The sequence below is a fragment of the Cucumis melo genome, chromosome 12 (assembly GCF_025177605.1).
Source record: "Cucumis melo cultivar AY chromosome 12, USDA_Cmelo_AY_1.0, whole genome shotgun sequence".
Classification (NCBI taxonomy): Eukaryota; Viridiplantae; Streptophyta; class Magnoliopsida; order Cucurbitales; family Cucurbitaceae; genus Cucumis; species Cucumis melo.
This window is the reverse complement of record NC_066868.1, coordinates 15,693,059-15,765,147: the sequence shown is the minus strand read 5'-3', so window position 1 is coordinate 15,765,147 and position 72,089 is coordinate 15,693,059. Positions and strand designations below refer to the sequence as shown.

General features: G+C 33.1%; 3 protein-coding genes across 6 annotated transcripts; all 3 read left to right on the top strand.

Annotated features, from left to right (window-relative positions):
- The first annotated feature begins 23,045 nt into the window (after positions 1-23,045).
- Positions 23,046-30,290, top strand: LOC103502202 (tRNA (guanine(9)-N1)-methyltransferase). 2 transcript variants are annotated; one of them, XM_008466053.3, is made up of 3 exons: positions 23,046-23,649; positions 27,968-28,327; positions 29,898-30,290. In XM_008466053.3, the coding sequence occupies exons 1-3, from the start codon at positions 23,230-23,232 to the stop codon at positions 30,108-30,110; spliced, it is 993 nt and encodes a 330-aa protein (XP_008464275.2). In that variant the 5' UTR covers positions 23,046-23,229; the 3' UTR covers positions 30,111-30,290. The 2 variants fall into 2 exon arrangements, with proteins under 2 accessions (XP_008464275.2, XP_008464276.2); XM_008466054.3 differs by having other exon boundaries at positions 29,888-30,290.
- Positions 30,291-33,391: 3,101 nt separating this feature from the next.
- On the top strand, positions 33,392-37,307 carry LOC127144157 (uncharacterized). Its single transcript, XM_051079725.1, has 6 exons — positions 33,392-33,443; positions 34,845-35,561; positions 35,646-35,648; positions 35,994-36,231; positions 36,592-36,775; positions 36,888-37,307. Exons 1-6 carry the CDS (start codon positions 33,392-33,394, stop codon positions 37,305-37,307), a joined length of 1,614 nt encoding a protein of 537 aa, XP_050935682.1.
- A 19,504-nt stretch (positions 37,308-56,811) lies between these two features.
- On the top strand, positions 56,812-63,844 carry LOC103502203 (transcriptional adapter ADA2b). Of its 3 annotated transcripts, none has more exons than XM_051080648.1 (13): positions 56,812-57,272; positions 58,048-58,103; positions 58,352-58,530; positions 58,848-58,913; positions 59,021-59,146; positions 59,226-59,301; positions 59,693-59,756; positions 59,835-59,893; positions 59,999-60,085; positions 60,790-61,012; positions 61,341-61,551; positions 61,950-62,216; positions 63,442-63,844. In XM_051080648.1, exons 1-13 carry the CDS (start codon positions 57,223-57,225, stop codon positions 63,631-63,633), a joined length of 1,656 nt encoding a protein of 551 aa, XP_050936605.1. In that variant the 5' UTR covers positions 56,812-57,222; the 3' UTR covers positions 63,634-63,844. The 3 variants fall into 3 exon arrangements, with proteins under 3 accessions (XP_050936605.1, XP_050936606.1, XP_008464277.2); XM_008466055.3 differs by having other exon boundaries at positions 56,822-57,272; positions 59,996-60,085; XM_051080649.1 differs by lacking the exon at positions 59,999-60,085 and having other exon boundaries at positions 56,821-57,272.
- The last annotated feature ends 8,245 nt before the right edge of the window (positions 63,845-72,089 follow it).

Sequence of the window (72,089 nt, the reverse complement as noted above, 5' to 3'; positions counted from 1 at the left end):
TTCTTGAGAACCCTATGTATAAATTGCTTTCTTGATTCAATGTTTAGTTCAATTTTCATTATTGTTTTCTAAATTAATTATTGCCTGTTTGAATTAGCTACTCATGATTGCATGAATTATCTTTAATTTCTAGTGGCATTAGTCATATTCTTTGAAGTATGAATGTTTGAAACTTATTGATTTGATCATTAGCATGTCATTTTCTATTGATCTTTCTTTGACTTTCAAGTAGAAATTTAACTAATGAACCATTCTTGAGATAAATGTACTCCTTGCACTTGAATGCATGTCACAACATGGAAGCCTAGAATCTCAATACAAATTCTAAAGATTTCATGAAAACCGCTAAGATGAAAATGATTTCTTTGAATTTAGTGTGAACTTTTCATTCTCATTGGATAATTAGTTTCTTTGACTAATGTTGTTGGTCGATTTAAATTACAGTGCACCATTTTGTTCTATGATAGAAAAATTGCTAAAATGATCTATTCCCACTTTTAATATTGTTCGAGAGAATTCATATTTTTTTCTTGTGCTAGAATCGTCTAAACAAAAATAGAATATAATTTTAAAGAACTTCACACCTCTATTCATACTCGTAGCGGAAAAATTTCTCTTAAAGAACTTCACACCGTATATGTTGAAGAATCTGCCCTTCTCAAGCATTCGACCATCAATTTGACGCCTACTGCAATGGCTGCCTTTCATTCCTCTCAAAACCTTAACACTCAAGAAAGAAGCAAACGACACAGTTCAAGAAATTTTCACACTTCAGGTATTTTTTACATGCATGCAGGTTAGGCCAAAGGCAATTCAGGATCTCACGAATCAGGTCATTTCTTAGAAATATTTAGAAGAAAGACCTAATTTGCCTACGAAATTTCATAAAGATCCTAAATTATGATTTTTTTACATAACTAGGAATTCACTTATTTTTGGGACGATTTTATCCTTATGATTAACATTAATTATATACCAATTTCAAAATTAAGAATTAATTATTTTCTTAATCAGATTAGAACAAAAAATAATCACTCGCCGAAAAGGAACCGACTTCCTGAATAGAGCGATGGAACCAACTTGCCCGAACGTTGAATGTCTGTGTAATAATGAGCTTTTGAAAATCCTAATTAGCTGTTGACGGTGTATCTCTGCGCACGAAAGGGAGTTCCATATATACCCTCTTTAATTTTAGATAAGAATAAATAAAGACACTCATTGGAAGGGAAGAATGCTTCTGCACACAGTGATGGAACTGACTTGCCCAAACCTAAAATGTATGCAGAAGAACGAGCTTTTGAAAACCCTAATGATCGAACGTAGAATGTCTGCGCACGAAGGAGGTTTCCGGTCGTTCTCACGTTATGCTCTTTCCATAATAGTTTCAAATTTTCTCCTTCTTTTACGCCATTAACGTATCAGTTACCATTTATTATTTTTTTAATTATTAAATTAAAAAAGGAAACATGGATAGTGTAGTAATTTGGGCTAGACTTTTGTGTAAAAAATTAGCCTATTTATGACCTTTGTGTAATATATAGACAAATTAGGCCCATTATGTTAATTCATAGGCCAAATTAGGCTATTTGAGTTAAAACCTCTTTCTCTTATCCATGGCAAGCATATTCCATCCCTCCAATTTTGGCCCACCACCATCTAACCAATGTGGGCTCATTGGTTCAGCTCATGGACTCATTTGGGACCTGATAATCCACTTACTTATGTGGGCCGCATTTTTTATCAAATATGTCACAAATTGTTCTTTCCTGCTATCATCGCATGAATTTCATATATCAAGGATATCATCTACCATCCGAATTGGCAGTTATGACGGTAAACGTTATGAAATCTCAATCCTCTACTAATAATTCTAATAATGTTTTGTTATCTGATGCGAGTGTATAACGTTTATATGACAAACGAGTTAGCATATGTCAATTTGTCCAACAATTATAATGGTGAGGAATCTGTCACAGTGGATAATGATCAACCTTTAAATGTCCAATATACCGACAGTGGTATACTCTCAACTCTCTCTAATACTTTAAATCTCTCTCAAATTCTTCATGCTCCTAATCTCTCAACTAATTTATTATATGTCTATAAGTTTTATCTTGATAATAATTGTATTTTATTTTTTATACTGATTGGTTCCTCATTCAGAATAAAGTCTCTAGCCAAACTTTATACATTGATGAAAGCATCAATGGTCTCCATCCCATTCCTAGTACTTCCATTGCATCAATTACTCGATTGTAGTCGAAAACTTACAATTTTCATGCAAAGCAGAAGTGTTCTTTATGGAATTATTGGTTTAGGCATCCTGCTTCTAAAATACTTCGTTCTTTTTTTGTCTCATCTTGGTCTTTCTATGTCTTCTCCTCTTTTTAATTGCGAATGCATAAGTTGTTTAAAAGCTAATATGTCAAAATTGTCTTTTCCTAAGTCTCGTTCTACTTCTCTTATACCACTTGAACTCGTTCAAAGCCGGTATGAGTAATAACTTGTAGATATATAAGTTATTAGCCTTTTAGGTAGAACAATGGAACCAAAAAGCATGATAATGTGTCAAAACGCGTAGCTTCTATTGCAAATACATAAATATAAGAGAATACAACTCGCACAAGTCTCCATGCCTGTTTTACCTTGTTTTTCAATGTTTTATCATAGGATTATAAAGAAAAGAAGAAAGTTATTGAATCACAGATAAGTGCGTGCTATGCGATAAGAAGCTTGTCTGACAACCAAACACCTCTAGGCGAGGAACCACATCAGCACGCGATGAAGATTCACTAGAAAATAAGAATGGTAGTTGGAGTTGATGTGACTTGACAAAGACTACAATCAGCTTTGAAATGATTAGAAAAATAGAAGTTTCCCAAAAGTAGTCTATATAAAGCCTCATTCTACACCAAGTAAAGGAGGCATGAATGGGTCAAAACCTAGAGAGCTCTATTGGAACCGACAGAAAAGACTAGCCTTTCCACCCTCTGTAAAAGTTTATTTTCTTCTCATGTCGATCTTGCAAGTGAGAGCTTAGAGAGAAAACTAGAGAAAGATTCACCATCTTCTTCCTCCTAACTTGTAACTGATAGAAATAAAACATGCACGGCAAGAACCAGATCAAAATTCTACCCTAATTGCACTTAATTAACATGAACCTTAAACCAAGAAATAATACGAAATTAGAGTTTTTTTTTAAATACTTACATTCGAAGCTCCGCTTGTTGTTAAAACTACCACTAAAGTTGACCTGCTATCATTTGGACTCTGAATCAGGTTGTGAGACCCATTGAATGAAAGAACCGGAAGAGAGAAAAAGATGGAAAAAGAAATGGACTTGGTAGAATTTCTGTTTCTTTTTTTTAAGTAAAGAAGAAGAAAAAGAAACTTAATTCCTTATGAGAGCCCAAATAAAAAATCAATCCATCAAATGAGTTTCATGGTCTTATTTACAAGAGATTTACATGCAAAAATGTATGTCCATGCAACACCAAAGCCCAACAACTCAAAGTCCATTTTCTCTACTGGACTTTTTGTCTTCATCAAAAGACAACACCTGACACACTAGAATTAGTGGGATTATCCAACAAAATGTTAGATTTTTTCACTAACTTTGGTCAAAGGAAAAAAATGGTCATTTTGTCAAAAGTCCAACTTTGACTTTTCAAACCAAAAGCCAACATTTTGACTTTTTACCATTTTATCCATATTGACTAATTTCGACCTTTCAAGCATGAATCCACATTCACTTCTCAAAATTAAAATTATATTTGAATATATTTCCAGTCAAAGTTTGATTTTTCAAAGTCAAAAAGTCAATATTTTGACTTTTTACAACTTTGATTATTTCCATCATTTTAGAGCTTTCGAGTATGAATCTGCATCCATATTTTTAATATTTAAAACCCATTTAAACATAACATTTTATCTTTAATCTAAAATTTGACGGCTATATCACATATACTTGTCGTTTTCTCTCTCCTCGCCTAATTCAAACAATTCGACTCATTCCATCATACTATTCTAAGTTTATTCCGAGCTAGTAGAGGAACCTAATGGACCTATAGATCATGGACTCCAATGATCTGAGATTAACTGGCTAAACCCTTTTAGACTGAGATTTCCATCTTGCCTCCATATTAACCCCTTTTTTACAGATCCTCTAGTGTAGATAAGTAGATATAGTTAACCTTACACTTTATCATACTGTATAGATAATTATTTTCTATCGCCTGAATGATGAATGAATCCTAGAACTAATCTTTGTATCAATTTCCTGTGTTCGACCCTAGATCATCCAGGTAAACCTATTGTTTCACTTATACTTGGGAAATCAATAGGAAAACTTGCATTCAATGAGGACTTAGCTCTTATGTGATAAAGAGATACATAGTGAGTACTTCGCATACAATGATCATGACTGATGACTTATTGCATAAAATTAATTACACATGCAAACATCCCTGAGTCTGAGCATAATATTACTCAACAGTACATGACTTCGTCTCTTTTAAAACATAGCCCGAGCCCTCTTTGCCTTTCATCTCTTATTCTGCCTTTTCCCTCTCATCTTCCATTTTCCTTTTGCCTTCCTTCAATCTCACGAAAATCTTCCATTATTTATAGAAATTTAATAATCCTTCCATCCTTCACAAAAAATCAGCGACCAAGAGCCACCCTCATAGTCGGCCCTCACGAAAAAAGTGTCCCTCCCCTCCCGTTTTTCCTTTCGATTTTGTTGTCACAAGGTATGTTTATTTACTTGTATGATTTTATTATTTAACTAAGTCTTAACTGGGTACACGCTTTCATTATAAAATTAATTTAATTTAGGTCTGTTATTTGATGCTAGTAAAAATTCTTTGATTTTTTTGTAAAATTATTTGAATTTATGGTTTTTGTTTGATTTTAGTTATATTGTTTGATTTTAGTTACTGTATGGATCAATTTCGAATATGGAAAAGGCCCACAGGCCCACAATGAAGAGTACCAAAAATACCCATGATTAATTGCCAACGTTTAGATTTAGCTATTCTTTTCTACACGATTGTTTAGATTTGGCTACCTAAATCTAAACAATTTTTTTTCAAGATTCTTTGATATATGACCATTTAGATTTGGCTATTATTTGGTACACAATCGTTTATATTTAATCATTTAAATTTGAGTAGCCATATCTCAACGATTTTTTTTTAGGACTTTTTGGTAAGATTTGGTACATGATCGTTTAGATTTGATTGTTTAAATTTAGGTAGCCAAATCTTAATGATTTTTTTCAAGACTTTTTGGTAAGATTTGATACAAGATCGTTTAGATTTGATCGTTTAAATTTGATACAAGATCGTTTAGATTTGATAGTTTAAAGAAGATGGATAGAAGCGCAAACAAAAATGTTTTAAAAATATGCAGAAGAAGAGAAAAAGAAGATGAAAAGAAAAAGATCGCACATAGAGTAAAAGAAGAAAGACGATAAAAAGGAAAGGAAAACCTGAAATATTTATTTTAAAAAAAAAAGGCCAGCTTCATGGGCTTTTACATTTTGTTACACAAGCCCTAAATATTTTGACAGTTTGTTATATTTATGAAAATTAACCTATATTATTTGATTTTGTTGTAAAAATTATTTGATTTTAGTTATATGGTTTGTTTTAGTTATATTCTTTGATTTTAGGAAAAATATTTGATGTTAGGTATGTTATTTGATTTTAGGAAAATTATTTGATTTTAGGGAAACTGTTTGATTTTAGGTATGTTATTCGGTTTTAGAAAGAATAATTTGATTTTGGGAATGTTATTTGAATTGTGATTTTAGGGGAATAATAGTTTAGAGAGTTTAAATGAAATTATTTGATTTTAGGTATCTTATTTAATTTTAGGAAAATTATTTGATTTTAGATATTTTATTTGATGTTAGGGAAAATATTTGATTTTATGTATGTTATTTGATTTTAGGGAAATTATTTGATTTTAGGAAAATTATTTGGTTTAGGGAGTTTAAATATACAATGAATGTAATTGATTTGAGGTATCTTATCAAAAATTTAAAAAAAAAAAACATTTCTTTGAAAATAACTTGATTTGAGTTACTTTGAATTTTGAGTATTATGGATATTTTAAATGTTAATATATGTGGGATGTTGTTTCATACGGTGGGTGCGGGGAAAACAACAAGAGGCATACTGCAGCGGAATAATAAGGATCATGTTTTACTCTATATGCATCTAAACGATTTAGAAATTAACATGCGTATGCTATGCGATGGATTCTAAACGAAGAGCATAAAATGTAAGCGATGAACATACCTCTTATAGTTCTAAACTTCTTCTTCGATCCAAAGCTTCTTCTTTACCTGAAAATCACGAGCAAGGACAACCACTAAGTTGACTTACTAATCTCAAGACCAAGAATGGAGTTGTAGGGCTCGGTTTGTGAAGTAAAACATTAAGAGAAGGAAGGAGATAGTGTATCGTTTAAGTAGTTTTTTAGAAAAACATAGTCCTTTCTCCTTCTGTAAAGAGAAGTTTATATATGAAATTTATATGCAAATTATTTCATATAATCTCAACACCTAATTATTCCATTAACTATTTAATGAAATTAGTGGCTTCTCATTCATAATAGGCTACCACATTGCCCACTAACTTTTAGTTAATTAAGTAATTAGTTAAAGGGGCATTTTGGTCATTTAACCAATTAAGTCAAAGTTAAACTTTGACTTTTCTTTAGTCAAAAGTCAACTTTTTGACTTTTTATTATTTTTCCCGTCTTGACTAATTCTAACCTCCCGACTATGAATCCGCATTCATTTTTCTAAAATTCAAATGATATTTGAATATAAATCCGGTCAAAGTTTTGTTTCTCAAAGTTAAAAGTCAACAAGTTAACTTTTACAACTTTGACCGTTTCAAAACTTTCCAAGCTTCTAAATATGAATCTATATTCATATATTTAAATCATATTTAAACACAAAGCTTAAAGTTTATATCTACCGATTTATATCTTATATATTTGTCAGTTTCTCTCTCTTTTCTTAATTCGAACAATTCGAGTTACTTCAACATTTTTTCTTAGTTGAATCCATATGAGCTAGTAGAGGAACCTAATGGACCTATAGATCATGGGCTCCAACGATTCGAGATTAACTGGCTAAGCTCTTTTAGACCAAGCTTAATCAACATTCGTTAACTAAAAAGTCATTCCACTAAAGACACTTAATTGCACTCCCCTCACGATAGATATATTTCTGTCCATCTGATATAACCATGATAAGTAATTTGATCCTTCACAGGTTGTTCGTAATCTTGGCTAGGTCAAAATACCGTTTTACCCTCAAGATTACATCTTGCTCCTTAAGACACACTGATCCACTATTAAACAATTGGTTGAAGGTCCAACCTATAAACCTGAATCCTTCTCGGACCAATGAGAAGGTGGGCCCCTTGTTGGAGACTTGGATTCAGTCCTTAAGGGTACAACCTATCTACTATCCCATAAATGGATAAGAGTGAATTCTGTCTTGCACCCTATGTCCTTAGCTATCCACTCCGTCTTATCCCTGAAATGGAAGGCTTATTGGGCCAACGATGATGAGCTGCCCTCACCTATGCAGATCTAAGGATACTACCGAATGAACAGAAGTTCATAGTTAGCTCAAGATTAAGATCAAGGTACCTAGGTCATCATAATTGAAATAGTCAGTTTATAGTTTACGGTGTTATAACAAAAAATGACTATTTCGTGGTTCCAATCTTATGTAAACTATTTACATAGGATGCCCCCACTCCCATGTCTCTACATGAATGATTTAGGATTACATCGTTTGTACTAACTACGGAGCGGGCCGCATCTATAGTGTTTTTCCAGAATAAGGCGCCCAACCTTATTCATACACTATAGACTATTTGGGCAATTAACTTGAATTTAATCCATGTTTAGGTCTTTACATAAAGTTCAAGTGTATTTGAAAAACTCAGTAAAATAGCCTCGGGACCTTAATTTATTGGTTTTAAGATTATAACATTCAATAATAAATTTTATTGAATCAAATAACAAAGTATGAGTTTTAGGACACAAATTCCAACAAACTCCCACTTGGACTAAAACTCCAAAGTAAGTTAGAATTTTATAATGAGAGAAGAGTATATTTATATATGAGTATAATAAACATATGTAAACTAGGGCATAATCCCAATAAGTCTCCCATTTGTCCTAGTTTACAAACCACGCAGACCTAAACCATGTAGGTGGCTCTCAAACACTTTAGCCGTGAGAGCTTTTGTAAACGGATCAACCATGTTTTGCTCGGAGGAGATTTTTATTACTGTAACGTCTCCTCGATGTACGATTTTCCTGATAAGATGGTACTTTTGTTCAATGTGTTTTCCTCGTTTATGACTTCTAGGTTCTCGTAAATTTGCAACTGCACCACTATTGTCACAGTATAAGGTGACTGGCATCCATATTTGGAACAACTTCCAAGTCTGTTAAGAACTTTTTAAGCCATACTGCTTCTTTTGCTGCTTCACAGGCAGCTACATATTCAGCTTCCATAGTGGAGTTAGCAATACAGGATTGTTTTATGCTTCTCCATACTACTGCTTCTCTATTCAGAGTGAAAACTGATCCTGATGTAAACTTTCTAGCATCTTTATCAGTTTGAAAATCGGAGTCAGTGTATCTAGTAAGGATCAGATCCTTAGAACCATACCTAAGCATGTAGTATTTTTTTCTTCTAAGATATTTTAGAATATTCTTAACGGCTGTCCAATGATCACGTCCAGGATTGGACTGAAATCTACTAACTATCCTCACTGAATAGAAAATGTCAGGTCTAGTACATAACATTGCATACATCAAGCTCCCAACAGCAGAAGCATAGGGAATGTTACTCCTATCCTCAACTTCTTAAGGTGTCTCTGGACATTGTTCTTTTGATAAATGAATTCCATATCTGTACGGCAACATACCCTTTTTGGAATTCTACATCTTATATCTTGACAACATTTCGTCTATATAAACGAGGATCTAGATGGAATTCTACATCTTATATCTTAACAACATTTCGTGTTTTGTTCTTTCGGTTCCGAACTATTTGGATACCAAGAACATATTGTGCATTTTCCAAATCTTTCATTTGGAATTGCGTAGCTAGCCATTTCTTAATATCAGGTAGATGACCTACATTATTCCCAATGAGTAGAATGTCATCTACATACAGAGCTAAGAATGCTACAGTAGAATTGATAATCCTTTTGTAAACACAAGGTTCATCAACATGTTGTTCAAAACCATAAGATCTGATCGCAATATCAAATCTTATATTCCAGGATCTAGATACTTGCTTTAATCCATATATGGATTTTTGAAGCTTACAAACTTTTTGTTCTTGATCCTTTTGAATAAACCCCTCTGGTTGGATCATACAAATACTCTCCTCAAGATTTCCATTCAAAAAGGCTGCCTTGACATCCATCTGTCAAATTTCATAATCATAAAAAGTGGCGATAGATAAGAGTATTCTAATCGACTTTATCATGGCAACAGGAGAGAAAGTTTCATCATAATCTATTCCCTCCTTTTTTGTATAACCTTTTGCCACTTTTACAACCAGCTTGGTCTTTTTTTCTCTTGTACATCCATTTACAACCAATAGGTTTTACGTCATTTGGTTGATCTACAAAAGTCCAGACAGAATTGGAATACATAGATTCCATTTCGAGGTTCATGGCTTTGATCCATTGGTCACAGTCCACATCATTCATTGTCTGTTTATAGGTTAATGGATCCTCTATCCCATCATCAGGTATGATGATTTGAGCTTCACTTAAACCCAAATAGCGATCAGGCTGTCGTACAACCCTCCCACTACGATGAGACTCTCCCAACTCTTATGAATGATGTGTTTGACTAATATTCCTAATTTTATCAACTACTTTAGTAGATGAACTAGGTCTATCTGTAGCATTTTTGGAAATTTCTTCTAATATTAGTTTACTTTGAGTTTGATGATTTCTTATGTGGTTTTCCTCTAAGAACGTAGCATATGTCGATACAAATACTTTATTTCTTAGGGGTCATAAAATAAACCACCTTTTGATTCTTTTGGATAACCTACAAATAGGCATAAGTTTGAACGACGTTCCAACTTCTTAGGATTTTGCACCAACACGTGTGTTGGACATCCCCAAATCCTAAAGTGACGTAAACTACCTTTACGCCCTTTCAGAAACACTTTTAGAGGGAATGTTGTTTAAACTATAGATAGTTGTTTCTAAAGCATATCCCCAAAAAGAATTCAACAACTGAGTAAAACTCATCAGAGAGCGAACCATGTCTAACAAAGTTCAGTTTCTTCTTTCTGATACACCGTTCTGCTGAGGCGTACTAGGTGTAGAGAGTTGTGATTGGATTTCATGTTCTATCAAATAGTCTTGGAATCGCAAGTCCATATACTATCCACCTCGATCTGATCGAAATGTCTTTATTGTTTTACCTGATTCATTTTCAACTTCAGCCTTATATTCTTTGAACTTTTCAAAAGAATCAGACTTGTTCTGAATTAGGTAAACATGACCATACCTCGAATAATCATCAATAAAACTAATGAAATATTTGTATCCTCTCCGAGTCTTGACATTCATTGGTCCACAAAGGTCCGAATGTACGAGCTCTAAAGGTGTTTTGACTCTAAGACCTTTTTCAGTAAAAGATCTTTTGGTCATTTTTCCTTCAAGACAGGAATCACAAGAAGGTAAAGAGTTATCTTCTAACTGACTTAGAAGTCCATTCTTAATCAATCTCCCAATCTTATTGAGATTTATGTGACCAAGTCTTAGTGCCATAAGAAGGCATTGGAAGAAACTTTTTGTCTTTTATTCTGAGTTTTAGCTGTTCTAAACATTTCAGTATTTAAGACAAAATTTGCTCGTGTTGGTCTTAACTTATATAAGTTGTTTTCAAGTATAGCAGAACAAATATGAATACCTTTTCGGAAAATGAATGCTTCATTAATTTCAAAAAATATTCTGTACATATGTTCTAACATACAAGAGATAGATATCAAATTTCTCTTCATTTGAGGTGCATACAAGACATTCTTGAGCATGATATATCTATCATTAAAAAACAACTTCAAATCTCCCACTGCTTTAGCTGAGACCATTTCTCCAATTCCAACTTTGAGAGTGATCTCGCACTCAGAAAGCCTTTTCCAAGAACTATTTTCCTAAAATGAGAAACAAATATGATTAGTGGCTCCCGAATCTAATATCCAGATAGAATTTTTGTTTTCCACTAAACATATTTCAAGAACAAGTAAATCATATTTACCTTGTGCTCCTTTCTCTGCTTTTTTATGATCAAGGTATTTTGGGCAGTTTCTCAACCAATGCCCATTTTCACCACAGTGGTAACACTTACCTTTTTCTGTAGTTTTCTTTTCCTTGTTCTGTTTGGGAGTTTTCCCCTTTCTCTTCTTTTTTATCTTATGATTGGGTTTTGAGGGTCCAGCTTTTGATTTAGAGGACGATCCTCTTTTGAATTTTCTTTTTGTAGTAGCAACATTTGCTTCTACTTCTTTTCCTTTACCTTTGGTAAGATTTTGGAAACACTGGAGCTCATTCATAAGGGTTGTCAGGTTAAACTCTATCTTGTTCAGGGACGCATTTGTTTGAAATGGTATGAAGCTCTTCGGAAGAGACTTTAAAATAAAACTAACCTGATTAGCCCTATCAATGGCACCACCATTTACCTCAGCAATATTGAAGTGCATCATCATGTCCAGGACATGTTCTTTAATAGAGGTCCCCTCCTTCATACGCTTAGTGTAAATGTATTTTATTGCCTCGTGTCTTAGGGACCATTCTGGTTGCCCAAACATTCGTTTTAATGAATCCATAATCTCTTTAGTTGTGGCTAAGGATTCATGTTTCTTTGCTAAAACATCAGACATGCTAGCAAGAATGTAGACACGGGCTTTTTCATTTGCTTTTATCCATCGATCATATGCTTTCCAACTAGTTTGGTTTGCATTTGAGGCAGGGGTTTGAGGACATTCCTCAGTTAAGACAAATCTTAAAATCATCAACCACTAGTATTGTGTTAAGATTTGATTTCCATGCCGCATAGTTATCGCCGTTAAGTTTTTCGAAAGCTAACAATTGAACTATCGAGCTATTCATGCTGAAAAACAAACATACTTTGTTTAGAAACTATAATCTAAAATAAACCAATCTTTTAAGCAAAACTTTAAATAATATACCCTTTATTATGTTTTGCAATGATAATTCAAAGGTTCAGAATAACCTCTACCGAGGGGTAGCCGATTACTCGTCCTTTGAATCAAGACAATCTTGACCAAATGCTAACTCACAAATATCTTATATTTACTTAACATTTAGTTACCGTTTACTTCGGTCAAGAATATACTAACTATTTTAGTAATTCTAGTTAGTGTAACCCTTCATTTTCGATCCTTAGAGATGAGAATCATTATGCTCTCGAAAGTGGAAAGACAATATGAAAACTTATCTAAGAGACCCTATCCAAAATATGGAGTTTGCGGTGTTCCGAACCTATAATACAGCACTCTGAAGGGAACGTCGCTCCAGGACAGACAAGCAGACACATTATAGGAATCTCACGGTGCGACCCAATAGAAGAGACCGTGGGATGTATTGTCATATATCCCTTACCCACTTACTATGAACTACTTCCCCCATTCACCTTGTTCATAGCCCATGCAAACACTCTCCAAATGGAGTCTGCTCCTATGCACGGCCCAAAGCCCTGCATAAACCTCACGATGTGAACTCTTGGGGATGCTAGAGTTAAAAGTACGATACTTTTCTCCAGCTGAAGTGTTCTAAAATTTTTCTGGTAAATTATTCAGGATTTAATTTAGGCTAACTTAAACAAATCCTAAATCTAGGTAAAACATCCAAGCATAACATTTATACTGGTTTTAGCCTATGATGTCTAGGTGATAAACCAATTTTATTACCTTACATCTCTCACGCATGCTCATAAGAATAGGTTAACTAGGCTCAAGAACCGATTACGATCTCCAAGTAGGAGGTGTTCCGTAAACCGTCAACTTAAAAACCTCCACACCTTAGCCATCTTATTCGACTTGTTGACAAGATCAAATCAGGTGAGCCTCTTGTAACCTAGTTTTACAAGATATCGACCTAAATCTAATTTTGGAAGATATGGTATTAACATAAGTGAGCATGCATTTTATATTTATTATAGATTTTAAAGTCTAATTTATTTTATAAAAATTATAAAACTCTTAGATAAATTTATAGCTATTCATCTAGAAGAACAACAAATTAATATGGCATTTCAATAATTGATTAATTTTGTTAAATCATATTTAATAAAATTAATTCAATTATATATATTTTTAAATTAATCATATTAATTTAACCATTAATTAATCATATTAATTAATTTTCATAGTAATTTCTCAACATGTATGAACATGTTAACCTATGATGGGATTTTAAAACTATATGTCATATAATATGCACATATAATTTTAGAAATAATTAAAACATACATCATATGCAAGATTAATTAAAAACACCCTACTGGTTTTGGCTCTCTAAATTAAGTTAAAACTAAATTATTACAATAATAATTTGATGGAGTACAATAACCGCTTAATAATCTTTACACGATCGTTGAGCAGGAAGATGATATTCACGAGCATAAGCGATGCGCATACCATATGTGATCGCCGAGCAAACCATACGCGACCGCTGGCATGTAAATGATCGTTGAATGCCAGGGTTTTAGGTGAGCGATCGTTTACAAAGGTGTATGATCGTTTATAAGAGCCAGCGACATGCATACCATACGCGATCACTTAGCATGTAAACGATCATTTAAGCATTTAGCGTTACGCGTACCTTACGCGATTGCTTAGCAAATGAGAGATCATTTATAAGGTAAACGATCGTTTAAGCGCTAGCAATACGCGTACCTTACGCGATTGCTTAGCGGGTATACGATTGTTTCTTATGCAAACGATACGTGTACCATACGCGATCGTTTAGCAAATAAACGATGGAGTCTTCTTCAAACGATACACGTACCATACGCAATCGTTTAGCTGGTTGGGGGACGTTCACTGGCACAATTGATGCGCGTACCATACGCGATCGTTGAGCGGGTGAATGATAGGCTTGATATATCTCCTTCTCGGGTCTGAGCTTCAAAACAGCACCTTCTTCTTCCCAAAAGAAATAATTACATCCTAATTCAACTCTAATGACTCCAATAAAATACATACTCTTTGTAAAAAATAAATTAAGCCACCAAGAGGGCTAATTACAATAATTAATGCAAATTAACAACTTAATTTAGAGCCAAATCCAAAACTAATCCATTTTAGTTCAACCATAGCAATTTATCATATAAATTGTAAGAACCCACCATATGCATATGAGTAAAACTAAGCATGCTCTGATACCACATGAAGGGAAAACAACAAGAGGCATGCTGCAACGGAATAATAAGGATCATGCTTTACTCTATATGCATCTAAACGATTTACAAATTAACATGCGTATGCTATGCAATGGATTCTAAACGAAGAGCATAAAAGGTAAGCGACGAACCTACCTTTTATAGTTCTGAACTTCTTCTTCGATCCAAAGCTTCTTTTTTGCCTGAAAATTACGAGCAAGGACAACCACTAAGTTGACCTACTAATCTCAGGACCAAGAACGAAGTTGTAGGACTCGGTTTGTGAAGTAAAACTTTAAGAGAAGGAAGGAGGTAGTGTATCGTTTAGGTAGTTTTTCAAAAAAACATCATCCTTTTCTCATTCTGTAATGAGAAGTTTATATATGAAATTTACACGCAAATTGCATGCAAATTATTTCATATAATCTCAACACCTAATTATTCCATTAACTCTTTAATGAAATTAGTGGCTTCTCATTCATAATAGGCTGCCACATTGCCCACTAACTTTTAGTTAATTAAGAAATTAGTCAAAGGGGCATTTTAGTCATTTGACCAATTAAGTCAAAGTCAAACTTTGACTTTTCTTAGTCAAAAGTCAACTTTTTGACTTTTTACTATTTTTTCCGTCTTGACTAATTCTAACCTCCCGAGTATAAATCCACATTCATTTTTCTAAAATTCAAATCATATTTGAATATAAATCCGGTCAAAGTTTTGTTTCTCAAAGTTGTAAAAGTCAAGTTAAAAGTCAACAAGTTGACTTTTACAACTTTGACCGTTTCAAAACTTTCTAAGCTTCTAAATATGAATTTATATTCATATTTATTTAAATCATATTTAAACACAAAGCTTAAAGTTTATATCTACTGACTTATATCTATTATATTTGTCAGTTTCTCTCTCTTTTCTTAATTCGAACAATTTGAGTTACGTCAACATTTTGTTCTTAGTTGAATCCATATGAGATAATAGGAGAACCTAATGGACCTATAGATCATAAGTTCTAACGATTCGAGATTAACTGGCTAAACTCTTTAGACCAAGCTTAATCAACATTTGTTAACTAAAGAGTCATTCCACTAAATACTCTTAGTTGCATTCCCCTCACTATAGATATATTTCTGTCCACCTGATATAACCATGATAAGTAAGTTGATCCTTCACAGGTTGTTCGTAATCTTGGCTGGGTCAAAATATCGTTTTACTCCGAGATTACATCTTGTTCCTTAAGACCCACTGATCCACTATTGAACAATTGGTTTAAGGTCGAACCTATAAACTTGAATCCTTCTCGGGCCAATGAGAGGGTGGGGTTGTTCAAGACTTGGATTCAGTCCTTAAGGGAACAACCTATCTACTATCCCATAAATGGATAGGAGTGAATTCCGTCTTGCACCCTATGTCTCTAACTAATCCACTCGGTCTTATCCATGAGATGGAAGGCTTATTCGGCCAGCAATGATGAGCTGCCCTCACCTATGCAGATCTAAGGATACTACCGAATGAACAGAAGTTCATAGTTAGCTCAAGATTAAGATCAAGTTACCTAGATCATCGTAATTGAAATAGTCAGTTTATAGTTTACGGTGTTATAACAAAAAATGACTATTTCGTGGTTCCAGTCTTATGTAAACTATTTACATAGGACGCCCCAACTCCCATGTCTTTACATGAACGATTCAGGATTACATCGTTTGTACTAACTACGGAGCGGACCGCATCCATAGTGTTTTTCCAGAATAAGGCGCCCCAACCTTATTCATACACTATAGACTATTTGGGCTATTAACTTGAACTTAATCCATGTTTATGTCTTTACATAAAGTTCAAGTGTATTTGACAAACTCAATAAAATAGCTTCGGGACCTTAATTTATTGGTTTTAAGATTATAGCATTCAATAATAAATTTTATTGAATCAAATAACAAAGTTTGAGTTTTAGGACACAAATTCCAACAGTGGGTTCACTCATAAATAGAGTGGAAAATTTACAATCTCATGTTTGAATAACCTATGTTAAGTATGTAATTCATATAATGATTGCATTTTTGTAAAACTTAAGGATTCAATTATATATTGATTAGGCATTATTCAGGCATAGGTTGAGTTTGAATTTGGGTATTGAACTATTATGCTTTTGAATAGTTAGAGTGATGTATCTCTCATGGTGGTCTTGATATTTAACAACTGATTAAATATGTTGATGCGACCTGAAGATCTAGTTATTCTTGAACTTGGTAATGATGTAAATAGTGATATAGATGTAAAGGTTGATGAATTATTTGGTAATGAAGAAAATATAGAGCAAGAAAATGAAATGATACCTTCTGAGATATGTTGACACAAATAGATTGGGAAATTACGAATTATATTTGTGAACAAGTGTCTACATTGGGAGATAGGAATGTATCTGCAGACACATCTTATTTTATTCAAAAGAGAATGTTATTTGACTCTAAGGAAGATCTTTGATTAGCCGTTAAAAAGTATTGTGTCAAAGAAAATTACGAAATTGTTGTTGAAATCGAACCAAAATATTTGGATGTTTGATGCAAACAATGGAAAAATAGTTGTAACTGGTGGTTACATGGAAGTAGACGTAAGAGCCACAAAATGTTTGAAATTACTAGGCTCGAAGGAGAACACTCGTGTCTGTACTTAAAGTTAACACAAGATCACTCACATCTCGATTCTAATTTCATGAGTATTGAAATTCAAAACATGACTAGAGTTGATTCTAGTGTTGTTATGCCAGTGCTTATGGAAATAATAAAACAACAATAAGACTACAATGTCAAGTATAGACAAGTATGGCAAGCGAAGAGTGCACTTATTCCTATTTTTGGTGATTGGAAAAAATCATATAACGAGCATTCATACTTGTTGAGTGCATTGTCACTACAATCCTGCAACCCGAGTTCTTTTCTTCCATCTGATGTACCAAATACGATTATTTTTCAAAGAGTTTTCTGATCATTTGGTTCTACAATAGAAGGGTTCAAAAATTGTAGGTCATTAATTCAGATCAACGAAATCCATTTTTATTGAAATTATAAGAGCAAAATGTTAACTACCTTATTTATTGATGCAAATGGTCATATATTTTCTCTTGCATTTGCTATTTTTGAAGGGAAAAATACCTTCAGTTGGTCATGGTTTCTTCATGCACTGTGTCAATATGTTACTGGTCGAGATGGTATTTGCTTGATCTCCGATAGGCATAGAGACATTCTTGATGCTATTAACAATGAAGAGGTAGGTTGGAATGAACCTCGAGCATGCCATCGATATTATCTTCGTCATGTTGCAAGCAACTTCAATACAAAATACAAATTAAAGCAACAAAAAGATTTGGTGTTTAAGGCAAGTAATCAACACCAAAGGTACAAATCCATAAAGTGCATGAAAGAACTAAAACAATTGAATATGGAGTGTCTTGAGTACTATTGACCTAAAAAAAATGGACTCACACGATAATGGGTATCGATATGGGTGGATGACAAGCAATGCAGCTGAATGCATGAATGCTATATTTAAAGGAGCTTAAATGTTACCCATAAATTCTTTGGTAAGATTGACACTTTATCGCATAATTCTGTATTTTGAACTTCGAAGAGATGAGATATCTGAAGCATTCAACCGAGGAGATGTTTATAAAGAATATGCAATAAGAAAGCTTAAGAGGTGGAAAAAACGAGTTTCTGCACATTCAGTGACATCCATTGATAGAGAAACTCAAACGTTTAAGGTTGGGAAAAATTAGTCTAATAATGTTAGGTCTAAAATAGCCCTAACACTGATGGATGGTGAGTTTGTTGTAGGATCATTAACATATAACTAGAAGCAAGTTTGCGAAGATTTTTTTAGAGTTCTACCTCCTGACATGAAAGGTCAACGATTGAGTCTTCCATGGTTAGAAAAACAATTCACAGAATTGCCACCAGATGTTAATGTTGTGAACGTTCAGAGATACGCTCATGCATACCTTATGTAGCTCATTGGAGTCTTTCTGTTTGTCAATAAATCAAATCCTTGTCCATTGTATGTTTCTTCAGCTTTTAAATGATTTTGACCAAGCTAGTACGTGTTATTGGGGGGCTGCATGCCTTGCATGGTTGTATAGAGAATTGTATCATCGAGCTAGTAATGCACAATCTTTAGAAATAGCTGGCACATTAATACTACTGCAAGTATGGGCATATGATAGATTCACTATTGTGGCACCACACATAGCACTACAGGCTCCAGTTGGTCCGCCTTTGATTTTTAGGTATTATTTTATTTATATATTGTTTTTTAAAAATAAAATTTGCACTACCTATAACTTATTGTTATTTTTTTCACACACTAGATGGAACGGTGTTCTACCTACATTAGAGTAGTCGGCAAATATGTTGTTGACATACCAACAGATATTTGACCGACTGATACACTCTCAGATAGTAAAATATTATACGAATGTTAGCTAGGTATGTTTTTTGTTGTCTACTTATGTTTTTTTAACAGATCAATTGGACACCATACACGTTCGATATTGTGGCATTGCTTCCTAATCTATGTCATAATGGTCAAGCGGTGTGGACTTGTATAGGTTATATGTGCTTTCATATTGTTGAGAAGCATCTGTCGAATCGTGTGTTGCGACAGTTTGGTATGCTGCCAATGCTACCAACATTCAGCTTCACAGACTTGACCCTACACCAAATTGATTTAAAAGACAAACATGATCAAGATTGGCGTAGGATTTATGCGAAGCATATCGCAATGTGGCAATCACGAAATGATTTTTGTGTACAAGAAGTAGCAATACACGAGCCAACAGTATCAGATAACTATTTTCTTGGTACTCGTCAATTACGAGACGCTTTATCACACCTGATGGCCCTTACTATTACTGCATGGTAAGAATTTTAATATGATTTGTTTAATAAATTTAATACATGCACATTATTTTATTATATTATTTGTAATCGTTCAGAATAATTTTGTTCAAGACATACATGCTTACTCCATGAAAAACAATTTACAAGATTTGAGCTCAATGTGTGATCAAACCTTGGAAAATATAGAATAAATTATTCAGTAGACCAAACGGCACAATGTTGTCGACACAGATCGTAGATGCATTCGACGTAGACGACAATGACAAGGCGATGTTGTCGTAGAGGGAGATCAAGAAAATGCTTAGTTTGTAAATTAATTTTTTAATTCTTATAAATTTCTATTTTAAATGTAGAATTACTTGAAAATGCATTTTTTATTTGCACCAAAATCATGGTCATACTACAAAATTAAAGTAAAAATTAATCCTTCAAAGCTTAAAAAAAACTAACCTAAAAATATTATAATTTTTTTAAGGGATTTTTGCAAAAATATAACAAAGTGGCAAAATATTTACACTATATAGCAAAATTCTAAAAACGGAAAAAGTCCATAGGCCTATAATGGAAAATACAAAAAATGCTCCATCAACAATGCACGTAATATATTTAGTACACGATCACTCATATTTGGCTATTATTTGGTACACGTTTGTTTAGATTTTGCTATTTGGTACACAATCGTTTAGATTTGGATTGTCAAATCTAAATGATTTATTTTTTAAATTGTTTGTACATGATTATTTAGATTTGATCGTTTAAATTTGGGTAATCAAATCTAAATAATTTATTTTTTAAATTCTCTGCACGATGTACATGGTCATTTAGATTGACTAAATGATTTTTTGTAAGATTATTTTGGTACACGATCGTTAATTTTTTTTTTTTGTACACAATCATTTAGATTTGGCTACCCCAATCTAGACGATTTTTTTTAGGATTTTTTGTACACCAATCATTTAGATTTGGCTATTTTTTGTACATGATCGTTTAGATTTTACTACCCAAATCTAAACGACTTTTTTTTCCAGTCTTTTATAATACACGATCTTGAACAACCAAATAAAAGTTTGAAAAAAAAATATCTTTTATATTTAATACACAATCTTAAACAAAAAAAAAAAGAATGAAAGACGAAAAGAATGAAAGATGAAGGAATAGACAAAAGCGGGAAGAAAGCAAAAAAAAAAAAAAAAAAAGAAGAAAGATGATGGAACAGATAAATGGGGAAGAAGGATGGAAGAGCAAACTTTGAACATTTAAAAAATGAATAACTTTATAGGCTTTGTTACACAGGCAGTTTTGTTACATTTATGAAAGTTTTTTTTTTTTTAACTTAAAAATTTTATAACAAATCTCATATAATTCATTAATTCCAAGTTTCATGGCACATCCTTCTACTATGTATTAAGTTGTTACTATGGTTTTAAAATTTAGACCATACAAATCTTTCTAATTAATTAGTTTAAATTATCATTATGGTTTAAAAAGTAAGTAATGTAAGCGAATTAGGTGGTAAGAGGATTTTAAATGTTTGTTCTAAAAAAAATGTGTGGAGAAATTCCTAAAGCCCTTAAACATAGAAATTAAAGTTTGTTGTGAGTGATCATAATAATCATAATAATTGTTACTAGATTAGGACAAAAATAAAGATTGATTACTTAAGTTTTTAATTAATTAAACCATAATAACCATAAATAAGGGCTTCATTGATTAATTAATTAAATGTCTAGGGATTTTAAAAGTATGATAGTTTTTTTCTAAGAAATTAAACCATAATAATCATAGCATGAATATTAAGTTTTTCTTAATTATATCTTTGATTAATTATGTATTTAAGAAAATAAACCATAATTTTTCTTCTTTTTTAAGGAAATCGTGTACCATATCCGGTCCACGTTTCACGTGGGTCAAATTAGTCAAAATAGGTTGACGTGGATTAACGAAAGCCGGTAGACGACTTTCTTTGTTTTAAAAAACCACCATATTTTTGTCAATAGTGGGCAATTCACCACATTTTTATCATTTCTTCAAAAACTACCATATTTTTGTTATTAGTTTCCAAAAACACTATATTTGTGAAAATAATCCATAAATATGGGTGCGTCTCTTTAACAAAATTTTTGGCATCCTAATTTGTAAAGTACTTGTTTTCTTACCTCTCTTTCAAAAGTGTTATATTTTCAATTAATCCGTATTTGATCATGTTTTGAAGACAAGAACGTAATTAGAATTATTAAAAAATCCGTATTTGATCATGTTTTTTAAGACAAGAATATAATTAGAATTATTAAAAATAAAAATAATGTTGAAATGGATTTGAGTTACAAATTAAAGATTACAAACTAAGCCGAAGGGCTTAAATTCAAAAAAATGGTAGATTTTGTCAAAAAAAAAAAAAAAAAAAAGAAAAATTCTCAAACAATTAGATAGAAATAGATTGTTTTAGAATTTTAGAAAATTTAGAAAATAAATATTTAAACATTTATTAAAGATAAAGGATATAATTTTATTAGATAAATATATAAACATTTGTTAGATACAAATGTTTGATTAGGATAACTAAATAGATACATTTGCATAGAGTGAAAATCTTAAAATACACAATCATGAGCAAAATGGAATAAAATAGGCACTCAGTCAGCCAATTGGAATGAAAAAAAGCACTCGTTAGCCAATTTGCTATAAAATTTATTTATTCTGTTTAGTGTACCACATAATCAGGATAACGTGAGTTCCGTGCGCAAATAACAAAAAGCGCGCTTCAGCCAATTTCCTATAAAACTTATTAATTCCATTTAATGAAAACCATAATATACCACAAAATCAGGGATAAAAACGAAAATAAAAAACCATTTTTTAAATATTCTTTGTCCTCCCTTCTTTGTTAACGAATAGCTAAATAGAGTATTAAAAAAATAGTTGAGGTACCCAAATCTAAACAATCCTTTAAACAAATTGATTTGTTATTATAACAAAGAATTAAAAAAATCGTTAACAAAGAATGTTGAAAAAGTAAGCGAAGAAAAATCGTTTAGATTTGGGTTAATTTAAACGAACTTGTATCCAAATCTAAATAATCGTACCAAATATATACGTTTTATGAAGTATTTTTGATAGTTTCCATTATAAGGGTAAAATATTTACATTGTATACAACAATTCCAAAAATGGAAAAATGCCAAAGACCCACTATGTAAATACCCGTCAACCACACCGTCAATAATATGCGTAATATACACGATCGTTTAGATATTGCTACAATTTATACTCGATCTGATCGTTTAAATTTGGTTACTCCAATTCAGATCGCTTACTTTTTTAAACCATGGTTTACATGATTTTTTTTTTAAATTCTTTATATTTTATATATATTTCCGTTTAGCTACTTCAATCTAAATGATTTTTTAGATTTTACTATTTTGTTGAAAAAAGTAGAAAGATAATGGAAATAAATGGAAGTAAAAAAAACGGAAATAAATCGAAGTGAAAAAATGAAAGTAAAAAAAGAAAAACCATGTAAATATCAAATGACATAAATAAACGATTGAAAACTATGGAAATAAATAAAAGAAAAAGAGAAAAGAAGAAAATATGAAAGGAAGACAAAAAAAAAAAAAAAAAAAAAAGACGCAATGATAGGAGGAAGATTGATGGGGAAAGGATAGAACATAAATATTTGAAAAGTGACTAGGAGTTTTATTGCATTATGTAAGTTTCCTTTTTCTATCAAATTTTCCAAAGAAAAAAAAAAGTTTTACAAGTTAATTTCGAAGTTTCAAACTCTCTATATCTTTTGTTCACCACCTTTTGGGGCAACGCAATTTACAGTTTCCCTAGTGTATTTGTGACTCTGCATTTGGTAGCCAACAATGGAGGATGTAGAAGGGGGCCACAGCCCTAAAATTGATCCTCCATGTTCCCCTTCCGCCTGCAATCCTCCTGAACCTTCCCTCTCCAAGAATGCCAGGAAGAAGCTTCTGAAGCAACAACGATACGAAGCGAAGAAAGCGGACAAGAAACTTCAGGCTAAAGAGCAGAAGAAGAAAGACATCGAGCGCAAACGGAAGGAATGGGAAGAGAAACTGGCCTGTGTTACAGAGGAGGAGAGAGCCAAACTGATCGAATCTCGGAGAAATCTGAGGAAGGAGAGGATGGGGAAGAGGTCGGAGGATAGGGAGAAGAAAATTGTGAGACTCAACACCGCCAAAGATTGTGGCCAAAATATTGTCATCGACCTTGAATTTTCTCACCTCATGACCCCTTCGGAGATTCACAGTCTTGTTCAGCAGGTCTTTTTTTCTTGTTACTCACACTTCACATGGTTGATTAACTATTTCTGGTGCGAATCGAATACTTTTTAATGCTATATATTTTTTTAATTTTTTACTTCTAAAATGCTGTCTATCTATTTAAGAGGTTTGTTAAATGTTTCTGGTAGATGGAAATGGAATGAAGGGCTTCTTCTATGGTGCCCTTTAAGAAGTGAAATTGGTTGTTATTCTTGGAAGACAGTTTCTTAGCCAAATAGTTTGAAAAAGGCAAGCCTTGGCAGGCTTAAATCTAGCGTTAGTAGTTGATAAAGTAACAAATGGATGTTTCTTGGAAAACCACCAAATATGCTGCCTGAGATAACACAAACGCATGACTTGAAGTGCTCCTTCCATCGTTTCAATCTCCCAGCATAATTACTTCCGAAATTCGATTTTCTTATTTTTATTTCCCACTTTTGTAGAACAACCCATCATTTTTTGTCTCTTTTTGCAAGTAATAAAAAATCCTTTCAGTATCCCAAAAAGATGTAACTGCGTTGGCTTCTCCCGAAATCTTGTTTCTTCCAGGTGAATGCATCAAACTACCCACAATGTGGTTATATAGTATGTCGTTCACCTTCTTTCTTCTTTACTTCATGGTCTTTATTTAGTTCCAAGCCAGACTCAGTTGGAGTACATATAGGATTGCAATCCTTTATTTGAATACTAGTAAAATTTCTTGCTACAAAGATACGGAACTCTAAGGAGCTCCTTGTACACAACCCTTTTAAAAAAATTCTTTCTCCTTTTGCCGTTCCTCTATGTATGACGAAATACCATAACAATCTCCTTAACTAATTACTAATATACTTTAGTATCCAATGGCATTCCTATCACCAAGCTCTTGGAAGATGTTTTAGTCTATTACTTTTCAGAAATTTGTATGCACGATGCTAATCCCAGGTCTCATAGCATAGTGGTTTCAGTTGGAGAATTGGTTAAATTTTTTTGTCTTTGATATGCATTCAACCAAATGAAGCTTTCTTATAATTTCCTTAGTGTGTTGGATAAATACCCCAAACATTTTGACGATGAAAGATAGGTTTCTATAGATCACCTATCAAGTATTCAAGTGGGATATTGCATACTTTGATCTCAAAGATACCTCCTTTGCCTACAACTCTAGACACCAGTTCTAGTTTGCAAGATACCCTACAAAATTTGGATGTCAAGGAAACTTGCACGAAATTAATTCCTAGGTAAATGACTTCAATGGGTTGAATCCATGACATCTTAGTTAGTTATTGAGATTACACAACGCTTCTTCAACCCTTTCTCAACTCTTCCTCAATCTATTTTTTTCTCATTTATAATTTGTATACTTAAGTGTTTTGTTAATTTTAATTTTTTTTTATTTTTAAAACACAACTTGTTTTTAAGTTATAAATTTGGTACAATTACTTTATTAAAATTTTAATTTCTTCCTTTATTCTTGAATTAGGTAATTTACTGTGATTACACAGTTAAAATTTTAATTTACTTTCCTTCAATCAAATCTATGTTCGGATGCATATCAATCTCGTATTGTACTTATGAGATTTATATCAAAATTGTAATTTCACAAATATATTGATATGAATTCGAACATAGAGTTGATTGAAGGTAATTAAATTTTAATATCAATCTCAACCTCATTATTTCTGGTATTTCGTATTTCCATTTGTTATTTGCACTTATTTATATTTTTACGGGTTGCATGTCACATTCATAAAACTAATTTGTTGAAATGAACGTTGTAGTTAAATAAATGTATGTATGTATGTGTATATATATATAAATATATAAATTCTATAACACTATCTACGTAACTCTTCCCCAAACACTTCTTATCATAACACTTCCTTTATAACCCTTCTCCAAACACATCTTATTATAACCCTAGGTTTATCATAACACTATATTTATCATAACCGTAACCTTCCATAATCCAACCTTTCCCCCAAACGGCCCCTAGAAGTTTGTGTGTATAAGAAATAATCATCGAGATGTAATTACACAAAAAAAAAAAAAAGCAAACTATGTGCCAAAGGAATAACAAAAAACAGTTCAATTGGGGCATAAGAGAAGTGAGGTTATAGGAGGCAAAGAGAAGGGTAAGTTTTACGCTAAAAGAGAGCATTAAAGCAATATGTATGATTTACATCAATATCAATTTTTTGACCTTGTTTGGTTTTTTTAGGGGAAAAGACCCTTAAAAATGATAAAAGTGAAGTTTGAATCTTCCCAAAAGAGTTTCCTATTTTTTATTTTTTCTTCAAATAATATTTACATATTCATTTTAATGGATTTTGTGAGGGACCATTAGTGTATTTGTTCATATTCATCCATGGTGTTTTTTAAAGTATAGTCCGCTCTTGCCCCTAGATGCAGAATTTCGTAGACAAACGATTTTCCATAGTAAGGCCACCAACAGATTTGAAAATGTGACCTCTGGGGGAAGTGTTATTTATCCTTGATGTTGAATTACTTATTCCTTGGTCTATTAATGTCATATACTTCCAAGATTGATGTGTGAGATTTCAAGGTTTACTCCATCTATATAGGTTCTGTGATCTTCCTTCGCTTGCTCCAATTGAAACAAAACCAACTAACCTGGTTTGTGTCTCCGTCTGCACTTTTGTCCTTGGTAACTCTTTATGATATCATGGAAGGGTTCCCAACCTTCTCTCCTCCTTCCGGAATGATGGTTGCATTTATTCATTGCCATTTTTAAATTTTTATTTATTTATTTTATTGTTTTAAAATTCCAGCATAAGCATTCTTCAGAGGTAGTCTCAACTCAACGAATGACCATCACGTGGAAGCCTCAGAATAATTTGGTATTTAGGCTATAACAGTAGCCTTGGAATTATTACTCAACGATTATATGGATACTGCGTGGTTGAGAGAGAATGAATAGAACTATTACTTCATTCAGACAGCCTTGGATAATGGATACCTACCTCTCCACTACTAGCCACCTTGATCTTCAACCAATCAAATGCTTGACTAATCCCACCCTGTCAAAAGACTTGAGAACCACTGGAAGATGGAGACGAGAATAAAGAAAAAGAGGAGAGCATCATAGGAGTCACCCTTTTCAAATTTTGGACTTTTTACGTTTTTAATAAAAGCATAAATTTATAGGATCGAATTTAACTCTGAATCTTATGATGGTATAAGATTTCTAATGTGAGAATATAAGTTTATATTGCACCTAAGTGCACGGTAGTCCTACAAAATGTATGATGGGCAGTATTTAATTGGAAAAGACTATGATGACTAAGATGGAATATTTTTTGGAGAAATAAAAATGCATAGCATGACACATTTTACTGATTTCCTACATTAGTTACTTATCATGCCAAGGCATTCTAAAATACGTCATCATCACTATGTCGTAGCATTTCATAGGTCATTTATTCTTTATTCTTGTCCTCACAGTTTAGTTATGGCCATGGTCAGGATGCTGCTTTTTATTGTGATGTCGAATTGGATCTTTTTCAATATACAAGTGATTCATTTTTGAAGACTACTGAAAACTTTTGTTAGGACAACAAGCCCCCCGAATATCTCCACAATGGTGTGATATTGTCCATCAATTCATCCCAAAGACCTCATACCAATGGAGATAGTTGTATTCACTTATATATCCAAGATCATCCACTTATCTAACTGATGTGGGACTTTGGTCGGATTCACAATCCTCCCCTCGAACAAATTACCACAATCCTCCCCTCAAATAGTCATCACATCCGCCAAGCTCTATCTGAGCTAACTCTCTCGAACAAATCACCACAATCCTTCCCTCAAATAGTCATCACATCCGCCAAGCTCTATCTGAGCTAACTCCCTGCCCATCCGACAGAGTCTAACCACGGATCTCATCGTGACTTACTTTTTTAGGCTTTCGAGGCTTTTATTACATCTTTTTCCAACACCTGAGGATCATACTGGCATGGTTAAGTTAGAGGTATGACTCTGGTACCACTTGTTAAGACAACAAACCCTTCGAATATCTCCACAATGGTATGATATTGTCCACTTTGGATATACATCTCATGGCTTTGCTTTTGGTACCATCCCAAAAGGCCTCATACCAATGAAGATAGTTGTTCTCACTTGTATACCCAAGATCATCCCCTTATCTAACCGATGTGGGACTTTGGTCGGATTCACAACTTTGACGTTTTATCCTCATGTCGCATTTTTCTTTATTTTGTATGTTAATTCTCAAATTAATTTAACTAGTAATGATTCAATGATCTTTTGGAAACAGCAAGTTTTCTGAGTATCTTTATTGGGTAAAAACCTGCAGATAATGTATTGTTATGCAGTGAATGGAAGATGCCCTTCTCCTTGTCATCTCTGGTTGACTGGGTGTAATGGAGAAATGGGAAGCCAACTGCAAAGGCTTCCAGGATTTGATAAATGGATCATTGAGAAGGAACGTAGATCATACATAGATGCTTTGCAAGAGCAGAAGGAAAATCTGGTATATCTCACAGCAGACTCAGAAACTGTGCTTGATGACCTTGATCTAAAGAAAATTTATATAGTTGGTGGGTTAGTCGATCGTAACAGATGGAAAGGGATTACCTTGAAGAAAGCACAAGAACAGGAAATTCAAACAGCAAGACTTCCAATAGGAAGTTACTTGAAGATGTCTAGCTCTCAGGTATTTCTTGGTTTGTACATCCTAATTACTTTTATTGACATTTCGGGACTCTAAATTCTGTCATCCTGGACTTACAAAATTGGAGATTAAGAATACAATTGTGCTCCAATCTTGTAACTACTTAGTTTTGAAGAAAAATGAAAGAACGTAGAAGGCATACAAGAAAAGGAACATCTCAAAAAGGAGCCTCAATAAAAGCTACAAAATAGAACTCAAACCAACGAGAATAAGACCCAATTGACAATTAGAAAATCTTGTGGGCATTGAATTTAGCAACTTCCTAATTCTCTTCCCGAAACCTTTTAACCCCTTTGAAAATTTTACCATTCCTCTTTAAACAAATACCCCACGGAATAGCAAAAAAGGGCTTGCCCGTGGGGCAAAAGAACTTCTCCATCGTAGAATAGCATTCACGGCCAGGTCCTTAATAGGTCACAAATGACCAAAAAGTGAATCCAAATGGATTTTGTGAACCGACTATTCCAAAGGATATGGTCGAGATCCTTAAGATGCTTTACACAAAATGCACAAACGCTTTACTTACAAAAGGAAAAAGAATCCCAAGTATCAACTTTTCCATGTGATGCTGAGCATTGAATTTGACCACCTTTGAGATCTCAAACCTTTAAAAGAGGGAAGAATGAAAGGGGGCTCAAGGAAGGGTGAAGGGACGCTTAATAGATGGAAGAGGAAAATATATGGAAAGCTCCTGAAGGGGCTCACAACTCTGTTGTCTCCTCATTTGATTAAGGATGATGAAAACCAATATGAATACAAATTTCCTGAAAAAAAAGGGCAAAACTGAAGCTTGCATAATGTAACCTCCAAACTGCAAATTGTAAACACGTTGAACGGAACATGACCCAAAGAAGGCTTTTCTCTTATAATCCCACCCTAAAATCCTCTAAAAAGTTAAGTATTTGATTAATCTCATGGAAACATTTTATAAATGGGAAAGCCTAAAAAGCTTATAGACCTATGGGTTTTATATTAGAGACTTTAACGCCCACAATTTGAGACCCACTCAAACAGGTGTGGAGCATACTTGCTCATAAATAACCATATGCCACGAAACGTTGGGCTCTGTATCGTACCCAGTGAGGCCTCCTTTTGCAATCTCCAAGTTTCCAACGAGTAAAGTTAAAAGCCCCACGATTCAACTTATTAGACAATGTCAAGTACAGTGCTCCTTTTGGATAGATTTATGGATATGGTTTGTGTTCTGCTTTTTATTGGTGCAGGGATAAAACACCCTTTCAATCATTTCTGTTTATCTTATTTAATCTCCGATTGAGAATACTTCTTGTAAGGTTTTTTCCTTTTCGTTGATCAATGAATATTTCTTTATCTGAAAACAATGCGAATAACAAATAGGAGCCGAGGCATTCCAGTAGGCTGTAAAAGTGATTACAAAAGAAATGCTCTTAACCAAATTTTGTAGGGGTGTAAGTGGGTCAATTAGGTTTGTTTCTTGGCCAAAACAAAGTGAGCTTAGGCTTTTTGGATTTCCGACCTACAAGATTACAAATTGACTTCTTATATTTATTACTCTTACAATAGTCATTTCCAGGTCCTTACTGTGAACCAAGTCATAGAGATTCTACTCAAGTACTTGGAAACAAGAGATTGGAAGGATTCTTTCTTTCAGGTTGTTCCTCAAAGAAAAAGATGTGGAGCTGATTCAAACAGTGACCATCCAGTAGATGGGGAAGAAAATGGAGATGGAGACAACAAGCAGGAGACGAAGAAGACCAAGTGTGATGAAGTAAGTATCTTCCAGTGACCATAATTTGTAATGGCTTTGACCAATTGTGAATCAAGTCAGAGATTCTATTTAAGTATCTTATATTTTTTGGTAGGGTTATTTCTGTGTTAAAAGGATTCTAATTTTTCATTTTTGACTAGTTTATATACTTGCAACGTAGATTGTAAATGAAGACATTTTTGTAAAAGTTTAGTTGAAGAGCCTACTTCTTTACATATGAAAAATAAATAAATAAATAATGCCCAACTCTGCCCGTTTTTCATGGGGCAATAATGTCAAGGGAGAGTCAAGTGTCTCTACATCGTTTGAAACTCAGATAGTTCTCTCAAACGTTCAAATTAGTTTTGTACTCTAACAAATTGACTAGAAATGATAAGAATTAATGACAACATTAGTGTAGCTCAATTGACATAGATTTATTATGAATTATGAATTCCAGATAATCTAAAAGAAAAGTAAAAGTTGATACTTTTCGAAATTTTATGTCTGAGGGTAGATATGAGTATGAATATACTTGAAAAGTTCAATACTCTAGAATTTAAATAATTGTTGGGATTTAGATAACAAACCTATACATTTGAATCCGTCTATCGATAGTATGTCTGAGTTAAATATTTATTTGCTTTTGAAGAAAATATCAATAATTAAACAAAATAGACTACAATTTGAGAGAATTCCCAGAAGTAACATGTAATTATCTCGAGCGAAACAAACTTTGCGATTTCTATGTTCTTGTGATTGTGATACCGAGAAGAAAGTTGCATATTGTTGGTATAAGTAGTAACTCTTAATTTTTTTAACATTATTTTCATGTCCTTAAGATCCCTTTCGTTGAGATGTGATATCGGATCATTCATGTCTCTTCCTAAACTACGGATCATTCATGTCTCCTCTTAAACTATCATTCGTGTCTCCTTCTAAACTCAGGGCACTACAATCTACATTTATAGAATATCAAATTATCTCCTTCTAAACTCAGAGCATTACAATGTAAATTGATAGAATATCAAATTTTATTATATTTTATAAACATTTCGGTAGTTTTACCGTTTGTAATAATTTTATATAAATAAATATATTGAAACAATTAAAAATTAAGGGACATTTTCAAATATAGTAAACCATTGAAATTATTTATAAAATATAGCAAAATCTATTAAATTCTTTATAGCTTATTAAAGAATTTTTTTTTTCTATATTTTATAAAATATTTTTAATTTTGTGGTTTGCTATCCATACAAATGTCTCCAAAACTAATTTAAAATTAGCTCTCAATCTAATAATAGCTTGATTGATGAAGACATGCTCTGAAGTCAAAAGTTAGAATGTTCTTACCTCAATTTAAACACTTTTGGCAAAAATATTATTTGGGTCCCTATTCCTTGAAATTGGTTCATATTCAGTCCGTCTTTCAATTATCTAATTTTAGTCCCTCCTTTTAATAAATAAATCATAAAATATTTAGTTTAGTCTCATTGTTAAAGTTAATTTCTTAAAAAATGTTATCTATTAGCCTTTTTCTTTTATTATTATAAATTTTGAAAACATATATATATATATATATATATATATATATATTGTATTTTCTGTCATAAACATTATTATTATTATTATTTTACTTTGGTTAAACTTAAGGGGCTCTTGCAAATATGACAATTATAGTATCATAAATTAGGCCCATAGCACATCATTTTTACATTTGCAAAAATAGCAAAATTGAAGTCCAACCCGCATTTTAAAAATACGAAATTACGAAGTTACCCTTCAGTCATTACTAATACCAATATATACGGTTGATACACCAATATATACAGTTGATACACCTGATTTGTTTTGCTGATGTACTCCTCGTACACTTTCTTTTTACTCTCTAATACTTTACTAATACATATTATTAGTTTACAACACTTGATATGTTGTTGATACACTCAATCAATTAAATACACTTGAAGCACTAAGAATGATACACTTTATATATCGTTGATGCACGTTATATATCGTTGATACATTTGTTATTGTTTGCTGATACACTTGATATTGTTTGCTGATACACTTGATATTGTTTGCTGATACACTTGATAGATTTAATACACTTAATCACTTGCTAAACTTCGTTGATACATATTATTAGTTTGAAACACTTGATATGTTGTTGATATACTTGCTCAACTATTGATATACTCAATCAATTAAATACACTTGATGCACTAAGAATGATACACTTTATATATCGTTGATACACTTGTTTGTTTGCTAATACATTTGATAGATGTAATACACTTAATCACTTGCTAAACTTCATTGATACATATTATTAGTTTGAAACACTTGATATGTTGTTGATACACTTGCTCAATTATTGATATACTCAATCAATTAAATACACTTAATGCACTAAGAATGATACACTTTATATATCGTTGATACACTTGTTTGTTTGCTAATACATTTGATAGATGTAATATACTTAATCACTTGCTAAACTTCATTGGTACATATTATTAGTTTGAAACACTTGATATGTTGTTGACACACTTGCAAAACTGTTGATACACTCAATTAATTAAATACACCTGATGCACTAAGCATGATACACTTTATGTATTGTCGATACAGTTGTTATGGTATGTTTACAATCTTAATAACATGTTGAACATCATTATCGCCTATAGTCAACAAATTAAAACTGAAAGTTCAATACATGACTCAACCTGAATTTCAGTATGAATCAAGTTCACAAAAGAATCAAATGATGATATCACTTCATCAACCAAAACACAGTTTGTTTTGTAATCCACGTAGTAATGTTGCTCATCCCATTGACCACTCTGAAAAACAATTACTACCAATTTAACCATAACTACAATGAACTGCAACAATTTTGGAAAAATAAAAAACACGTAATAAATATATCAGTCAACTAATACATATAATATAAGTATATCATACCACTGATATGAAAACTGATACAAATAAAAAAAAAAAAAAATAGAACAGAACGTAACTAAATAAAACCAAACTGATCTACGAAGTTCCTTTCGATAAAAGATATTAGGAACAAATAAAAAGAGATGAGGAAGAAAAAATCGTAGACCAAATTTTAATAAATAACATATGAGCAATTCACAGAAATAATATTAGAGCTTCAAAAAAGGGGAAGAAATACATACATAATTCTTGTTTTCACTGAAGAAAAAATGAGGAAAATAGGAGAAGAAGACGAGGAGAAGATGATTAAAAAAAAAAACCGACGAAGAGGGAGAAACCTAAAAGAACAAAACTGAAGAGAGAAGAGAAGGATGGTGGAAAAGAACGGTGGAAAAGAGGCAAAAGAAGATGAGGAGAAGAGAAGTAGGTGAATAGGAGAAATGGTGAAGAAGAACAATAGAGAAGAGAAGAAGAAAACAAAAAATGAAGAACAATAAAGAAAAACGAAAGAGGAAGAGAAAACAGCAGAGAAGGGCAATTTTGGAATAATGAAAAAAATAAAATAAGAAATATCAACCAAAATTAAAAAGTTGCTATATTTGCAAAATTGAAAAGGTTAGTACTAATATTGCTAAATTAGATTTTTATTGTGTCACCCAATACAATTTCCCTAAACTTAATTTGAAAAATTAAATTTAAGATATATTGAAAATTCGTGGATTTAGTGATACTTCAAAGAAAAGGTACAAAATGATCAATAAACCAAATAAAAAAAGGGAAATTGTACTGGGTGGCAAAATAAAAACATAATTTAGCAAAATCAGCACCAATCTTTTCAATTTTGCAGATATAGCAATTTTTTAATTTTTGTTGATATTTCTTATTTCATTTTTTTCATTACTACAAAATTACCCTTATGCTGCTTTATCTTGTTACTTTTCTTTATCGTTCTTCTCCTTCAATCTCCATTCTTCGTTTTCTCCTTCAATCTCCATTCTTCGTTTTCTTCTTCAATCTCCATTCTTCGTTTTCTTCTTCAATCTCCATTCTTCGTTTTCTTCTTCTCTACTGCGTCATTCTTCTTCGCGATTTCTCCTATTTGCCGACTTCTCTTCTCCTCGTCTTCTTCAGCCTCTTGTTCACCGTTCTTTCTTTGTTTTCTTCTTCTCTACTACGTCGTTCTTCTTCATGATTTCTCCTATTTGCCGACTTCTCTTCTCCTCGTCTTCTTTAGCCTCTTGTCCACCATTCTTTCTTCGTTTTCTTCTTCTCTACTGCGTCGTTCTTCTTCGCGATTTCTCCTATTTGCCGACTTCTCTTCTCCTTGTCTTCTTCAGCCTCTTGTCCACCGTCCAAAAGAATCATGTATGTATTTGCCCTAATATCATACAACAAGTTAGTATATTATTTATTAAAATTAGGGCTACGATTTGTTATTACTCATCTCTTTTATTTGTTCATAATATCTACGATTTGGTTCTGTTTTCCCGAACCAACATGATTTGGTTCTATTTTTTTTAATTTGTTTCAGTTTTTTGTATCAGTTGTATGATATACTTATATTATATGTATTAATTGACTGATATACTTACTACGTGTTTTTTATTTTTCCTAAATTGTTGCAGTTCATTGTAGTTATGGTTAAGCTTGCAGTAATTATTTTTCATAGTGGTCAATGAGATGAGCAACAGTCCTATGTGGATTACAAAACAAATTGTGTTTTGGTTGATGAAGTGATATCATCATTTGATTCTTTTGTGAACTTGATACGTACTGAAATTCAAGTTGAGTCGTGTATTGAACTTTCGGTTTTGTTGCCTATAGGTAGTAATAGTGTTCAACATGTTCTAAAGATTGTTGAAAATAAAGATGTGAGTTGGTTCTTGACATTGGTTAAGGATCAATCTACCCAATATCCTTTAGTTGCTCATTCTGTAAATACGATTTTGGATGTTTCAGTTGGTTCTTCTTGTTCTTCTTCCATAGTTGAGGTTGATTTGGGAGATGAATTAGTAATTTTTAGAGATGTTGATATTACTAATAGTAAGGATGGGTTGACTTTTAAGGAGAAGGATTTGTTTTGTAGTAAAGAAATTTTGCTGAAGTCATTTCGCTTTATAGCTGTCAAGAGTAATTTTGAATTTAAGACATTGAGATCTAATTCAAGATCAATTGAGTTGAGATGTAATGAAGATGGTTGTCTTTGGTTTGTTAGAGCGTCGCGTTATAAAAGAAGTGAATTATGGATGATTCGAAAAGACGTTAGTGATCATAGTTGCTCAATGATTGTTCATTCTTCTCATAAGCAAGCATCTTCAGAATTTGTTAGTCATTGTATGATTGATTATTTGAGGTATAGTTATTCTCATTCAACACCAAAAGATATCATCCATCATATGCGTATGAATTATGGAGTTTCTGTTAGTTATTATAAGGCTTGGAGAGCAAAAGAATCTGTTATGAAGTTGTTGAAAGGAGATGTCGATGATTCTTATGCTTTGATTCCAAAGTTCTTCTCAAAGCTAAAAGAAATAAATCCAGGTTTGTTTTTCTACCAATTGTTATATTGTTCAATTTATTTCGTTTTATACTATTGCTATTAAATTCATTATTTTACTTGTATAGCTGGTATACTAACTAGTTGTTGTATACCAGTTTAGTGTTTAGTGTTTTATATTAGTTTACTGATATACCTATTATGAAGTATACTTGTTGTATGATGTATGCAATACTGATTATATGTTTTACTATTTAGTGTTTTATATCAGTTTACTGATATACCTATTATGAAGTATACTTATTGTATGATGTACACAATACTGATTATATGTTTTACTATTTAGTGTTTTATATCAGTTTACTGATATACCTATTATGAAGTATACTCATTGCATGATGTATGCAATACTAATTATATGTTTTAATCTAGTGCATTTATTAAATTGATTATTTTATTTTGTTCCCTTTTTGTAGGTTCATTTACTGCATACGAAATAGATCCAAATGGCCATTTGAAATATTGTTTTATGGCTATTGCATCATCAATTGAAGATTGGAGATATTGGAGACCAAATATAGCCGTTGATGGGACATTTTTAAAGTGTAAGTATGGTGAAACATTGTTAACTGCTGCAACTATGGATGGTAATAGTAAAATTTTCCCTCTTGCATTTATTATAGTAGATTCGGAGAATGATGCTTCTTGGAAATGGTTTTTTGAACAATTAAAACGTTCTTTTGGAGATCGAAAGGGATTGTTTATTATTTCTGATAGACATATAAGTATTCCAAAGGGTGTTTTAGATGTGTTTCCAACGGTACAATACTGCGTTTGTGTAGAACATCTTTTAAAAAGTGTGAAGTTGTCATTTAAAGACTCTTTAATTGAAAAGCTTTTTCGTCAATGTGCATACTCGTATACAATAGATGATTTCGAGTTATATATGAGATGGATGGAGTCGATATACCCATCTATTAGAGGATATCTTATGAAAGTTGGTTTTGAGAGATGATCCCGCGCATACTCTAGAAAAAGAAGATATCCAATAATGACAACGAATATTTGTGAAAGCTTGAATTCTAAGTTGAAGATTGATAGAGACTTACCGGTTGCATCCTTGCTTGAGGCCATTAGAGAGTTTCTTCAACGGTGGTTTTATGAGAGAAGAAAAGCAGTCTCATGTTTAAAGAGTGTTTTGAGTTCTTGGGCTGAAGGACTAATAAGAAAGCTAGTTGATGAATCAAGAAGCTTCATTGTAAGTGTTATGTTTTAGATATTTGTTTATAATAGTCAATTATCGATATACTGTATTGAAGTGTAATGATTAGTTAATACACTGATGATATACCATAATTTTTTGTGTTCAGGTGAATCCTGTGAGTGAAGTTGAATTTCAAGTAGTTGATGAAGGCAAGAATTTTTTAGTAAAGTTGAATTGTAATAGCTGCAGTTGCCTTTTTTGGGATCTAGAAAAAATTCCATGTGTTCATGCTCTTATTGTCATTCGTAGTCTTAATTTGAATCCTTATGCATTCGTTTCACATTATTACTATGCTACTGTATTGTTTGCAACTTATGGTGGTTTAGTTCGTCCGATTGGTAACCATACTGATTGGAGTGTTGTAGAGGTGAACGACAATATATTGCCTCCAGTATTTAGACGTCCAGCAGGAAGGCCTCGAAAAAGAAGGATTCCTTCTATTGGTGAAGTTTCAAAGAGCTCAAAATGTAGTCGTTGTAAGAGAGCCGGTCATAATATTAGAACTTGTAGATTTGAACCTATTTGAACAATTTAATTGTTTTGAAATTTAGCAATTATTTGAATAATTTACTTATTTTGAAATTTAGCAATTATCAGTGATGTATTATTTGAACAATTTATTTTTGAATATTTTCTTCTCTACTACATTTTTTTTTATTTTTGTTTTTAATTGATACACTTGGTATAAGGTATTTATAGTCCAATATACCTGTGATATACCCAAGATAAAGTCTATCAACATCAGAGAAACATTCTTTTTCTAAGTGATATATGCAATATAAGATACTTCAAACGCAAAGATACCAAAACAAGATAAGGTACATCAAATACCAAAGATACCTATGTGATTTAAGATAAGGTATATCACATACGAAAAGTACTTATGTGATTCAAGATGAAGTATATTACATACTAGAAACACCTATGTGATTTGAGATAAAGTATATATTCAAAAGTGTCCAAAAGAAAAGTTTATCAAGGTAGCAAATCAAAACTTGGTGGTTCAAATGCAACATTTGACTTTTTTCCCTTTTTGGGAGATTTATGCTTTTGGGCCAATTCCAAATCAATAGCTTTTGGTGTGGGTTTCAATTTCCTTTTCGGCCGCTCATGTTGCACATGTTGCACTTTACACTTTTCATCATTGGCAGCAAGTTGTGAAGCTTTCCTTGTAAGTACTCTATTTTGAGTAGCCTAAAAATATACAATTTTATTTATTAGTATTTTACAAAAGAAAATTAAAATTTAAAAAATATTATAGTTTAAAAATGATTTTACCACTTGTTTGCCTTTATCGTTCTTTCCCTTTGTCCTCCCTTCTTCATTTTGTTGGTGTTTTTCCTGTGTTATCACCCAAATCCAATGTATAATAATAAATCAACATGTATCAGCAAGTTTATGTACGTAGAATAATAAGGTGTATCAGTCAATAAGCTTAAGTTTAGAAAAGTTATAACCTCTCGAATTTTGAGGCTGTCTTCAACTAATTTGAGGCTTGTTTCCATTAACTCCTTTCCATCTAACTCTCTTTCATTTGGTTGTTCTTCAGATTCTCCAATCTTTAAATGAAAAGTATGAAATATGTGAATAAGTCAGATGATATATCTAGTATTATATATTTTATCAAAATGTATCAAGACGTATACTAAATTACTTACGGTTGGGTGATGTGCTTCTTTTGAAACTTCATTCATTTGCTTTTCTTCATTGTCTTTTTCATTCTTTAATAAATAAGTAGAAAAGTTTATTAAAACAAGCGTAACAATAAAATGATAGACCTTATTGTTCTAAGAAAGTATATTAAGTTACTTACATTTTTGTCTTCATTTTCTGGATTCATTGGTTGATCTTCTGCATTAACTTCTTGATTCTCTATTTCTTCCTCATTTTTTTTGGCATCTTCTTGATTCTTTTATGATTTATGAAAATGTATAAGAAAATTGAATAATTAATATCCATAAGAAAAATAAAATTATTGCAGGTAAACTAAATGTATATTAGTTGATGAACTTATCAATATTCTTGATTGCTTGCTCCAGTTCTTCTGCATTCTGTTCTTGTTCAATTTCTTCTTCATTAATCTGTAATATCAGTATATCAGTATCAACAAATGATGTATATCAGTATGATTTATATAAGTTGTATGTTATATCGGTACTTTAATATACCTTAAACAACAATAAATTTACCTCAATTCAAAAGAAAAATAATATATTTACCTCTGCATCATCCAAGTTATGAATATTCATTCTTTCCTCAAGACATTGCAAACTTAAAGTTGGAGCATGATTTTCATGGTACGATCCTTGTGATTGTTTTTCTGTTGGCATTCTTTCATTGATTATGGTGATTATATTATTTAACAATTCCAATACTTCATTTTGTCCATTTTCTACAATATTCTTCAAGCTTTCCAAGTCCTTCTTCACTTCTTGAATTTCTTTTCTCAATGATTTTTTTGTCTCATCATTTACAGTTTCTTCCTCATCACCTTTGTCATTCTCATCTTCTGTTTCTTCACTTCGTTCTTTCTCAACTTCATTTGGTGCATCATTTAGGAAGAATTGAAAGTTTGGAGAGGTTAGTTCATCGCTAGTTGGAGTGAAAGGGATAACTGTAAACTGTATTTTTAAAATAAAAGTTACATCAGTTGATACACTTCATATGAAGTTAACTAGGTACATAAACAAAGTGATATACCTACAATGTAGTATATAACTGATTAGGTTGTAGAAGAAAAAGAACTTACATCACTTGACTTGAAGTAATTCCGTTGCAGATATATCCAAACAGGTTGCTGTTCTAATTTCCAATTTATGATTCTTGGGCTTCGATGTCCAATTCTTGTGGCTATCCCATTTGGACTTTCAGAAAGCTTTGGGATGATTTCTAGTGCCCAACAAACTAAAATGTATGGAAATCTTTGTAGTGAGAAATTGACGGTCAAGTCTTCTGCAACTTTTCTCATATATTCAACAGTTAAGTTAAAAGACAACCTACCCCATGGAAAGTTTAGCAAAGTTTCCTCATCATCTATCATTTTAAGGTGTTTCCAATCTACTACATTATGGAGTTGTTTGTAGTTGATAAAACAGTCTAAAATAAGAAGATTTGCTAATTTAACCATGAGTTGGTCACTAAGTTATGCTATACTAAAGGCTGCAATAATTTTGTTTCTGTCTAATATATCAATATTACTAAAGCAGGCGATTCTCAATTCACTATTGAATTCCTCGTTGATATTTGAAGTTGTGGATTGTGGGAATGGTTGACAATTCAGTCCGCTTATTAAATGAAATTCTCTCAATCCAAATTTTACTATATAACCCTCTAGATTTAAAATCAAAGTGTTGTCAGTTGATTGCTTAGACAGTCTTCTAATCAAATGAACTAACAATTGTCCAGGACACTTTTTGATTTGAATATCAAGAAGGTGCCCAAATGGACCCTTCCTAAACATTTGCATTTGCTCTTTGGACAACTTTTTGACAATTGAGTCTATTATTGTCAACTTTGAATAGTAATGAACCTTGTTTGCAAGGTTCTCTTCAGCATTAACCTGTTTAATATACAAATCAATGTATTATCAACAATATATCAAGTGTATCAACATATCATAACAAGTGTATAAGCACATCATAACAAGTGTATCAGCAATCATAACAAGTGTATCAACATATCATAACAAGTGTATCAGCAATCATAACAAGTGTATCAATATATCATAACAAGTGTATCAGCAATCATAACAACTGTATCAACATATCATAACAAGTGTATCAGCAATCATAACAAGTGTATCAACATATCATAACAAGTGTATCAACATATCATAACAAGTGTATCAGAACATCATAACAAGTGTATCAGCAATCATAACAAGTGTATCAACAGTATATAAAGTATATCATGCTTAGTGGAGCAAGTGTATCAACAACATATATTGGTGTATCAACAATATATATTGATATCAGTAATTACCTCTTTCTTCAATGATCCTTTATTCTTTCTTTGTCCTTTTCTACTCTTTGAACTTTCTTCACCCTTCTCAAAATTTATTTTTCTTTTTTTCGTTTTAACTTTTCCAATCTTTTCCCTGTTTTGTTTGTATACCATAAAAATATATAAAATATTAGTTCCAAATTGTTTGTATTCAACAAAAATATAAAATACTAGAAAAAGAAATAAAAAATACCTTGCCATTTTTCAACTGAAGTTCTCAAGTGTATCAAGAGGATGTTTCAAGTGTATAAGTTAGAAAAAAAATCAAACAATGGTTTCTGTAAAGTGTAGAATATGAAATACCTTGCCATTTTTCGACTGAAGTTTTCAAGTGTATCAACAAGATGTTGTCCGAAGTTTGTTAAACGTGAAAGGGAGAAAGAAAATAACAAGTTCGTCCGAAGTCTGTTCGTTTTCTTCTTCGTACGATTGAATTTTTTTTCCATCCGATTTGAAGCGAAACCCTAAATTTTGGGGATGAAAGGGAAATTCCACGGAAGGGAGCACAGGAAGGGAAATTCCACGGAAGGGAGCACGGGAAGGGAAATTGCATGGAAGGGAATTACATTGGGTAATTTTGTAATTTTACAAATTTTAAACGTGGGCTGGGCTTTAATTTGCTATGTTTCCAAACTTAAAAGATTGTGTGCTATATACCTAATTTATTAAATTAAATGTGATATACCTGCAAGAGCCTCTTAAGTAAAGTTGTGGATTTTTTGGTGTTGTTGAAATTGAATTAAATTAAATAATTATGGATGTTATTTAATTAAATTATAGAGGAGAAATTTTGTTGGAGATTTGATAATTATATGTATATGTGGAAATATATATATAATTATTATGGGAAAGGAAAAGATAATTATATTTATTGAAATATAATTATTTAAGGAAAAGATAATTTGATTTTAGAGAAAGGATATTTATTTAGAGAGAAAAAGGGAAATAATTATATTTTGGAAAAATATAATTATTTATAAAAGGATATTTATTTTCGAGAAAAATAAATAATAATTAATTATTGTGGAAGATAATTAATTATTTTGAAGAAAGATAAATAATAATTAATTATTGAAGATAATTAATTATTTTGAAGAAATATAAATAATAATTAATTATTGTGGAAGATAATTAATTATTTTGGAGAAAGATAATGGAAATAAAGATATATATACATTTTTGTATTATATATATATATCCTATATATCCTAAAAGTGAAAGGAAATAATAATAATAAATATTATTGTTACTATTTGGGTTTATAAATAGCATTAGAATGCTTAAGTTGAAAAGAAAAAGAAAAAAAAGAGAAAGGTTCTTCATCTCCTTCACTAAGATAACCTTCTGTCGTCGCCGCCTCACTAGTTTTAGTTATGATTGGTCCCTTTGGCAAAGCTTGAAGATTTAAGTGATGAATTTTCTCATCAAGGTTTACATGATTTTTCAATCTCCATTTGGTTAAGTTTGGTAAGCCAAGGTAATTAAATTAAAAAAAAATTGTTAATTTAATTTTGGATATAATTGGGGTTTCTTTAAATGTTCAATTGGCTAAATTTGTTTAGATTTAATCTTGGATTTTTCCCAATCAAGGTTGAATTGGTTTCAACCTTAAATTTTTGAATAAGTTAAATTGGGAAATTTTAGATACTAGCCATTCGTAAATTTTATTAATTAAGTTATTGATTTTTCCTTACTATTTAGGATCTACTTTAATTGGAAAATTACTGTCAGCAAAGAAATATTTTTAGCTAATCTCCAGGTAAGAGATTCTACTACTGGACCTTTGAACTGAATTTAAGAGACTGCATGTATTTACGATTATGCATTGGTGGTAGCTAAGATGCATAATGCGATGCTATAGATGATGATTGATATTATGTTATTGATGATGACTAATATTATGTTGACGATGATGACTAGTATGTTTATGATGTTTATGATACATGATTTATTAATCACATGAATAAGAACGTTATGATTAATATTCCTGTCATGTTATGATGTTTATGATAATGTTACATGCTTTGGATTGTGGTGTGTCTGTTAACTTTGTCGGTTGAGCTTTTTACCCCACCTGTATTGTGATCCTATCTATGGGGTCACTCGCACGACTAGGGGTGTTCCTACGGATCACTCGCACGATTTAGGGATGTACCTACGGATCACATGCACGATTAGGGGAGAGTTATATTCTGTATACGGGGCCACTCACACGACTAGGGGTGTTTTAACGGGACCACTTGCACGATTAGGGGTGTACCTACGTATTACATATATGTTTATGGAGTGTGTACCTGCAATCACTCGCACAACTAGAGGTGTTTCTATGGGATCACTCACACGATTTAGGGGTGTTCGTACGGTCTCACTCACTTAGGTGTGCTCCTTCGACACTCGACATTATGATTATGTTTCTAACGAAAAGTTAACAGATCACCTAGCGGGACTAGTAGTGGGTTCTTTATTGAGTATATTTATATACTCACTCTTTCCTATGTTTGATATTTCAGGCTAAGGTAGAGAACTTGAGAAGCTGGCGAGCGACAGGAAGTGATTCGTGGCATGCCATATGGGGACACAGTTAGCTTCCACGTTTATTTATATGTATTTCAGTATTTTAAATTTTAATAATTTTACTTAAGATTTTGTCCTATTTATTTGTTTTTAGTTCTTCAAAATTGTTAGAACCCGCGGGTCACGTTTTCAAATTATTTTTGTTAATTTTGATAACCTTATGTTTTTGTGAAAATCTTGATATTAATTTTATAAAGATTTTAGTTATCCTCTTTCCAAGAAAGTGTCTTTTTATGTTTATCTTTTGAGTAATGACCTTAACTTAATTTAAAAGTTCGAGTCATTACAATTACCTTTTTTAAAAAAACTACTAATTAATTCAAATCTAAGTTCGAATTAAAGAAGCTACCATAACGGTAGGATAACCATAAGAAATAAATCACAATTTATTTTAATCTTTACAAGCTACCTAATAGTTCCAACAAACAAAACTACTAAGAAATGTACAACAACTAAGTTCGAACTAAAGGTTACCATAACTGCAAGCTAGCCAAACAAATCTTAACTTCAAATTACAGAAAATTTAAAACAATTATAGTCGCCACACCTCAAATATTGAAATCATTACACCCCCTTCCTCAAATTTTCAATATAACCCCCACCTCAAATTCAATACAATGCCCCCCTCCCCCTCAAATTTGTAATACAACCCCCACGTCAAATTCAATCAATATAACAAATTCAAATTTATTCATAATATCAAATTCAATGCCTATCTCAAATTCAATCTAAAGTTCATTCTTAAATCCTAAAAATACTTCAAATTCAAATTTAATAATTAAAACTAATTCAACATCTAAATTCATAGTCTAAATCAAAATATAAACCAAAACTAAACAAAAACTAAACTTAAACTAAACCAAAACTAAAACTAAACTACTTATCGAAATTAGGAGCAACGGCAACAAACGACGAACGGCGACAACACGGTGGACAGACATACAAAGGTCTCTTCTTCTCGGTCTCTCTCTCTCTCTCTCTCTCTCTCGTTTTCCTTCTCTTTTAGTTCTGTGATTTACGAAACTGTGCTTTTATAGGGGAACTCCCGACACATAATGAAAACGTTGAGAAAATGCCTCATTCCTGACGCTATAGGTAATGCGTCAGTGATAAAGCCCCATATTACCGATGCATTACTAATGGCATGAGGAATAATTATCTCCATTCTCAACACTAATTGTATGGCATCAAGAAAAACGAAAAATAATATTTAATTATTTTCTTTCCCTCGACACTGTAGGTGACCACATAAAAAATATAAGCCACAATCCCGATGTTCCCCTACATTGCACTGGGAAAGGTGAAACAATTAAATAATAGTTTTATTTCCCTTGATGTCTTAAAGGTAAACGTTGTAAATATTGAAGTTAGTCCCGACGCTTGTCAAAATCACTTGAGGAAAAGGACACTATTATATAAATGTTTCACCTTCCCTGACATCTATGTTTGCGGTGTCGAAGATGATCTAGCTTTGCTCGACGTCAGAAACAATACATCGGGATAGATTCATTCTCCCAACGCACGCATTATGGAGTCAATGGAAGGCTTGTTCTTCAACGATATTTTGTACGTTGAGGGAACCCCAATTTCTTGTAGTATAAACTTGTTTGCATGCTTTTTGGCTAAAATACACAATATAGCTTAAATAGAACTTCTGCTTAAGATTAGCTCATAGCTTATTAAACCCAAAAAGAAAAATCTTTAATTCCTTGACAACGATGCCAAAAACTTGCTTGTTTCGTAATTTTCATTATAAAATTGATTCCTAGATATGCAATGGTGCGTTTTAATTATGTGACTTAAGTGTCTAGGCTAGGACCATGCGATAAAAAGGGTAAATCCTACCTATGCGTTGCTAATTTCATAATGTTTAACGTTTAGCACAAGTTTTCGTCTCTCTTGTCCAAGTGTAAGCAAAACGAGTGGTGTAACGACCCAACTCCTTATACTAAGTCGAAGCCATTACTAAATGTAAATAACACAGGTAAAGTTATAAAGTTTGGCTAAAACGAACAAAACCTCAAAATTTTATTTATATAAAAAAAAACCAAATCAAAAGTAATGTGCAAAACGTAAACAAATATTAAAGTCCTAACTCGGGCCCTATCTAATTTTAGAGAAACGAAATAACAAATAAAGAGTAATAAAATTTCAAACACTCAAGGTTTAGACTCAGATGTAAAGCGGAAGCAGAGATCCCTATGGCTCGCCACGGTCACTTCTGGTCGCTCGCCAGCTTGCCCTTGCCCTTATCTCTGCCCCTACCTGAAAAATATGAAATGGAAAGAGTGAGTATAAAATACTCAGTAAGGGACCCACTACTAGTCCCACTAGGTGCTTATTAACTTTCTATTAGAGTCCTAAAAATGGTACCCAAGAACTGGCACATTCCCGAACACGTGCAACATGTGATCCCGTAGGAACAAAATCTGGTCTTCGGTGACCTAAAGGAACACCTAGGACAAACTGGTCTGTAGCGTACCCGGAAGAAAAGCTAAGACAATCAGGCTGCGTGGATCCCGTCGAATTGCTCGAATCATATCTGTATCCATGCTAGACTGGCGGTCCCGTCGGACTACACAGTCCTAAATAGGTGGTGATCTCGAAGGACACCCATACACGTACGACTTTAATAGGGCAAGCTAATATGCACCTTAACCACAACATACATATATCATAGCATCATCACGTAATCATATCACGTCTAATCATCATATCACATCTCATCGTAATGTCAAACATAATGTCATAACAAGCCACGTCACCACGTTATACCATGTCATCATATCAAATCACATCATCAGTCACATCATGTCCTCATTAATTGACATATCGTTACACAGTCTAGTCTTCAATTTGTGTAACTAAGAATGTATGCGATCTCGTGATTTTAGTCGTAGAGCTAGTAGTAGAAATCTCTTACCTGGGAATTTGCTCAACAAGTTCTAAAGTCACGCCTTCCAAGCAGCGAGGTCCTAAATGTTTAATAACGCCAAATTTCATAATTAATTTACAAAACGACCTAAGACCCAAAAATGTAGTTGAGATGACTTACCCTAAGTCGAGGTTGCAACTTGAGCCCTTACTGAAGAAATCCAACGCTCCAAAAATCAATTGGTCCAAGATGTTCCTTAAGGGAAATAATTTAATTTAATCCAAATTAAATTATTTGGGTTAAAAAATTCAAATCTTGGTTGGGTATGCTAAAAAAACCCATTCGACTTACCAAAAATAGGTGGGAAACGAACCAAAATAGTCTTGGCGGCTCAAAAAGGTAGGCGGCTCGGCTGGGAGTAGGGAATTTGGCTCGGGGATGGCGCACGGCTCGCACGCGTGCTTGGCTGGAGGGCGGCTCGGCTTCCATGTGCGCGGCTTGAGGAGGCGCGCGTGCGGTTGGCAGCTGGCGGCTCTGCTTCACGCGGTGCGCGGTCGACTAGAGGCGCGGGACAGCTGGGCAACGCGGCTCGGGTCTTCGGGTCGGTGCGAATCAACTGGGGTCGCGGGTCGATGCGGATCGACTGGGGGTTGCGGAGGCGCGGTCGCGGCTCGACTTCACCAACTTTGACTGGTGGCGCTCGACGTGCAACGGTGTGGCTGAGCAGGCGATTGGGCGATGCGGGCTTCGCTTCACACGAGACGGCTGATGCGGGGACTATTCGGCTGAATTCGCGGCTGGCGCTCGACGGCGTACGGTGGCTACAGATCGACAGCTACCCTTGACGACACGACTCGACGCCCACGAACGGCTTGAGACAGAGGTGACCCTCGACGTACGGTGGCGCACGGTGCGGCTACGGCGGCGGCTGCGGCACTTCGTAAGGGAGGCGGCGACGGGTCCGGCGGCGGTTAGGGTTTTCAAAAGTATTAGGGTTTGCTCTCTTTGTTTTTTTTTTTTGAAAAAGAAGATAGGTTTTTATGGTGCACGGGTCCCTATGCCTTATTTAAACACCAATTAAACCAATACTAAAATCCTCTTTCCTTTTCCTTATTGAATTTCTCAAACAACCCAACCTTCTCTCTCCTCATCCAAATCTCACCAAATCTCCCTTTTTCTCTCCTTTTAGTTAATTTTTTTTTTCTTTTCCCAATTAAATCACAACATCTCTCTATTCAACCAATCAAACATCTTTATTTACAAACAATATCTCTACCAATCATCCAAATAAAATAATTATTATCCTCAACTTAATTAATTACAAAATCAAAAATATAATTAGTCAAGTTTCCTCAATTATATCCAAGGTTCCCATAATTACACTTAAGACCATAAATTAAATTCCAGATTGTTGGGGCGTTACAAGTGGTTTTCTGGTAAGTCTAGGGTTGAACATAAGGAATTGGTGCTTAAAATGGATTAATCGCACGTTCTAATCCTACGCAATATTTAAACAATATAAAATTATGGATAGTGTATTGTATCCTAAGTATTTACACTACTGTTCGATTGAAGTTAGCAAGATGAGCATGTTGATGAGATGTGATGAATTATGAACTCATGTATTAGCCTAGTAGTGCAGGAGTATTTAACTAATTAAATGTAATGTAAGGGGAATTAATATTTTGAGGCGATAGAAAGCATTTATTAACTTCAAAATTAAGGCAAGTAGCCTCTTAGTGCTTGTGCCAGATTTGCTCGCCTTTTGAGATCTAAATAATTAAAGTTAAGTGATGATTTGTATCTAATCTTTTTGATTGAATTACAAGCAATTTATCCTATATTAAGGCAAGTAACCTCTCGATGCCTTTGTCGCACACACTTTATCTTTTCTCTCGAATGAGACAAGGCATTGATGACCACATTTAAACTGAACAAGACATATAAAGTAAACATCCAAATTCTATAAAATTAATAACGCCTTACATCATTCAAGCAATTAATTAAATATAAAGTGAATGGCGAGATAAAGGAATATAGGGGAATGGTAGAAGAAATGCATTAACATTATAAATAAAAATTTAGGCCTCACAGCCATGAAGTTAATATTATAACTTAATACAAATAAATCATAAAATAGGATACAAAGAAATGAGGCAAGCCGCGAAGTATGATTTGTCATACTCGTTGGCTCTTATTTTTGTCTTTTACACTTAGGGGAAGTGGTAAAGGGAGTCTCTCTCTCTTGTTCTAGACTCTCACCTAAAACAAACAAAAGGAGGAAGAATGAAGCTTGCTCTCTGGGAATTTTCGCGTACTCAAAACTGAAGAAGATGCTTCTATTTATAGGCAAGGTGTGATGTGAAGGACATTCTGAGCTTCATTTAATTTTCTGATAAAGCTGTTTTAACACCGCAAATATCCTTTTCACGTTTTTTGACATTCTCACCAACCACTTTTGTCCTTTGTGCTTAAGAACGTCTACTTTGCTATGTGTATTGGTTGCTTTGTCTCCTCACCTGACATTTCATCTTCGGGATATACTTCCTTTTTTCGCCTAAAATCTTGCATCCGAAACATACAAAATGCAATAAATAAGGATAAAGTTCTTTCGTAACTCGCAATGCATACTTAATCAGTTTCTCTATTTTTCTATGTGTTTTCTTCTAAACTTATGCATTAAGGCTTCATTATTATTCTACTAAAAAGGCTACAATAACTTGTATTTCTACAAGTTATCACAAATAACATTAGAGGAGGACAATGTTTGTCGGCTTCAACCATCTTTTGGGCTAAGAGCAATTTGTCCAAGAGAGGGTGTGAGATGATTAGAAATCACAGACTATTATGCTTTTGCTCTTCAGTTGGTGGTACATGGAGCTTCTCTCTCCAGTTTTTCCATCCAACTGAAGAAAAAAAAAGTTAAATTCCTATTATGACCCATGAACCACCTTGTATCTTGTTCTATTTTGGTTTTTGTAGTTAGAATTCTTTTAACTCCCTAATGGAAAGATGAAGTGACTTCTATATTTGGATTATTAGGTTCTATATATTCATCATATTAATTAAATTGATAAATAACAAAAATAAAATAAATACAACTCAAATTGACTTTTTGAGTTCTTTGATAAATGCGCTAAAATTGACTTTGGATTATTAGGTTCTATAGGAATGACAATGCGCTAAAATGGTGATTATCAAAATTTTGAAGATAAATTGACTTTTTGAGTTCTTTGATAAAACAACAATTTATCCTTTAATTAAAAATTAAAACCCTAAAATTTTATGAGTCATTTATTTTATTTGACAACTTAGTCATCCAAATATATAAGCCACCCCAACCACTAAAATAGATGTTGTCTTTAAGAACCAAAATAGAACTAGACTAAAAGTTTATGGACCAAAATAAATTTTAACAAAAAAATTAACATATGATTCGTTTGGATTGACTCAAAAAATGTTTTTTAAAAACACATTTTTGTTTAAACTCACTTTTTTAAACTCTTTTTCCTAAAAATTGTTTAAAATACAATTAAAAATCTATTTTGAGAGACTTCTGTATATTTTAGTTTTTTTCAAAATAACTTATTTTTTAAATGAAATACTCGAAAATGTAATTCAAAAACACCATTAATATCATGGACGTATTCTCGAGAGGGTTATAAGTCATCGCATTTGAAAAGGAAAGATTGCAAAATCTAAAAGATGTATTCTCTGTATATCAAAATTCAGGGAGGGTTAGTATGAAGTTTTGAAAATTTGACGGACAAAAAGATTTTAAGAAGATGGAGTACACTCCTTCACTGATCGAAACCATCTGCACAATACCTCAAGCATTCATTTATGAGATTTTGATCGCACAACTTATGACCACAATGCCCATTATTGGAAATTTGATGAAACAACATATGCGAAAAAAATTTACGTGCAAAGAAATCACGGAATCAAGTGATGTGATTCAAAAGAACAAGGTTATGAAAAATATCTATGAATTGGAAGAGTATATTGAGAAATTGAAACCAGTAAGTGAATGAAGATGCTTCAAGAAATCAAAATCTTCTAACAGGTCGAAACTGAATGAAGAATAATGCAAGAAAAATCAAATGATCTTTAAGAAATCAAACTTCAACAAGTTAATTTTGGAATCGAAATCTTGAAGAAGGAAAATCCCACGAACGCCTCAAAAATCGTGAACAGAGAGTTTGAAGACACACATGAGATAAAATATAGCCTGGGTAATTTTGAATACAAAAGAAATCAAACTCCCTTCCTACGTGATTTTAGTTCTCAACATAATATTACCATATTTGCAAAATTGAAATATTGACGTAATAGTTATTAATTTATATATATATAAAGTATTATAATACAACTTAAAATGAAGGCATTTGAATCGAAATCTCTCGTTATTAGATACAATAGTTGAGCCAATCTTGAGTTGACAATATTTAATTTCTATGCAATACAATTTCTCAATTCACTTTTCACCACTAGCTTCTTTTAAAAAAGAAAAAATGAGGAAAAAAATTGATTAAAATCAATTTTAATCTCTATAATTCAAAGTTTGTTCAGGTATTCTCAAATATCTAATTTCTGTTTATATGATTTCAATAGATGTTGTTGCACTTCGGTCTTCAATGCAAAAAATCGTCCAAATCCGAAAAATAATGATGAAAGAAACGAGGCAGCAATTGAATGGATTGTTAAAAAGAACAAAGACTGCAAAACAGAAACTGGATTAATGAAAGGCTAAGTCGCGGAACACGCTCTCTTTAAGACATTTCATGGCTCTGCTCTGAATCGTGCAAAAAAAATTATGCCTCGTCTTCTTTCCCAAGATAAAACAACCCTTTTTTCGTCAATTAGTTTTGCACAGAAACTAATTGGAACTGAAACACTCAAAAAGGAACAGCTCAAAAAACTTTTAAGAGAATGAGAATTTTAGAGAAGATTGTTTGTTGTGTGTTGTGAGAATGAGAGTGAGGGATCTATTTATAGTGGTGGAGGATTAGTAACGGTCAAAAGAATTTAATTTTGTAACGTTTAACGGTCAAAAAATTAATTTGTAATAAACGTTTCATAATTCTTTATAATTTTTCATCCAATAATCCCCCACTTAAAAAGTTTTTACTATCAGTCCTCCACTTGAAAATTTTTAAAAACATTTTCATCGAGAAATGTATGTCTCTATAATGTTGTGCTTAAGTAAAGATGTCTGGCTGACTTGAACCTTTACGTAGTGACAATAATTTAGAGTATTGTAAAGTAACTTGTAGTTTTGAACTTTACTTCTAACGTTATTGCGCACACAACATTATTTGAGTGAAGTTCTAAAATAGCATGTGCTTTATGGCCTTGCACGTATGTCCCAGTTTAGTGAATGCTCTAAGAATCTGCCTAGAATTCTATAGGAAGCAGCTCTCATTTCCACATTCACAAAGGTGAATCTATCAAGAGTACTCCTGTAGCTAGATACCCTACTTGATATCAAGTATAGATTTCATTAAAAACAAAGTTCAGCCTCATCATACGTTTCGGGATGTCATGCTAATCACTAAACCATAAGAATGAGACTTTTAAATATTTAGCATGATTTTCGCCATATTACTTGTGATCAGTTATTACCCATTGAACTTGTTTCTTGGGATCTTCAGTCTTTCAAGTTGGGTTTACCTCACAGTAATTCAAGTTTTAATAGGCTTGAGTCTCATTCTTTCTAAGGTTTTAAAAACCTTTTCTCTAGCTAGTCCTTTCATCAAAGGATCAGCCAAGTTATCGTCAGACCGTACATAATCCACCATCACTGCACCAGTAGTGAGCAATTCTCTAATGGTACTGTGCTTACGACGTATCTGTCGTCTCTTACCATCATAGTAACAGTTTTGAACTTTTGCAATAGTTGCAGTACTATCACAATGGATTAGTATGGCTGGTATCGGTCTTTTCCATGTGGGAATCTCTGATAGCAACCTTCAAAGCAAGCTTGTTTCTTCACTAGCAGCAGCTAGTGCTATCATCTCTGACTCCATCGTTGACTGGGCTAAGATTGTCTGTTTCTTGGATTTCCAAGCCACAGCTCCTCTTGCTATATTAAAAATATAGCCACTTATAGCCTTTGAGTCATTTGAGAGGGAGTTCGAATCAGCATCGTTATAACCTTCAAGTACACCGAGAAACTTGTTATAATGTAATCCTAGGTTTTGGGTTTTTTTAAAGGTATCTCATTACTCTCTCTATCGCATTCTAATGTTCTAGACTGGGTCTGCTGGTAAACCTACATAGTAATCCTACGGCATAAGCTATGTCTGGTCTAGTGCAATCAGCAGCATACCTCAAACTACCTATGATACTAGCGTACTCATATTGGTTAACATTGTCACCAGTGTTCTTGAATAATTTCACACTAGAGTCATAAGGTGTACAAGCTGATTTACTATCGAAGTAGTTGTACTTCTTTAGAATTTTTTCTATGTAATGTGATTGATCTAAAGAAATTCCATTTTCAGTTCTTGTAATTTTGATGTCTAAGATTACATCAGCTTCACCTAGGTCTTTCATGTCAAAATTTGCACTCAATATAGATTTTACATAATTTATGACGTGCAAGTTTGATCCAAAGATTAACATGTTATCTACGTATAGGCATATGATAATACATAGCCTACCTTCAGTCTTATAGTAGATACATTTGTCACTTTCATTTACTTTGAATCCTTTTGACATGAGTAAGTTATCAAACTTTTTGTATCATTGCTTGGGAGCTTGTTTTAGGCCATAGAGGAATTTATCTAGTTTGCAAACTTTGGATTCTTGGCCATGAACTATGAAACCTTCTGGTTGTTCCATGTAAATCTCTTCTTTTAAATCACCATTTAGGAAATCAGTTTTAACATCCATCTGATGGATTAAGAGATTGTTTAGGGCAGCTATAGATATCAACACTCTAATAGAGGTGATTCTAGTGACTGGGGAAAAAGTATCAAAGAAGTATGTTTTCCCTCTGCCTAAATCCTTTTGCTACTAATCTAGCCTTATACTTATCTATCGATCCATCAGGTTTGAGTTTCTTCCTTAAAACCCATTTGCAGCCTATAGCCTTACATCCAGGGGGTAAGGCAACTAGGTGTCAAGTTCTATTGGATTCAAGAGAGTCCATTTCATCATTGATAGCTTCTTGCCATAAATTGGCATCTACTAAGGATAATGCTTCTGTTAGATCTTTTGGATCTTCTACGTTGTACATTTTGAAGTCTTTTCCAAAGTCTTTTATTGTTCTAGCTCTCTTGCTTCTTCTAGGTTCAGGATCTACTTCCTTGTCTTGAGTTTGGATCCTAATTGAAGGTAGACTACTGGAACTTGAGCCCCCACTATTTCTAGATTTAAAAGGAAATCTATCCTCGAAAAAATCTACGTCATTCGATTCTATGATTACTTTGTTTTCTAAGTCATAGAATCTATAGGCTTTACTATTTTCAGCGTATCCTATGAAGACACATTCATAGGCTCTACTTGCTAATTTCCTTCTTTTTGGATCAGGTATTCTAACATAAGCTAGACAACCCCAAGTTCGAAGATAAGACAAGTTTGGTGTTTAAGGACTTCGTATGGTGAAGTTTTACTGTTTGATTTAGGAATCCTATTAAGAACATAATTAACCGTCTTAATTATTTCACTCCACCAAGATGGTGCGGCTCCTGACTCAAGTAAGATATCAACTACTAACTCAGTTAGAGTTCTATTCTTTCTTTCTGCTTTTCCATTCATTTCAGGAGAATAAGGCGTAATAATTTCATGTATTATTCCTTTTGAGTTATAAAACTCATTGAAAGCAACTGAATCATATTCAGTTCCTCTATCACTAAGTCTCTTAATTCTTTTGTTAAACTGGTTCTCTATTTCAGTTACAAAGGCTTTGAACATTTCATATGCATCACTTTTATTTTTAAACAGATAAATAAAAGTGTAGTCAGAACAATTATCTATAAAGGTAATTACATACCTTTTACTGTTTCTAGTTAAAGTGCCATCAAATTCACATAAGTCAGAATGAATTAATTCTAAAGGCTCTGTTACTCTAGTTACAGACTTATGTGAGGTTTTAGTTATCTTAGCTTGACTACAACATGCATATTTCTCAAAATCATGCAGAGATAACTTAAGTATAAGATTTAACCTACTCATGTTACTAATTAATCTTATATTAACATGACAAAGTCTAGCATGCCAAACATTAAAAGAAATCAATATGTAAGCAGAAGATGCAATCTTATTAATTTCCAGATTTAATTTGAACATACCATCAGTAGCGTAACCCTTCTCCACAATCACATTGTTTTTAGTTAAAGTAAACAAGTTTGATCCTATGGTTTGTGTGAATCCAACCTTGTTGAGGAGATATTCGGAGACCAAATTCTTTCGAATTTCTGGAGTGTGCAGAACTTCCTTCAACACAAGCGTCTTGTCAGATGTGAATTTCAGTTCTACTTCTCCAATACCGGCCACCTTGGTTGTGTGATGATCTCCTAGAAGGATATTCTTATCCTTAACTTCATTATATTTTCTAAAAAGACTAAGGTCGTGGCAGACATGGCGGGATGCACCGGTGTCTAGCCACCAACCTTCAGACCCCCTAATCACATTAACTTTAGATATCATAGCTACTAATTCATCTTTTATCAGGTTCGCCTGCGCAGCAGGACGACTCATGTTTCTACAATTTCTAGCTAAATGACCAGACTTATTACAATTATAACAAACAATTTGTACCGTACTTCTGGACTGTGGGTTTTTTTTTTGTTGGATTCTCGTTTCATCTTGTTTCCTTTCGGCTTCAGGTCCGATTTCAGAACTATAGTGGACTTCTTTTTAGGGATAGCGTTCACCTCTTATTTTTTATCATGCTTCCTTGCTTCCTCCTCTATCTTTAGCCTCGTGATTAGACTTTCCAGTGAGAACTCCTTGGTTTTGTGCCTTAGGGTGTTCTTGAAATCCTTCCACAGTGGAGGTAATTTATCAATAATAACAGCAACTTGAAATTGATCATCGAGTGACATACCTTTACTGATAACCTCGTGGGCTATTTTCTGGATTTCATGTGATTGTGCCTCCACGGATTTGTCATCAGTCATTTGATATCTCAGGTATCGGCTGATAGAGCGTACTTCTTCGATCCTGCTTCCTCTGTATCGTACTTCTTTTATAGTGTATCCCACACTTCTTTTGCAGTAGTCATGGTACTATAATAATCATATAGTTAATCAGTAAGACCATTAAGAATTAGGTTCTTACAGATGAAGTCAGTTTCTGTCCAGGTGGCGAGGTTTTTAGTTGTTCTTCTGTAGGATCTTTTTCTGAAACCTTTGGCTTTTCAGTAGTACAAGCAGTGGCCACTTTCTTCAGCGTGAGGAAAAATAACATCTTTTGTTTCCACCTTTTGAAGTGTGCTCCTTCAAAACGGAATGGACGGTTGAGATCAGAAGACATCAAGTCGGATTGAATTTGTCCGGCCATCACAGAAGAAAAGATCGTCTTAAAATTGTTGTTGCACTTCAGTCTTCAATGCAAAAAAAAAACGTCCAAATCAGGAAAATAATGATGAAAGAAACGAGGTAGCAACTGAACGGATTGTTAAAAAGAACAAAGACTACAAAACAGAAACTGGATTAGTGAAAGGCTAAGTCGCGGAACATGCTCTCTTTTAGACGTTTCGCGGCTCTGCTCTGAATCGTGCAAACAGAATTATGCCTTGTCGTCCCCGGGATAAAACAACCCTTTTTCGTCAATTAGTTTTGCACATAAACTAATTGGAACTGAAACACTTAAAAAGGAACGGCTCAGAAAACTTTTAAGAGAATAAAAATTTGAGAGAAGATTGTTTGTTGTGTGTTGTGAGAATGAGAGCGAGGAATCTATTTATAGTGGTGGAGGATTAGTAACGGTCAAAAGAATTTAATTTTGTAACGTTTAACGGTCAAAAGAATTTAATTTTGTAACGTTTAACAGTAAAAAAATTAATTTTGTAACGTCTAACGATCAAAAAATTAATTTGTAATGAATGTTTCAGAATTCCTTATAATTTTTCATCCAGTAATAGTTATTTAATTTAGTCACTCATATTTATTTATTTAAATCAAAATTACTTAAATAATAATAATAATAATAATAATAATAATAATAGTTATAATAATTTTTAGGTAAGAAATTATACAAACAACCGTAAATATGTTTCCATACAAAAACTCTTTTTTTTTTTTTCTTTTTTTCTTTTTGGAAAAAATGAACAACAAAGATTGGCAACAGGAGCCCAGTTGGATGATCATTGTCATAATCATTCTCATCAAAGATTCCATTTTGCATCCTAACCACTTGATTAAATTTTTAAAAATTACAAATTAAAATTAAAAAAAAAAAAGAAAAAAACTTAAAATAGTGGAACGAAAAAGGTATTTTAATTGAAAAATAAAAGAAAGTAGTAAGGAAAGAGCAATAAGGAATAGAATTGAGGAAGAGGGATGAGAATTAAAAGGTAGTTAAATAATAAGGTATTGACCATAATAGTATTAATATTAAATTATTAATTATTAACACACACATAATTGATAATATACCCTCTCTCCATTCATCGTTTTCGGTGTATCAGAACTGAAGGTTTCAGGATTCCACTGTCGGAATCGCTTTCTTCTCCGTTTCAATATCAAACACACGCTACTTTCTTCTTTTATCCATACTTCAACTACTTAGATATCCCATAAACAAAAACCCCCCAAATCCAATTTTCTCCTTTTTTGTTTTTTCAGCCCTCAACTGAATTTCCCAACCGCGATCATTGCAACTACTGATTGCTTTCGTATTAAACACTTCTACAGCCCCCAAATTCCCAAATCAATGGTGCCCTTCATCTGGGGCACTTAATTTCAATCATATACGCCAATTTCTATTCATTAAACACTTGCCCAGTTGCTCGGAATCTTCCTTTCATTCCCCAAATCAAATGGGTCGCTCTCGAGGCAATTTTCAGTCCGACGAGGACCCCACTCAGAGGTTAACAATTTTCTTCCTCTCTCTCTGTATTTTTGTTCTATCTACGAGAATGTTTGCTGGTTCGAGGTTTTACTGAAGTTTTTAAAGATACACTTTGCGTGTTCGATTGAGTATTGCAATCTTCTTTTTCCTATAATGGGGAGAAGAAATACGTCTTTGAATAGTAGCGCATTTGAGTGAATGGAATGCTTTCTGCTTAATCAGGGTAGCACACCAACTTTGTTTACTTATTTGAGTGGTTTCTACTGTGCTAATTACTATTTGGGCGGTTTGTTAAATCTTTGGAAGTTGGGTTTTCTTTAATGTCTGATGATTAGTACATATTTGCTGTGAATTTTGATGCCAGGCTCGGTATTTTTGGTCTCTTGTGTACCCCACTGGTGATTGTAGGTTCATGTGCCATGTTCTATTCTTTGGTTTAACATTTTTGGTGAAATCTTTTTCAGTTTTTGAGTGGAAGATATCTTATATCGGATCAAATGTTTGTGTTTTTTGTGAAATATTAATCTTCCCATTATGTTTATGAATACCCATTTCATGTGTTGATGTTTTAAAGATATCTATGTTCACCTATCCTTTTTGGTTCTAATTCATGAGATACAAATCAGTGTTCTTGATTTTATTTTCTCTTATATTGTTTTGGGTGATCGTTTGGCTTCCTTCAAGGCGTTTGTTTATTTTCTTTTCTACTTCTCTTCCTTCACTTTTTTAATTCTTTTTCTTTATGTAATATGGTCTGTAATGTTTACATGGACTTTCATTCTTGATGCTGCAGATCTAGGAGAAAAAAAAATTCTTCTAGTGGAGATAATTTGGAATCTACAACGCCAGGTGATTTTCTACTGTGATTTTCTTTAAAAGAAGAAATTAAACGTAGAGAATTCACCTGCCAAAAAAAAAAAAAAAAAAAAACCCATTATGCTGATTCTTCTTCCTGTACTTTCGTACCTTCTGTTCAATAAGAATTTCTTTTTCATCTACAAGTAGAAAGCTGTAGTTTAAATATTGCGTGCTCTTGTTTTGAACTACTTATTTGTCTCACATTTTCTTTTTCTTCTTTAAACTTCTTTGGGAGAAAGGTCAAGGGACAACTGAAGGCAAAAAAGCTTTATACCACTGCAATTATTGCATTAAAGACATTACAGGGAAAATCCGCATCAAATGTGCCATGTGCCCTGACTTTGATCTTTGTATAGAATGCTTTTCTGTTGGGGCTGAGTTGACACCTCATAAAAGCAATCACCCATACAGGGTTATGGTTAGTAACTATCCCAATAGATTGTATTTTTTTCTTAGATATTGTATAAACTTATTTGTTTTAAAGAATGGTGATTTGATTTTCTTTGAAAGTGGTCTAGTTTAATCTTAGTCTAATATTTTTGGATGTCTTCTCTATGTCATGGCTACCTTTCTTATTTTCCCTCTGGATAGAATTATGTCTTAAGTTGAAAAGAATGATGCATTAAAACAACATATCATAGCTTCTATGGCAGTCTTAAAAAATTACAGTTGTTGCTGAATTCAAATTGAACCCTATATGCATATGCTTTTTTGAATATGTTTTCATCTTGACAGGATAATTTATCGTTCCCACTCATTTGCCCAGACTGGAATGCAGACGATGAAATATTACTTTTAGAGGTATGTTATTTTCTCCCAATTTCCCTTACAGATGTCTCTGGAAAGGGTATATGCAAGTAACATTGAGGTTTTCCCTAGCCTGTGTATTCTTTTTTTGCATGCTGTAGGGGATTGAGATGTATGGCTTCTGGAATTGGGCAGAAGTTGCAGAGCACGTTGGAACAAAGAGTAAAGAACAATGCATAGAACATTATTCAAGTGTATATATGAACTCCCCATATTTTCCTCTACCGGTAGGGGTTTCTTAACACTTCTAATTTTTTATTCTCCTAGAACTTCGGTTCTTTCAGGTAACTTTTGAATTTTTCTCAGGACATGTCTCATGTTGTTGGAAAAAATAGAAAGGAGCTCCTTGCTATGGCTAAAGGACATGGTGAAGACAAGAAAGGTTACTCAGACATTCATCTTATGTTATGAGCTATGTTGGCGATCAAGTTGGCAAAGGGACATCCTGTCATGGGCCTTGAAGATATATCTTGAATGAACTATGATTTTTGTCAAAATGGAAAAGGAGTGTTAATTAGGTCCCCTTATCTAGAGACGTTGTGCTAGACTTTATCTTAGAAGATAAGTTAATTTTTGTGAGAAATGGCTTTTTGAAGATTATAGCAGGCTGGGACTGACCAATGTTTCTTCTGTTTCTTGAAAAACAAGCTATAGTCGAGTTGAAGGAACAATTGCTAACTAATGAAGAAGTTCTTATACCTCCTTTGTTGTGCTTTATTCCATTACATTCCTCCGATGATCCAACTTATGATTAATTTCTTATAATGCTTCAGGATTTTCAATGCTTGGAGAGCTTAATTTGAAGGCAGAGTCCCCATTCTCTCCTTCAAGAGTGAAGTATATCAACTTTGAATGACTTTTCTCTCTTTTCCTTGTTTCCCTACATTCGCATTAATATGGTTCTTTTATTATCAGAGTTGAAGATACACATAAAGTAGATCCTTCTGGCCGTTTATCATCAAGCTCTACGTCAGGTGAGGTGTACATGGCTATTTGGTGTTGATTGATTCTGAAGGTATATCATGTTTAATGGATAAGGTGATCCTTGGATACTTTGCTTGTTCATTATATTGTAGAAGAAGGCAGCTTCAATATGGCCACTGCCACTGCCAACAAGAAAGCATCATCTGCAAATCAAGTTAAAGATAGCCTCGTTAAAGTGGAAGGTCAAGTGCAGATAAATTCTTGAGATTGCAATTGAATGTTGATAAATGTGCCTTTTAAATTGATCTTAAACCTTATCCTTCTACTGGTTGTGTAACTATTCTTAATTGATTGTCAGTTCAGTGCATCCTAGCTTTCTAGATCTCCAGCCAAGGCTTTCTTTCTATACTGTTTTCTTGGATATGAGTCGTGAACTTTGTTGATATTGAGGGTGGTGAGTGATGACATATATTATCCTTTCTTTCATTCGGTCCGACATTGTGTTTTCTCTAGGTTGCTTTGTCTACAATCTTTCATGACTGCGTGTCCCTGGCAGCCGTATTATTGTTTCAGGATAACTTTTGGCCGGAGTATGTCATGATTAGACTTAGTTGATTAGTGGACATCTTCTTCCCTTCTCCACTTTCTCTTTTAGCAGATAGTATAGTTATACCCTAATTTATATTTCTTCAAATATAAATTATAGTCACACCCTAATTTATATTTCTTCAAATATAAATTTCCCTTCTCCACTTGGTTGGAATCCATTCTTTTAGTTGGGGTGTTTTGGTGGGCTGGTTGTTTTTATGCCCTTGTATTTTTTTCATTTTTTTTTCTCTATGAAAGTTGTTACTATAAAAAAAAAATCTTCAAATATTTGCACATTTTTCTAGAGGTCCCGACCCCAGAGATGTTGAGCAAAATTTGTATGATGATATAATGACAGATTCTCAAACCGACCGGATCTTTAAAGGGAAGAAACCTAATATACAAGCAAATAAGGGTCCTTCTTTACTAGAGTTGAGTGGCTACAATGAAAAGAGACAGGAGTTTGATCCAGAATATGATAATGAGGCTGAGCAGCTGTTAGCGGAGATGGAATTTAAGGATGCTGATGGCGAGGATGAGCGAGAGCTGAAAATGAGAGTTTTGCGTATATACTCTAAGAGGTAATAGTTTGTAAAACATTGGCAGATGTATTTTTACGAATAGATCCAATGTAACTTTTAGTCAAATGGGGGGGGGGGGGGGGGGATCCTAAGTCATATAGATACCAGTTGAGCTGAATGTTTGTTGGTTAGATCTAGTGTAACTTGTTTTATGCTTTCTGGTGTTTTACTTGTATATGAGTTACTTTGTAAGATAAAAGTGTCCTGTATGCCTTGTTAGCATTACATGCTACCAAAAATATCCATCAACAACTGCTTACTTTTCTATTGTTTCTTTAGATCTTTCTCCCTAAATTTTATATAGTGATGTCATGCAACTATTTTGCAGGCTAGATGAGAGGAAACGGAGAAAAGATTTTATACTACAAAGAAATTTACTTTATCCAAGTTCCTTTGAAAAGGAATTATCAGCTGAAGAGAGGGCAATATGTCGTCAATATGATGTCTTCATGCGTTTCCATTCAAAGGAAGAACACGAGGAATTGCTTCAAACAATTGTTGCAGAGCATCGGACCCTGAAAAGAATTCACGACCTTAAGGTTTGAAAACCCCGATTTTCATCATGCAGTTTGTGTTAGATTCTTGTTTCTTTGGTTCTTTTATGAATGTTATATGCTGTCAATATTTCATAACTCGTCCGATTATTGTTTAATTAGTGCAGTCAGTTCTTTGCATACTTGCTCTAACAACTATTATTTCGTAGAACTGCATGCTACTAGATTATTACACTTGCATCTTTATAAATGATCCTTAGAGCTGTTTGGATGGTTGGATGTATTTGGTTCCTTGCTGTAATTGGTCATTGTGGAGCTTGATTTGCTATATTACTAAACTTCAAAAGAGGAGTGTTTTCTTGTTGCTTTTTGACCCATTTTATAGAGAAGAGGTGTAGTCTCAGTACATCTTATGTCATATCAATCTACGGATGACTATGCAGGAAGCCAGACTGGCTGGCTACCGCACACCGGCTGAGGCAGAGATCTTTCTTGATAAGAAGAGGAAAAGAGAATCTGAAGAAGCTGAACGTAGAGTGAAAGATGGTAATCTTACAGGCCCTGGAAGTCAGGGGAATTCAATCATGTTCATACCATCCGAATCCGCTGGCAAGGATTCAAATTCACGACCAGCAGTGCAGGCTCTTTCTGGCTCTGTCAACGACTTTGATATGTTGGGATTCAATGGCGCAGATTTTCTTTCTGAAGCTGTAAGTGCAATCTCCCACTTACTAATCAAAACGAAAATGCTAGTGTTTTTTTTTTTAGAAAAAGCAAATTATTCACATATTAGGATTGATTGGAGCCAGAGCCATAATATAGAAAGGATTAGAAAGAACCCAGTTTGATCGGCATTGTAGGACAAAACCCTCTCAATCTTGGGAAAATCTCAGTGCCTTCCCTTGGAGCTAATTTGGTACACTGCTGTGTTTATTTATCTCCTCAACTAAGTCTTCACTAGATTAAGAGAATTTTTTGGTTAGCAAATGGAACCCGAGACCTTGGTGTATAGGAATGTAATCCCAACTAAGCTACCAACTCTCTATTCAATTCTGGACAGCGTTCAACTTTATTAGCTAGCTCTCCTTTTGAAAATTAGGGTCAATTGACGTGGATGAGGAAAAAAAGAATGTATGATTTGAGAATTACAGAATAGTATTTCTGACTTAAAAAGCTCATTTGACGGATTCTTAGAAGTAACGTTCAGGGGAAATAACAGAGAGGGACAACAAAAATTATTCTTGTGCGATGTGCAGTTTATAATCATCATCCCTGAACATCTTTTTTAGAATTCAAAGATATTGTTCAAGTAATGTCGTAGTTTGTATTGTTTCTGTAAATGCAAAAGAACTTTCTGTCATGGGGAATGAAACATTAAGAAAAGACTCGCTGTTCACTTTTTCTGAAAAGGATAACAAGACTTTTTCATGAAGATGCAAGAAATTAGAATCAAAAAGTCGATCAAACCTTAGAGACATAAAAGCTCCAAAAACGTAGCCAAAACAACATAACAGGAAAATATACAACTAGCAAGTAAAAATAAAACAGCAAACTTAATGAGTCTCACTAAAAGTAACCCAACTGAGGTAGATGTCATGAATTGAGAACCCCTAATTGGATAAACACCAAGAAGCCTTTAGTCGAGCCGCATCAAGAAGAGCATAAAGAGCTTTGAGAAGAATTGTGAAAAAATCACTTAATTCTTTCCATCCAAATGTCTACATATAGTTAATAAGCTGAAACATTCACGATTTAGCATAAAGAAATTCATAGTTTTTTTCCTCTAAATAGAAAACACCAAAACAGTCTTCATCTTAGAAAAGTAGTAGATTTGTCTTTACTTTAATTCTTGTTGCTGGTTCATGTTGGATCATGTTTGTCTAAAACATGAAGTACTTTTTCTGAAGCAGTTTGGAATTTTTATTATGTTGGCAGGAAAAAAGACTCTGCAGTGAAATTAGACTAACTCCACCACTTTACCTAAGGATGGAAGAAGTTTTATCAGTGGAGATTTTCAACGGTAATGTCACCAAGAAATCTGATGCTCATCACTTATTCAAGATTGATCCAAGCAAAATTGACAGAATCTATGAGATGCTCATCAAAAAGGGGATTGCTCAGTCTTGACATTATTTGATTCTATCCTTCATTGTTCCAATTTTCATTTTCTTTTTGTAGTTCAATTATTTACCCCTTGATGTAATGGAAGGAAAGTTAGAATTTAGTCATCTCTTTGGAATGTAGGAGTAACTGACCAGTATTCATACTAGAATAGAATGCCATATTATTAAATTGTGTTATATTATAGCTTTAAATCAAAGTCCTTTTTGCTCTCCAACTTTTAAATTTTATGATTAAATCCTTCTCAATTTTTAAGTTTTTGCACAGCATACCATCTGTCATTTGTCAGTAACAACTTTATTACTCATCCAACAACCGTACAATTCATTTATTATATATTGCTTCAAACCCTTGTTTGTTATAAATATCTTTGGTTATGCTCAATAAATTAAAGCCTAAATACTATTTTGGTTCTTGACACGTTTAGCTTTTGTACTTTCAATAGGTTGGTTTTGATTGTTGCATTTTTAACTTTAATTGATTATGGTCTACTTTCAAAAATATTCATTTTATTTATTATATTTCTAAATAGTGGCCCATCATTTTTATTTTTATTTTATTTTTAATAATACTAAAATGATTATTTTTAAAAAATTTAAGAGTAAAGTGAATCAAAATTGAATTTACAAGCACTAAAATGAACTTTTTTTTAAAAAAATAATAGTATAAAATGAAATAAAGAAATAAAGTTAAAGAACTAAAATAATTAATATCAATAAGAGCATTAACATGACACGCTAAATAGAGGTAGTATATAAAAAATTTCATACTGCTGTAAAAAAAGTTTCCATTATCAATATAAAAAAGTTTCCATACACACTAAGTGAAGGTATTTAAAATAAGTATGTTAAGACATGGGATATTTAAAATTCTTTAGAAGCTAGCGACCAAGGAAATATGTCCAAATTAACATTATCAATATAGATAGAAGTGAAGAAAAGTGGAGTTTATTATCATTTTCTGGGATTCAGTGAAGCCATCGAGGCTTCTGCTTTTATACTTATCACTAACCATCTATCGACAAGTGTTGCAAATTTCATGATGTGTTTAGCAAACACACATTAGAGAGGGACCAAAGTATACTTTCATTTTCATCTCCAATTTTCTGTATTAATTTCCCCCATGTATATGTATTAAATACTTGAAAAAAAAAAAGTTGGTTTTTTATTTATTTAGATTGCATTAGTGCGTCAAGTTTTCAAATTCAATAACTTTGACTATGCGATTTTGTAGATGTGTCATTCATATTTTAACATTTACCCAAAAATTTAGGATAAAAAAAAGTAATTTTTTCAAAAATAATTAAATATGAATTTTTAAACTTTTTAGGAGGGGGGAGGCAACCAACGACGGAGGTAACAGCGGAGAGGTGGAGCGGTGTGGTGGATAACTAATAGCATGAAGTAGTACCAGTTGATAGAAAGAGATGTGGAGTGGGAGAGATATTCTTCGGTATTCTTTTTTTTATATATATATCAAATTTAATTTTTTTTAAGTAAGGAAATTTGAACAACCCATCTTTTATCTTAAGCACACATATACGTCAACTCTCTTGTTAGTCTAAGTATATCATGAGATTCTTTTTTATTATTTTTAAACAAGAATGAATTAATAATATTTCAATTTAAAATTTAAAACATCTAGCTTCCACGTTATTAGGAATCTTTTATTCATATATTTTTGAGATATTTTCGTTGAAGCTTCTTATATACGTGCAACTGAAGTTTACGGATGATTGAGCAAAATCATTATTCTTCAACGCAAGAAAACTTAATCTCTGTGTGAATAAGGTAGACTTATTATCTTCTTGATTATAGTTTATATGTGATGATCATTGATGGAATTATTACGAATAAGTGATAAGTAATATGAACGAAGAAACTGTGTTGATCGAACAGTTGTTAATTTTAGGGAAACCTAATTTCGTCTTCAAGAAGATTTATTCACGAATTTTGGGAGAGCCTGAAAGTATTTAAGTTATGTGTTTCTTATAAACTTAAAAAGAGTCGCTACACAAGAAAAAAGTTCTTTATTTACTCTATCGAATCTTAATAATATTACTTATCTAAGCTAAGAAAGCTCCAAAGAGGTAGGTGGTATTCACCAAGTTGGATTACCAAAACTCTCTATGTTATTTACTTCTGTTGAATCATTAGCTACTTTTAGTTATTTGCTTTAGGATTAGCTAAAAGATATTCTGATTATTTCACGCGTTTTTCAAAAGTATATCAACTCAGTTAAGTGCATCATTTTCAAGTTAACTAATTGTATATAAGCAATATCAAGCTTATTTGCGATATAAACAAGCAAATGTTAAACAAATGTATCAACAGTATACTAGTATCAAGTATATCAGTCAAGTGTGTCGAGAAATAATAACTATATCAAGTACATCAATCAAGGATATCATTATCAAGTATATCAAGTATATGAGTAAAATGTATCAAGTATTTCAAAAGTATAGATGAGTACATAATAAATAAGTAAATCTAGTATACTAGTCAAGCATATCATTATAAAGAAGTATATCAATCAAGTGTGAGCGTGTCAAGTGTACATAAATAGTATATTAAGTGTGTCATGCATAAAATTGCCCCACTTCTTAGTAAAATTCTATTTAAATTAAGCTCATTGTGGGATATGTGTGCTTAAAAAGATATTAATTGCTGATTTAGAGGTGATGTAGTAAATTTTTGCAAGTTTTAGTTTATTTTTACACCAAGAACACAAGTGACGCGCTGGCATCCTTGAGACTTAAATTTTCAAATTTCGACCAAGTCAAGTAGAGTTCCATTTTTATCGTTATAATCAGCTGAGGAGCATATCCTACTTGGAAATAGTTGAGAGCTTCATTTTAGGCCTTTTAGCTTACATAAATGATGAGAAGCTTCCCATTTTCATCATCACCAAACCCATCTTCTACATCAACCTTTTTGTCATGTTTCAAGTTAGTATTTAGTTTTATGTTCCAAAACTTCTAGATAGTCCTTTATTGTGTATTATTGTAATTTTTAATAATTGTTATTGATTATTTTATTAGTTTTCTCTCAATAACCCTAAATCTAATAAACTAACATCCTAAATTAATTTATGAGTCTTGAACTGTATGTAGAGACATAAAATGATCAATATTCAAGATACAACTTAATGAGTTTATATTATAAGGATAAGACCTGATACCTTATTCTAGTGACACTATAGATACGACCCACTTTGTGTTTGATACTGTAACGACCCAACTTCTTATACTAAGACGAAGTCATTACTAATTTAAAAGATAAATAAAATTTGTAAAATTTAAAATAGAAAAATAAAACAAAACCTCGAATTTTTCATTAAAAGTATAAACATATGTAATTAGAAATAAGTATAAAAATAAAATCCTAACTCGAGCCCTATCTAATTTTAAAGAAATAAAATAATAAATAAAGAATAAAATAAAAATGCAAATATTGAAATTCGAACTATGATATAAAGCAAAAGCAAATGGGTCCCTATGGCTCGTCCGGTCACTTCCGGTCATTCGCCAGCTTGTCTTTGCTCTTACCTCTGCTTCTGCCTGAAAAATAGAAATAGAAAGAGTGAGTATAAAAATATACTCAGTAAGGGACCCACTACTAGTCCCGCTAGGTGCTTGTTAACTTCTTATTAGAGTCTTGAAAAGTGGTACCCTGAACTGGCACGTTCCTGAACACGTGCAATCTGTGATCCCGTAGGAACAAGCTGGTCTTTGGTAAACCCAAGGGGACACCTAAGACGATTAGGCGGTGAGTGATCCCGTCGAATCACTCAAATCATGTCTATGTCAATGTCAATGTCAGACTGGTGGTCCCGTCGGACTACGCAGTCATAAATATGAGCGATCTCGTCGAATCTCTCAAATCATGTTTGTGTCAATGTCAATATCAGACTGGTGATCCCTTCGGACTACACAGTCGTCAAAAAGAGTGGTGATCCCGAAGGACACTCATATATGTATGACTTTAATAGGTAAAGTTAACATACACCCTATCCATAGCATGCATATAACATATCATTAAATCACATCATAACATATCATGCCATAACATGTCATACCATACATATCCTATCATATCATGTCATCCTCAACCACAAAACCATGTCATTAGAACATAAGCGATAGCATTGACATACTATCAACACTAACCATAAAGTCAACCAACAGACGCAATTACAATATCAGCCTCTCTCTCAATAACCTCGAGTTATGTACTTAGCTACCATTGATATATAACCATATATTCATACATGCGGTCTCTTAAATGTAACTCGAAGGTCTAGTAGTAGAATCTCTTACCTGGAGATTAGCTTAGTCGAAAACTAACAGCAAAATATCACGCTTTCCAAGCAACAAAGTCTTAATAAACAGAAAGCACCAAATCTAAATAACTTAACCATCTAAACGACCAAGGGCTCGAGAATTCAGTTTAAATAACTTACCCAAGGTCGAGGTTGCACAAGTGAGCCTTAACTAGAGAAATCCCACACTTCAAACTCCAATTGGCCCAACCGATCCTTCAAGAAAAATAATTTAATTTAAACCAAAGTTAAATTATTTAAGATCCAAAAATTTTAATTTTAGTTGGGTATGCCAAGACCCAATCAAAACTTACCAACAAGTGAAAAAGGACTGAGAACAGGCTTGGCGGCTCAAGAATGGATGGCGGCTCAGCTAGGAGTAGGTGAAATGGCTCAGGCAGGTGGGAGGGAGTGGCTCGGCTGATGGATGCGGGCGTGGGTACGACTCGCGCGGGGCTTACGCACACAGGTGGCTGGCGCAAGCTCGGGTGCAGGTGGAGCGGGTCGGGTTCGGTTCACGGAGAAGGTGGCGCGGTTTCGGTGGTACGACAGACGGAGGGCTCGACGACTTATGACGGCGTGGCTGTGCGAGCGGCTGGAGTTCACGGACGACACGGCTGGAACTTGCGACGGTTGCTGCTGCTCGACGGTACGGCGCGACGAAGCTTTGCATGACCCCTAGCGGCTGCGAACGGATCGGCTACAGCGGGCGAGTCGAGCGGCAGCGACGGCGGCTGCGGTTGAGGAGAGATTAGGGTTTCCTTTTCTTTTCCTTTGTGAAGAAAAATGGTGGCTCACTTCCCAAGGACCTATTTAACCCAAAAAAATAATAACAATACATTTATTATTATTTTTCCTTTTTCCTATTCCTTAATAAATTCCAAAACAATCAAATCTTCTCTGTCTTCATTTAAAACTCACCAAATCTCCCTTTTTAACTTCTTTTTATCTTTTATCTTTTCCCAAATAAAATCAAATATTCTCTCTCCTCAATCAAACCAATCACCTTTATCTCCTCCAAACATCTTTTCATAAATAATTATATTATTTTCACAACACAATTATTAAGTCCTTAAATCCAATAATACACCAAACATAAATAACCAAAACAAACATAAATTCTAACTTAACAATTTGATATTTTCAAATATCCAATATAACCAAATCTCCATAAAGTAAAGATACTTCAACATTTAAATAACACCCAAAATCTCAAATTACACTTAAGATAATAAAATTAAATTCCTCAAAATAAAAAATTTTTGGGGCGTTACAGATACAAACACAATGACCCAATTCGTTTTTGTAGGTGACTTGCAAGTAGGGGTATCATATGCAATGAGTTTGCATAAGTCTGGATCATAAAATAGTAACCACTAGATGTAACTTTGTTTACTAGCTAGTTAGGTTTCTATTTCAATTGGATGAATTAGATTTGGCTACCAAAATCTAAATTTGATCATGTACCAAATCTAAACGATCGTGTAACCAAATTAAATGATCGTATATAAAGAATCTTGAAAAAAATCGTTTACATTTGGCTATCCAAATCTAAACAATCAAATCTAAACTATCGTGTACCAAATATATTACGTGCGTTGTTGACGACATGGTTGACGAGACATTTTTTGTATTTTCCATTATGGGCTTGTGGGCTTTTTTTCATTTTCGAAGTTGTTCTATACAGTCAAGATATTTTGTAGCGTTGTTATATTTTTTAAAAGACCCCTTAAATATAAGATATTTAATTTAATCCAAATTTCAATTACATTCATATATAAATTCCTCTCATAACCTATAGTTTTAGGGGGCGTTTAGGGCGTGGAGTGGGTTATTATAATTTGTGGTTATTATAGTTTGTAGGTTATTATAGTCTGTGGGTTATTATAGTCTGTGTTTAGGGTGCAGATTATTATAATTTGTGTTTGGGGTGTAAATTATTATAATATGAGGAATATCAAAAGTGTTTTTTTTACTGTTCTTTTTTACAATACACATTTTTTTTCAAAATTATTTTATTCAATCCCATTAATTATGTAGTTCGTTTAATAAATTTAACTATAATCTCCATAATGTAATTTCTTCATTTGCTTAGGTGATCGTGTTTGAAATTATGTTACCAAATACATCCCTACAAATCGTTGACGAATTTCAAAAGAGATTAATCCCACAAAATTAAATTCCTCCACAATATGTTCTTAGTAAAATATAAATATATAAAGTTTCATAACATTTGTAATTAAAACTTAGATCAATACAAACCAAGATTATGAGTTCACAAAAATAAAAGTACAAAGTCATAAAATTGTTAATTGGTCAAACAATTTTCTAAGAGAACATTGCAATACTCCAATTTAAGTTCTGTTGGAATCGACAGGAATCCCTCAATGCCCTCCACACTATGAAATAGGATTTGTATAATCTTTGGCCTATCTCGGTTTTGTAGTTTAGGGATATCTTGCAGCTGTTTCACGACTAGAGCACGTAATTCGACCTTCATTGCACGTTTCTCTTTTAGCCAATCTGCAATTGCCTTTAATTGATCATTTCCAAATTTCATTGCACTCCTGATCACCTCTACCGTTTCATAATGTTGGCTACCTTGTTTTCTCTTACTTCTACTTGAACAATTTCTTCTCTCACTTGCTTGACCTGCACGTGTTCCAAACATCTCATCTAGTGACATAAGCACTCCTTGGCTATACATCGTTGGGATGTCTTCATGATGTGAATCACCGAGGGGAACACCATCATTAAACATGTTCGGGATATTAGATCCTACATCAGCGAAGGTCTCTGAACGTGCTTCTGTTGCCTGATCTTTGCCAAAGACATAGGATACATCATCATAATATGGAAATGATTTGTTTAGAAGGCCTTTAACTGTAGGATGACTCTGTAGAAATGTAATTTAGCCAGATTAGTTCACGATTGTGATAATAAAAAGTACTTACAATTGTATTGTGAAATTAATACCTTTACCTAACTATCAAACAACTCTCATTCTGCGACGATGCATTGAAATTTTTCATTCCATCCAAAGCCACTATACAATGGCCCTCTCGTTTCTGCAATTCTTTGATAGGTTTTTTTAAGAGATTTCACACCACAATCTATCATGGGCGATTCTTGGATATTAGTGTCGGGCAACTTCTCTGCCATCATCCATTGTAATTGGGCCAGGTACCCAGGTCAAAATGTCTCATTATCGGACCTCCAACCACCAGCTGAAACCAATTCGTCCAAGCATTCAACCAGTTTTGCTTCTTCCTCTTTAGTCCTTGTGTGTTTCGGTGCTCATGACGAACTTACCATTCTATCTTATATATTAGTAGTATTTAATAAAGTGAAAGAAGAGGTGTTAGTTTTCAACATAATTAATCGTAGACAATCGAAATTACATATTTAGTAAACATAACAAGAATGACATAAATTAAGAGTGTTCCTAGTGCATACATTTTACAACACATTAGCAGTTTAGAACAAATAACAAAATAATTTCAAGCGATGATAGTAATTAGAAGAGTATTAAGGCACTACTGGTTACGTAACTCCCAATCACTGAACGTCATATGAGCAAATTGATCCCTCCATTCACTCCATTTGTTTGAAGCCTCAATGTAATTAATCTCGTCACCTCCAATTGTAGCGTACGTTGAATCACCTTCATCCAAATTGTCGATTATTTCACTATTAGTCATCTATCTATTGATAAGATTGTGTAGCAGACAACACGCCATGATTGTTCGACATTGTACATTAACTAGGTAGTATGAACTTCCTCTTAAAATTGCCCAGCGATCCTTCAACAGCCTAAATGCTCTTTCGATGACATTCCATTCCGACGAATGTTTCATGTTGAAGAATTATCGAGCTGTTGTTGGTGTATTACCTCCTTCATGCCACTTTGAAAAATGATATCTTTCTCCCCTATATGGAATCAAGAAACCCTCTGTATTTGGGTACCCAACATCATAGAGATAATAATACCCTGTTCATAACTCGACTATTTGAATTTGCATCCTATGAATATAAATAGTATGAAAAGATAAAACATCTAGCTATTTATCCTTCGGAACGTTTAGTCTGTTATGTCTTGATATTGCATCTCTAAGAATTCTAGAATCAGCGGCTGATCCTTC

What these genes read in the sequence shown, in the direction of transcription:
- LOC103502202 (XM_008466053.3), top strand. Translation starts at nt 23,230, where the DNA reads ATGGAGGATGTAGAAGGGGGCCACAGCCCTAAAATTGATCCTCCATGT. An exon ending in TTCACAGTCTTGTTCAGCAG is followed by an intron (nt 23,650 to 27,967) that starts GTCTTTTTTTCT and finishes AAAAACCTGCAG; the next exon opens with ATAATGTATTGTTATGCAGT. An exon ending in TGAAGATGTCTAGCTCTCAG is followed by an intron (nt 28,328 to 29,897) that starts GTATTTCTTGGT and finishes AGTCATTTCCAG; the next exon opens with GTCCTTACTGTGAACCAAGT.
- LOC127144157 (XM_051079725.1), top strand. Translation starts at nt 33,392, where the DNA reads ATGGTGGAAAAGAACGGTGGAAAAGAGGCAAAAGAAGATGAGGAGAAG. An exon ending in AATGATGCTTCTTGGAAATG is followed by an intron (nt 36,232 to 36,591) that starts GTTTTTTGAACA and finishes TATTTGTGAAAG; the next exon opens with CTTGAATTCTAAGTTGAAGA. An exon ending in ATGAATCAAGAAGCTTCATT is followed by an intron (nt 36,776 to 36,887) that starts GTAAGTGTTATG and finishes TTTTGTGTTCAG; the next exon opens with GTGAATCCTGTGAGTGAAGT.
- LOC103502203 (XM_008466055.3), top strand. Translation starts at nt 57,223, where the DNA reads ATGGGTCGCTCTCGAGGCAATTTTCAGTCCGACGAGGACCCCACTCAG. An exon ending in TTTGGAATCTACAACGCCAG is followed by an intron (nt 58,104 to 58,351) that starts GTGATTTTCTAC and finishes TTTGGGAGAAAG; the next exon opens with GTCAAGGGACAACTGAAGGC. An exon ending in TTGCGTATATACTCTAAGAG is followed by an intron (nt 61,013 to 61,340) that starts GTAATAGTTTGT and finishes ACTATTTTGCAG; the next exon opens with GCTAGATGAGAGGAAACGGA.